The sequence below is a fragment of the Ursus americanus genome, chromosome 16 (assembly GCF_024610735.1).
Source record: "Ursus americanus isolate L20-20 chromosome 16, mUrsAme1.1.p, whole genome shotgun sequence".
Taxonomy (NCBI): Eukaryota; Metazoa; Chordata; class Mammalia; order Carnivora; family Ursidae; genus Ursus; species Ursus americanus.
The window spans coordinates 29786307-29858395 of NC_142142.1; positions in this window are offsets into that span (position 1 = coordinate 29786307).

The window sequence follows — 72089 nt, forward strand, 5'->3', positions numbered from 1 at the left end:
TCCCGCAGAGCACGGAACCTGATGTGGGGCTCAATCTCACTACCCTGAAATCATGACCTGAACCAAAACCAAGAGTCAGATGCTTAACTCACTGAGCCACCCAGGCCCCCCAAATCCTTTTAAGTTTATTGAAACTTGTTTCATGGCCTAACATAAGACCTATCTTGGTGAGTGTACCATTTACTCCTGAAAAGTGTGTATATTCAACTGTCGCTGGATATAAGTATTAATTGGGTGAGGGTAGTTCACAGTGATGTTCAGATCTTCTTGATCATTACAGATTATTTTGTCTAGTTAATATAAAAATTTCTGTGACAGTGGTGTTAACAATATCTTACTATAATTGAGTAATAGTCTATATCTCCCTCAAATTCTGTCAAGTATTGCTAAATGTATTTTAAGACTCCACTATTAGGTGCATAATTTTATACTTTTTATGTCATCTTCAGGAATAGTCCCTTTTATAATTTTAAAATCTCTATTTTTAGTAATTCTCTTTGTCTTAAACTCTATTGTATATTATATTAATACAGCCACTCCAAGCTTGGTAGGTTTGTGGGTCACGTGATACACATTTTTCTATCCATTTACTTTCCATCTATCTGTGTCTTCATATTTAAAATGTGTTTATTGTGGGAAGCATATAGTGAGTCTCACTTCTTTATGGACTCTGTCATTAATATTTACTATGTCTTTATGTGGTTCAATTTAGTTCTATCTTTTATCTTTTATTGTTTGTCACCTCATTGTTTGTTTATTCCATGTTTTCTTCCTTCTCTTGGGTTATTTAAATTTTTTAGTATTCCTTATTAATTTATATGTTGGCTTTTAAGCTATTTTTTGGGTGCAAATTTTTAGTGGTTGCTCTAGGGATTACAGTATCCCTACTGAAACTTCCACATCTGCTTAGATTTAGTATCACATTACATCATTATTAACTATAGAAACTTGGCAATCATATATGTTCCTTTATATCCCCCCACTGGCCTTCATGTTACAGATGTCCTATGTATTAAGTCTACATAGATGAACACCCCATCAGACAATGTTATAATTTTTGCTTCAGTTCTATGTATCTTAAGAACAGTGTTTTTTTAAAAAAATTAAGACTATTTTTAATGCAATTTCAGGTTCACAGCAAAATAGAGGGGAAGTTACAGAGCTTCCCCCTATACTTCCTGTCCATACACATGCACAGCTTCCCCTGCTATCAACATCCCCACCAGAGTGGTACTTTTGTTACAATTGATGAATCTATATTGACACATCTTAATCACTTAAAGTCCATTGTTTCCATTATAATAGTTCACTCTTGCTGTTTTACATTCTGTGGGTTTGGACAAATGTTTCATGACATGTAGCCACCATATGGTGTCATATAGAGAATTTTCATGGCCCTAAAAATCCTATGTGCTTTGCCTATTCATCCCTATCTCTCAACTCAGATCTTCTTACTGTCGCCATAATTTTACCTTTTCCAGAATGTCATCTGGTTGGAATCATACAGTATGTAGCCTTTTCAGGTTGTCTTCTTTCCCTTAGTCATATACATTTAAATTACCTCCATGTCTTTTTACGGCTTGATGGCTCATTTCTTCTTAGCACTGAATAATATTCCGTTGTCTGGATGTTCCACAGTTTATTTATTCATTCACCTATTGAAGGACATCTTGCTTGCTTCCAAGTTTTGGAAGTTATAAATAAAACTGCTATAAACCTCCAGGTGCAGGTTTTCATATGGATGTAAGTTTTCAACTTCTTTGGGTCAATATCAAGGAGTGTGATTGTATGGTAAGGGTATACTTGATTTTGTAAGAAACTTCTGAATTGTCTTCCAAAGTGTCTGCACCATTTGCATGCCCACCAGCAATGTATGAGAGTTCCTCTTGCTCACCATCCTTGTACTTGGTGTTGTCACTGTTCTGGCTTTTGGTCATTCTAATAGGTATCTGATGGTATTTCATTGTTGCTTTAATTTGCATTTCCCTGATACCATATGATATGGAGCATCTTTTCATATGTTATTTAACTTCTGTCTGTTTTCTTTGTTGAGGTGTCTTTTAAAGTCTTTGGCCATTTTTTAATTGGGTTATTTATTTTCTTATTGTTGAGTTTTAAGAATGCTTTGTGTATTTTGGATAACAGTCCTTTATCAGATGTATCTTTTGCATATATTTTCCCCCAGTCTGTGGCTTCTTTTTTCATTTTCTTGTCATTGTCTTTTGCAGAGTACAAGTTTTTAATTTTAATAAAATCCAACTTATCAATTATTTCATTTATGGCTGGTGCCTTTGGTATTGTATCTGAAGAGTTATCTCCACATCCAAAGCCATCTAGGTTTTCTCCTGTGTTATCTTCCAGGAGTTTAATAATTTTTGTATTTTACATTTATGTCTATGATTCATTTTAAGTTAATTTTTGTGTAGGTGTAAAGTCTGTGTGTGTGTGTGTGTGTGTGTGTGTGTATTTCTAATCTGTTGTTAACCCCATCATCCAGGGTATATTTCATTTCACATATTGTATGCTTCATTTCTAGACATTTCATTTGCATTTTCTTACTATCTACCATTTCTTTATTCATTATATTCATGTTTTCTTTTAAATCCTTGAGCTAATTTAGGATTTATAATAGTTCTTTTCAGGTGCTTCTTTAATAATTTGGTTAGATGCTTTACATAAGCAACTAACTAATTTTTACTTAAATGGGCATTATTATTCCTATTATACAATTAAGGAAACTAAATCTCAGAAAAACAAATAATTTATCCAAGGTCATATAGCTAGTAAGTAGAAAAAGTAGAAATTAGAGCCCAGGATTATCCGATTTCCAAGTCTGCTCTCATAATTACTATTCTATTCAATATTAACTTTCTGTGAACTGATTGTTTAAACTTGAACAAGTATTTTACTTCTGTGAACCTCAGTTTCCGTGTCTATAGAATTAGAGATCACTACCTACTTCATAGTATTGTATATGAAAGGTACCTTTCCTCTGAAGTTATTTTTGCTGCAGTTGAAAGAAGGACTTTAAATTTAAGTCAGAGCACAGCCCAGCAGTAGCAGAGCTAAGTGTGTGCATTTGGATAGGTGTGGTGCAGAGGAAAACACCTCATTGCAAGGCCCTTGTAAATTAGGAACATGAAGATGTAGGTACATTCCTTGTAGAGGCCGCTGGGTAGGAAATAAAAAGCATTAGTAGCCCACACCTTCAGAAATATGCCTGGTACTGCCTGGATATATCTGAGCAGTTCTAGTTTTTCATCATTTTCTTAATAGAAATTTACCATTTTGACCTGAGTATAGTGTGAAAAAAGACTGTTGGACTTTGGTAATCTTAACCTCTTCCAATGTTCCAGATGGTGATAATGATCAAGATGGCATCTGCTAGAGGGAGTTTTTATTGTTTAAGATAAAGATTTCTTCCTAGGTTTGTATCCCTTCAGAGCTTTCTCTATGGCTGGAGAGTTTAGTCTGTTTTCCCTTAGTATCTAAGATATCTTAATGAGTTCCACAGTAGATGGTTTCCTTTTTAACTTTTATTTATTTATTGCTCTTTGAGTGACTAGTCAATAGAACTACCCTAGGCAGCAGTCTTGAAAATTCATCCAGAGTTTATTATTTGCTTAATAACAACTCTATATACGTATATTGCTATGGATTCTATACAATGGGCACAGAGTTACACAACATGAAATATCTGCCCCTAAGGAATTCATAGTTTCATAGGGAAGACACAATATAAGTTAAAAATGACTTAGTAATAGGCATAAGCCACAGGATGTGGGAAAATCCAAAATTGGGTACCCACTACCCAACTGGTGAAGAGATAGATAGGCAAGATAGATCACAGGGAGGGTGATGCTTGACTAAATTCTGAAAGGTAAGTACAAGTTTATCAGGGCTGGAAGTAATGGGAGGGAAGGAGGTTCCCAGCAGAGGGAGGGGAAGCACTTGTGAAGTGTGGTGAATATAGTGTCTCTGGTATCTGTAATTTGTTTTGACTGGGACTCAGGGGAGATAAGACAGGACAGGTAGGCAGGGTTCATACCACGAAGAGGCTATTATGCCTCTTGGTCACAAGGGAGTCTAAATGGGAGAGCGTGGGTGAGGAGGTATTAATTCATATCCACACTGGAAAAACAACTCAAAGTACAAGGCTGGTTGCTGACAAATCAGTTGCCTCAGATTTGTATCTGATCCCACATGGGGAGGGGGTGATGCAAAAATACCGATGACTGACTGGGCCTAAGCTCTCAGACAGCGAGGAAATCTGCTGAGTGGAAGCCTTTGGAGTCTGACTGTGGGATAAACAGCTTTGCTCGGAGTTCTACCCGCTGAGTAAACAGTGGCCTGCTTCTGAGGGAAGGTAGCCCAGCTGGAGGTGGATGGTGTTGGCTTCCAAGGCAGACATAGCACTGCCTGGGCTTGTGCAGGCTCCTGAGTTCACAGGCAGACCCCAAGAAGCTGCCATATGCAAAGAGGCACAAACATGGTGGAAAGAGCACTGTCAAAGGTCAAGGACATATCTAAAACCAAGCAGTGTAGTAAGGTGGGGAATTTCTTATCATACCAACCTTAGAGCAGAGGTCCTGTACTTGATATTCTTTCCTCAGCTTGTTAGCTATAGCTATCACGTGCCAGGCTTTGAGCTGAGTCCTTGCCTTGCAGAAAAATAACATAACTGACATATTTTGAGTGCTTGCTTTGTCTCTTATACTGTTCTAGATACATTCTATATTGTTACTTATTTAATTCTACCTTACAAGTGAGTCAAAAATAATATTTTCAAGTTACAGATAAGGAAACTGAGTTTCAGAAATAAGTTTGCCTAATATCACACATGTAAGAACTAACTAGTGGATCTGGGATTTGAACCCGGATTTCTATTATTACTCTATGAGAAAAGCATCTTTATCCCTGATGTGTAGATAGGACAACTGAGGCTCAGGGTATTTAAGTGAGTAGTGCAGCTGAGATTGACCTCAGCCTCTGACTCCAGTGCTGGTTGCCTTAGCCAGTACACTCCACAACATGTCTAGAGCTAGTTTCCATGGAGACCATGGGACTCTTTCTTGGTTGGTGCAGTGTCTAGACCTAAACTGCATAATGAAACTGGGCTTTAGGGAGGTCTAAACAGATCCTCTGAGTAGATCATATATGTGTCCCCCCCAGAGAACAGAGAGTGCTAGCTGCACAATTAGTGCTAGCCAAAGAATCAGCAACATCCACCAGGCAGAAGGCCACCACTTTGGGCCCCAACTACCCCATTCTCACAACTAGCCTTAAACAGAAGACAAGTTAAGCCTTGAAAGGAGAAGGAGAAAAATTATTTCAGACACAGGCATGGATTGCACTATCCCCCATCCCTCAGGGAGTGGGAGTAGGAAAAAACATGGAAGAACAGTTCCCTCCCTCTCTAATCCCTCAAACATGTAGGAGATGCGGGGAAAAGATAGTAAGTTTGAGTTGGGAATTTTAAACTGGACTACACAGACTTTCTATTAAAGGACAAAAAGACAATTTTGGAACTGGAAAATTTTGGAATCTGCTTAAGGCATCATTAAGGAAAGGGAAAGGGTGAATCCTGAGAGCTCAGTAATGGAAAGATACAAAAACTGTTTTATGAGATGGTTCAGTAGACTAGATATATCCATCATCTACCAACTCAGATATTTCATCATGGCCTGACCTTCCCATCATCACGTACTCTCATTTTACCTCTTTTGTCCTTAGAAGAATACTGATAATTCCAATCCCAATGTCTGCTACTATAGCAGTGCTTTTTCAACTCATGGTTGAAGGCTGACAGTTGTTATTTCTCTAGGATTCAAACTATGTTCCTCTCCTGATACAGATATTGAAGCAATCCAAGGTCAAGGCACAGTGGCTGAGTAAAGCATAGACCAGGTTTTAGTAAAGCATCAATAGCATCATGAATCGCTCTCAACACCTCCAGTGGATGGATTCCATAACCTTGTTGAACTGGCTTCCTAAGATCTTTCTCATTCATCATGGACAGTGCCAAGACTGAGTATGAGCTCTGTGTCCATTAAACAATTGGGGGAAACAGGCTGCATGTCCTTCTACAGAGAGACTGGATGTCCCAGGGTTGGGAATCAGCATCTTATAGGGCTGGGGACAGAGTTGGGTAGCTGAGGCATGTGCCTCTTCCTGAAAGGCACAACCCTGAGTCAGCCTGTCTGAGATTGCTCTGCCATGGTGGATGGAGCAGAAACTATGGTAAATACTCAGGAAAACCATGGGACTATGAAAAGGGAAGCAAGTAGCTCCAAGCTTTTTTGCTGAACTATTTTTGAAAGTTTAATTTATGTGAAAAAGTTCAATTCCCACTAGACCTCAGATGTCTTTCCTGATAATGGAAAACTGAGCATACTAAGACAGGCCAATTCTCAGAGCCATGTTGGGACCTCTAAAAGAAGACCAAAGGAGAGTGTGGGGATGGCCAGTGCCTCCTCTACACTGCTTCCCATACCATGGACACCCTTATGGGTGGCTCCTCATGGCCTAGAATTGATCTATCATCTAAGAATGAGTACAAACTTCATATAATTATAGGAAATCATTATCTTAAAATATCCAAGATGGTCAGTTCATGTATTCATACATTCATTTCCTCAACAAATATTTATGCAGTACTTCTTGCATGCTATGTACCTGAACTTAAATCCCCAAGTTCTCAACATTTCTAGTCCCCTTGGGAAATGGCAAGAGGGAGATGTCTCAGAAAAACAAAAGCTTTTACTCAAGTTGCAGAAAGGTGGGTATGGAAAGTGTGACAAGCAAAGTCACAAATTTTAGAAGAACCAAAGACTTCCTGGAGAAAAGAATATGAAAAAAGATGTGACTTTCATTTTGTGTTCTCATTTTTCTGGATACTCAGATCAACTAAACATGTCAAGTTTTGGCGTGAAGACCATTGTGTGAAGCAGATAGTACCATATACTCCTTTCAATACTTGCTGGGAATTAGTACATCCAAATGGGGTTTTTCACATGTTTAATGGGACTGAAATGTTGGAGGACCACAGACTATTTTCATTTTATAGCAACAGTAGTTTTTATTATCTATCTAGATGAAAAATTTGATTTTTATGTTGTTTCAGAACAAGATAGAAGTGAAATTTTATAATTTACATACCTATTGTCATGTCTCTTGGATGGTTCCAGCACATTTCCAACATTTGAATACCTTTTGGTCTGAAATGTGTTGGGGGTTGGGGAGAGAGGTTGGAATTTGAGAAGCAGTAATAGCTTTAAAGAAGAAATTGTTCCCCTTCATGCTCTCTCAGCCTATTTAGTGAAGTGATTTGGACTGCATTTTGCTTTTAGCTCCACTCTTGTGTAGGTAAAGAAATTACTGCATGAGCTCACCCTTGGCCCCCAGCCCTGGGCTATCATGCCAGTAAATCTATGATAGTAGAGTCAGCACACCAAATATCTTTATCTTTATTCTAATCTCAAAATGAACTGGACTCAGAAAAATTTCTTTTTCTATATTATAGCCTTTCCATATTTTTATTCTTAACCTTTCAAGTTAATGGACCTTCCTCTGAGGCACTTCTTTAGTCAGGTTGGGGAAGGCAAGAGAGGAGAGGAAAGGGGGAAGAAGGAGAAGAAATGAAAATCTGCCCTAACATCTTCAGATGGGACTGCCTTTTTCCTGTGGGGTCAGGGGAGACAAGACCCACTGGACAATATTGTATGTGTATGTGTGGATCTTTCCAAGCATGTTTTTTTGTATTATACCCATAAGGAAGCACAGCAAATATTTGCTATGGCCTTGAGCAAAATACAAGCCAGAGCCCTTTTAATGATGTTCCCTGTGCTTCAGGACCCTCTGCAGTATCTCTGGGCTGCTGTTTCACTTGCTGGAGTTGGTGGTTTGTCCTGCATAACAGCCCTACAACCCTCGCCCTTGTTCTCCCTCAAGCAAATGTGCCAGACAGTATGTTTGCTTTGCCCACGGCCTCCCCACAGGACAGCAGCTCTGGTTCTTTGCTCAATTCAAGTAACTTAAATGAAACTCGAGCACTCAGCAGAGCCCCACAGAGCAGCACAAGAGCATTCTGGATGGGGTCCTAGCCTGGCCCCTCCCTCAGCTCCCCACACTCACCCCTCCCCACTGGCAGCTGCAATGGAAATGCCCAATGGGAGCTATGAACTCTCCTTTATTCACAGTTCTGGCTTGGAATCAAGTTACTGACACCAGTGACACCTCTCCTGAGGGAAACACTTGGAAGCAGTTGACATTGGGCTGCCAGAGGAGACACCATTACATGTCCTTTAAAAAGTCAAGGTAGTAAAAGATCATGTCTGACTGGGGAGGTGGGACTCCTCCTGAAGCATTAAAAGTGAGGGACGATTAAAATGGCTGGAGAAGAGAAGAAAAACTTGGATAGGGATGGAGAGACTCAGGTCAGGAGTAATCTCCCATGATACTCCATGTGGCTAAGGCACCCCACATGGGGACTCCTCCCAAAGCACTTGTCCTCAGGACTGTAATCTACATCTAGACAGAAAGGTGAACTCTTCAGCCTTACCGATTCAACTTCATACAGCCTTACCCAGCACAAGTATATCACTGAAAAAGTACTTAAAACCATTAAGTACAACAAGCAGTTGACATGAACTGAAATGTCAGCATGAACAAAGCTCATCAGGGACAAGAGAGAATAAGACAGGGGAGAGATGGGGATGAGGCTGGAGGGGAAGTGGGTATTTTGTCTTTCTGCAGGTCTTGTAGCTGAACACTTTGGGTAGTCAACAAATACTTCTGAGAACCTTTGCGTAGGCTCTGCTTTAGATGCAGGAGGTAAGACGGCAAATGTGACCCTACTAACTTCCTCCTCCTCTTCTCCACAATTATTTCCTGAGCAAATGGAAGCCAGGAGACCTCTCCCATCTATCCACCACCAAACTGACCACGCTCCCTGCATTCAGACCCACTTATTCTGTCCACTTTCGTGTTACATGCAGAAATGATTTCTGCTGCTACAGGGCCAGGCTCTCCTCTTGGCACGAGTTCCTATCTTTTTTCATTTACTTAAGGACTTTTCTCCTGCAAAGATCCTGATTTTATCCCTCCTTTCTCCCGTATTGACAGTTTCTCCCTCTCTAAAGAATCATTCTCATCCACATAGAAATCGCTTTATTATCTCCCATCTTAGCTGTTGACCCATTTCTTTGGCTTTGTTTATAGCAAAGCTCTTCAAAAGAGATGATATACGATATGATATGATATGATATGATATGATATGATATGATATGATATGATATATCTGTATCTATCCCCTAACCTCCTATATTCTTTTCAACATTTGTTCTCCAAACTCTATTGAAAATGCTGTGGTTAAGGTCACCAATGATTTCCATCTTGCCAAAACCAACTATCTGATCATATCATACCTTGCCCAATTTTTAAACCATTCTGTTCATTTTTGCTGTTCTTCAAAGCTTTCTCCCCCTGCCCACTTGCTACTTTCTTTCCTGAAACCTGCTTCCTTCAGACCTTCACCAGGCTCTCTCCCTCACTTCAATCGTGTCTCTGCTCAGAGAAGCCACCCTGATATCCTAGTGGAAAATAATATCCATCACCATCCCCTGTGTCATCTTCAACCATCACTTCTGAAATTCTGCAAACTAATTTATGTATGATTCCTAGTAGACTCCAAGAGCTTAGGGACTTTGTCAGTCTTGTCCCTTCTATATCCCCAGCACCCAGAACACAGTCAGCCTTCAATGAATAGTTGTTGAATGATGAATGAATAATGGTACAACACTGCCCCTAAGGAGATCATGGTCGAATTGGGGATAGTGATGATGATAGTACATAATAGTAAGTATATATAATTAAGTATATATATACAGATGTATAATCTTTTAATCTTCCCAATAACTATATGAAGTTTGGAAGTAGGTGGTATCCATGTCTGCTTTATAGACAAGGAGACAGAAGCTTTAGAAGTATTCCATAACCTACAGAGGATTATACAGATGGTCAGCATGAAGAGCTGCAACTCAAGTACATCTGTGTCCAGAGCCACTCTCTTCAGCTTTGAGCTCTTTGACTTTGCAGTCTGACAGCATGTGAAAAAGTCACCCCATCTGTTCAGGTTGCCTTAATGTGGATGTGGCAGTTCCGCCTACTTGTGAACAGTGAACACCCGTTTATGCTTGCTTAGTTGAAAAGAATGCTGACTTTACTCATTTTGCTATAAAAGCAGTCTCTGTGCCACAAGCCAAAATACACAGGGTTGGTAAATATTTTGTACTTGGTTACAAGCAAGGACCAAATCCAATTAATGTTGGCTCAGTGTGATATGGTTGTTCACTAGTTTTAGGAAATATGTAGGTAGGTTCATTTCCAATGTGAAGACATTCTTTGGTCATGTTTCAGCTGAGCGTCTAAGGAAATTAAAACCTTTGGATCCATTTGGGCTTGTTTCTGAGTTCAGCACAGTTTGTTCCCTATCATGGTTTAGAGTCAGGTTTGGTGCAAGGCCCTGGCTCTTGGGTTCCATGGTCTGGTTTCCTGTATAACCTGTCCTAGTGAATATGGAGAAACCCCAGGAAAGCTCTGCCCAAGACTGTGTGTGTGGACGTGATCTTAACTTGGGTCAAGCCAAGAATGATAGCCTTCTTCTTGACCAGCCACATATGTAATTTTAACATTTCTAGCAACCACATTAAAAAAAATAAAAAGAGACTAGTGACATTCATTTTAATAATAGATTTTATTTAATGCAGTATGCCCAAAATATTATTATATAAACATAAAATCTATATAAAGAATTATTCAATTTGGTCTGTATTTTACACTTACAGCACATCTCAAATTAGACCAGCTACATTTTAAGTAGCCACATGTGGCTAGTGACTACAGTATTGGACAGTGTATCTCCAGAGAGTAAGAATATATTTTTATTTTTTTGTTGATAAAGATGTAATTATTATTAACTCTGAATATGCCACACATTTGGCATCTTTGCTTGTGAAGGGAAGTTAAAATCTGCATAATTTTGTTATCCATTCAATACTTGAATCTTTTCAAAAGTATCCCCTATAAGAAGTCATTCAATATCTGCTTACACAGTGATAGGGAACTCATCCCCTCTGAAGTAACTTATTCCATCTCTAGCCATCTTTTATTACTGTAAAATTATCCTTTTTATTGAGCTGGAAATTGTCCCATTAGTATTTCTCTTGTGGTTCTACACTTTTGAGCCAGAGAGTGAATCTGATTACATTCATGTGACTGTTTTTATATTTGAAGATGGCTGGCTTGTCTTGTTAAGTCAGTCTTCTCCAAATAAATTGTCTTATTGCTTCCATAATTACTCCTGATAGTTTCAAAACTTCTCAACATCCTGTCTCATGAAAAGATTCCAGATTATCAATGTCTCTCTTAGAGTGTGATACCGAGACTTGAACCTAATATCCACATGTGGGCCCACCCCCAACAGAGCGAGACTCTGAACTCTCAGTCCTTCGTATTATACTTCTACTGCAGCATGATCACAACTCACTGCAGACTCTACTGAGTGCCTTGGCCACAAAACACCAAAATGTGGTTCCTGTGCACAACCTCCTTATGTTTTTATGTGTACAGTTATACCTAGACCCAAGGGGATGCCGTAAAATGGGCATGGCCCATGTATCACCAACTTCGGAGAGCTGGGGAGAATAAAAGTGAGGAAAGTGACCCAAGGGATGACATGAGAAAAATTTTAAAATTATTGTTCTTTCTTTTTGCTTTATAATCTGAAATACCAAGATATTTTTGACTATGTCATCCAGTGTATTAATGGACTCTTTCAATTAACTACTCATCATTAGTACATGTTGATGAGTAAGTTTTTATAACTTCATACAAGTCAATAAAAATATTGAGCCTGTTATATCCCAACACAAAGTCTTACAACATTAGGGCTTCACTAATTGGTACCTTTTGGGCACGTGTGTTTGACCATTTTAAAACTACCTAATTTCCATTTAACTGGTCTATATTTCTCCATTGTTATGTCCAGGACTTAAAACATATTTTGTTGCTCTCCTGGGATGGTCTTCTCCTTAGCTTTGCCTGCGAAATTTCTGCTCATCCTTTGTGTTTTATTTTAATTACCACCACTTGTTTCAGGTTAGGTACCATTCCTATGGGCTCCTACAGTGCTGTACACTCCTCTCCTCATAGCAATGACCACACTCTTTCGTGATTTTTCTGTGTTATCTGTCTATATCTCCTGCTAGATTGGAAACTGTGTTGGGAAAGGGATTGACACTGTTCTATCCTAAGTGTCTAGCACAGCATAAAGTAGATGTTCAGTAAATACACTTTGATTAAATGAATAAATCCTCATGACCACGTGTGGAAGTAATTATTATCAACCTCATTTTACAAATGAGGCCACTGAAACTCAGGGGGTTTAGTAAACTTATTAAGGCACAGAGTGGCGGGTGAAGTGTGGTACAAGGCCCACGATTCTGATCTGGATCTAATGCTCTCATTATAAAACCAATTACACATGCTTTCGATATACTCCTGGATGTCTGAAATTCCTTAACAAATGATACTGCTTTTGGTTTTCCTGGAGATAAGACTTAAAATATAAGTAAGAGAAAGAGAGAAGGCACACTAGACTGACCTCTGGTAACACTAAAGTATTAAATACTGATGCCAGATGATCTCCTAGCAATAGATTCTGACTTGAAGAGAGAGTGAACCTACTTTTCTTGTCATGCAGGTTTATAAATCACTTTTTGTCAGTCCCTCAGTTTTCCACAGTAAATGCTTGCTGATTATTTCACTCCCAAGTAGTTAGATGACCAAGGTGTCCATACTTTGTTCTTTTTTTCCTGTGAACCACCGTATTCATAAATTATTTTTTTATTTTAAATAGTATTAATTGTTTTTCTGTTCATAAAAATTAGACATGTTTATCGAGAAATTCTGAAAAAAATATTTTTTAAATCATGCAGAAAAAAAAATTTATACCTAACAACATATGCTTTTTTTCTCTAATTCAGGATAGTTGTACATTTTCTCTAATTCAGGATCAATCACGACATGTTCTTTTTTTATTTAATACATTGAGAATTTTCCTATGTCATTAAATATTCTCTGCTATGTGGTTTACTCTATATATGTTCCATAAATACATCTAGTCAATTTCTTTTTGTAGGTATGTAGGGTTATTTCCAGTTTTAGCTTCTATAAATAATATGGCAGTACTTATCCTTGGACATTAATCTTTGCACACATGACTGATTAGGGAGAGATTTTTTTTCCTTATCTAATTGGTCATATGCTGTGCCGGCCTTATTAGGATAAGAACTCCCCAGAACTGGGCCCTCACTTTAAAGTGCTTATAGGATTTTGACCCTCAGCAGTAATCAGATTGAAACAAGGATTAGAATTCCTGACTCCTGAATATCTAGATTAGATTTGGCTGGTTGGGGCTCCTTCATTGCTCTCCCCATTTTCCTGTAACATCCCGGGAGCTGAGCCCCAGAGTGGGTCTAAGAGGCCTCCCTGTTTTTGAGTTGGACTCCTTATCTCTGCCAGAAGCACCCACCCACCCCCACCCCCCCCGCCGTGCCACAATGCCAAACTAAGGAAGAAGAGTTAGTATTGAGAATGAGGACAAGCAGAGGTCATCTCTACCCCAGAGGCAGTAGTGAGAGAGAGAGAGAGGGAGCCCAAGTGAGCAAATAAGCAATACACACATATACCCTCTTTTGAGTCTTTTTCTTTCTTTCTTTCTTTCTTTCTTTTTCTTTCTTTCTTTCTCTTTCTTTCTTTCTTTCTTTCTTTTCTTTTTCTTTTTCTTTTTCTTTTCTTTTTTTAAAGAAAGAAAAGCAACTGCCTCAATTAATACGGCCCTGGGGGCAGGCTGAATGAGCCTGATCTGAACCAGTAGCTTGTCACTCTGCTGCCATTCTGACCCTTGCAGGGTCCAAGAAAATGCATGGATGAACTCACTGGGTTGAACAACATGCTCAGTGTCTTGAGAACAAACAGACTTTTCTTTGGTGTTAGTTAAAAACATCTTTTATTTCCACATATTTCAGTTCAGTTCTCCAAAAAGCAAGGGCTAATCTCCTATGAAAGTTCAGGGGAAAGGCATGAAGCAGCTCCAAGCTGCCTTAGCCACATGCCTAGGGAAGGCAGCTATTAGCATTGTAGGGGCTCTGACTCCTTCCTAGCCCACCTTGCCCTGTGTCAGGAAGAAGTTACTGTTCAGAGTCTTAGTTTTCTCATCTGCAGAATGGAAGTAGAGCGGTCCATCCAACTAACTACACTAAATTTAGAGTTCTTTTATTTTGGGTGGATTCATTCATATATACAGCAGTGGTTTATACCATGCACCAAGTTGGATACTGAGGACACAATGACACATTTCTGCCTTTGAAAGTTAGTGGGACTCCCAGATAATAAGTGCAATGTTAAAGGGATTATGACAGGAGACGTACAAGTGACAACAGCGCTTAGCATGGCCAGTAACCGCAGACTTGGGTAGGAAGCCATTCAGGAAAGTCATCCTTATGAAGTTGGTATTGACACTGAATCCTCGTGGATGAGTGAGTTAGCTAGTCAAGAGTCAGGGACAAAGAGTTACAAAGAACTTACGATGTAGAGAAAGCCTGGTTCCTTTGGAAAACGAGAGGTAGACATGTACGAATGAAGCACCCTGGGAACCAGTAACGTAATGATCAACAGGGCTGGAGCCAGAGGAGGCAGGGCCAACTGGACTGGGCTGATTTTAATTTATGCATAACTTTCTTGGATAGTTTTATTTACCAGGAAAATATGTGTTATAACACATTTTCAGAGATTACAATAAAGATATTAGGGCAAAATCCATATGCTCAACTTTTCTTATATGTTTCTTTTCCTTGAACTCCAACCTTTATCATTTTATGATTCTCATCAGACATACCTTGCTTCTTTCTGTCCTTAATTGTATGTCTGAACCTTTTCAGTATTATCGCTATACACCAATGACATTGAAAAAATGTTATAGAGAGGAATGTGTTTTGTATGACTTTATGTGCCACCCCTACAATTTGGGGGCAATTTACAAATCATAGCATACCAAAGAGCAGATGTTAGGAGGAGGACATTCTAGTGCAGAGATAAAGACACTTGCCCAAGGTCACATGGTTCCTGAGCAATGCTTGCTTTGGGCTTTTTCTCCAGCACCCACTCCACACCCAAGCACAGACACAATACCTGATAACAGGGCATGTAGTAATTGTGTAGAAAACACATACTGGTTTCTTAATTGAACAATATGTTGGTATACTTGAGATAAGTCAGGCTGACAATCCAGACATATCCATTCAGATATCATCTATTCAGAGTAGGTCTGTTGAAAGGCAAAGAGAGAGCCCAGGAGAGATGAAGGTATATGGTTTATTAATGTTTTTAGTTTGATTAAGTAAGATCGGAAATTTTAATATTGCCAAGAGGTTATTAAAATTAAAGAATGACTTCATTTTAAAGAACCACACAATACTTTCTCTTGAACATTACATTCTTTCTAATCAAGTAATTTCTCCCCTTGAAGAAAGCATTTGGGAACGGTGACTGCTACAGTAGATTTGGTCACTGAGCTTCAGATTCTGTGTCACCTGTCAGCTTGTGTGTTCTTTGCAGAGTAGGAAGAGCAAGAAATGACAACTTTATTTTAAAAACCACTTCTCCTGGATAGAACTAAATCCACACATGCACCCAACGGCACACACACAGGGACTGTTAAACAGCTTCAAAGCATTTGTGCACTTTGCTCCATCATTCAGTCCCTCTCTCTTTTATCTTCCTTCTTTCAGTGTCATCTGACTATATAAAACTTACAAATATGCTCTAGTCTCACCATCCTGAGTCAGTGTTCCCTTGAATTCTCTAGCTACTTTCTAATTGCTACTCTACTTTCTCATCCAGAGTTCCAGAATGGAGCCACTCCTCAGCTTACTGGAATCCAGCCTGTACACCCAGTGTAATACTAGACAACTACTCCATTTCCTCACCTACTACACTCAGTAAAACTTCTAGATAGCCCATTTTACTACTAATGCTCTCTTGAATTCATTGTTCTTTCTTGCCTTCCCCTCTGCCACTGTCTTACTTCAGGTTTTCATCATCTCTTAACTGGACAATTCTAAAAGTTTCTAGTCATCTCCTTATAATGCTGCTTGATAGTCGTTGGACAGCTGGAATCATTTGGATCTTGTGTATTTTCTCAACGGTCATAAAACCCTGTTATACTGCTGGTGTCCAGGCCAAGGTAATAACAGCCCTGTTTAACATGTGACTATAAAGTAAGGGAGGTTCTTTAATATAGTCATGTTAGCTCAAATTTAATTCATTTAACAAATATTTATTAAGCATCTATTATGTGCCAGGACTGATCTAGAGCTGGGAATACAGTGGTGAAGAGGACAAAGACGTTCCTATGGTTATGGGATTTCATGAGGCCGCACTGAGAGACATGGGCAAATGCAAGGGCCCTGGGGTCAGATAGTACCATATTCAAATGTTGCCTCCATATCTTATAAGTTTGTGCAGTCCATTCATTTATTCATTCACTCATTCATTGATCCATCCATTCATCCTTTTAATAAATACTTACTGAATGTCAACAATATATCAGGTGGTATTTCAGTTACTGGGGATACAGACAAAGCCCTGACCTTTAGGAGCTTATGTTCTTGTGGGGAAGAAATAAGTATAATAATAAATATATACATTCATCATAAGCAAGATAATTTCAGATAATGTAATAACTATGAACAAAGTAAAATAAGGTGATACAATTATGATCTACTCTGACTCTTGTTAAGACGAATCTACTTTAGATTAAGTGGTCAGGGAAGACCTTTCTGGAAAAATGGCACTTGAGCTAGAAGTGGCCAGTGAAAACAAAGAACTAGAAGAAAGAGAAGAGAGAGCTATAAGTGCAAAAAAAGTGAAATGAGAAAACACATGGGCATTGAGTAAAAAGAAGGAAACCAGGATGGCTGGAGTAGATTGAAAAGCAGAGATAGTTACACAGATATTGTAGAGGTAGATAGGGGCCAAATTATGTGTGGGTTCTGTAGGTCATGCAAAGACACATTTTATTCTGAGTTGATTAATCTGTCTGAAACGTAGTTTCCTCAGCTATATGAAGAAATCTTATAAGGTTGTTGTAAGAAATTCACATGTTATAATCTTTTCCTGCATTACTCAATGCAATGAACCTTAGTTTAAGTGCTTACCATATGCCTAGGCCAGGCCATGAGAATAAAGAGGTGAGGAAAGCAGAGTTGTTCTTAAGGACATTACAGTTGGTATGAAAGATGGACCCCTCAGAAAAAAATTATAACATAGTATGACAAATGCAACAGTAAATGTGTATACTTCTTCCTTTTCTTTCTTATTCCCTCCATCCTAAAATTTGCAACTGAGTTAGGGACACTGGTACCTCTTACATGAATTACTTCTAGAGCTTTCTAACTAGTCCTCCTGCTTGTAGTTCTGCTCTTCTCCAAAGCCTTCACCATACTGTACCAGAGTGATCTTCCTAAAATTAAAATGTGAATTAATTCGTTCAAAAATATTTACTATGAAAAAGAAATTTACTATGTGTTTACAATGTATCAGGTTCCCTATTAAGTACTTGTGAAATATCCATAAACAAATGTCATTTGTGTGACAAAAATCCTTTCTGCACTGTTCCACACTGCTCTCAGGACATAATACAAACTCTTTCGTTTGGTCTATACAGTCCTCAGGCCTCTAGAAGGGCCCGAGATGATAGTAAAATTGGAGGCTAAATACCATCTTTAAAATTAGAATTAAACTATCAAACTGTTTTTAAATATGCTCTACCTGAATGCCTTAACAAATACTTCATAAGGGCCTGGAGGGGCCTGGAAGGTCCAGTTCAAATTTGGAACTCTTGGACATCTCAGATTTTGGGGCCAGAACAGTGGTAGTAGGATAACTGAAGGTCTCTCCCTGTTCCTTTTCTCTACCCACCTGCAGCTCCATCCCACATTGCAGAGAGACTTGTGCACCAGCATGTGTATACTCCAGCTTCCATGTCCAAGATCTATCCACTGTCCCTCAAAACAGCTGCTCCATGGCCACCTCTCAGGTGTGCACAATCTCTGGAGTCTCAGGGTGTCAGATATCCAAAGCCTGGTGTAGAAAGGGACATGTCTTTCAGATGGGCAAGTCCTTTTGACTCTCTTGAGTCTCATAAAGGAGTCCTCATACCATTGGGGGATAGTTATGGATGAATGAGGGCCCCAAAGGGACCTTTAAAATATGCAACCCAAGGGAAGGTCTCTGCTTGCTCAAATCTAAGAGCAATTCTGCTGACCTTTTTCCTTTGGCTGCTGCTTACCCCTCCACTTCAGTCTCATGTACTATAGCTCCACAAAGTGTTTCAAATAGCTCATGGTCCATGCTTTACCTGGGCCTGCATTGTTGCCTCAAGCGTCCTTCCCCAGTCACCCCATTGTGTCATCTAATTCCTGATTTGTTGTTGCTTTTTTTTTTTAATCTCAGCTTAAATATCCCTTTCTGTGGCTGTCTTTCCCTGTGGACACCTGTGGTAGTTTTAAACATGTGTATGAATTCGTTGACACTGCTATTGAGAAATGGTGTCTAAGACTGCCCCCCACCTTAAATCTCAGAGTTTTGTGACTGTTTTGACCAATAGAAAACAGTGGAAGTGACACCATGTGACTTGTGAGTTTAGGTAATGAAAGGGGTCTACCTTGTTTACTGTAACACTTCCTCTTGGAGACTTGGCATTCCATGTAAGAAATCTGGCTACTCTGAGGACTCCATGATGGAGATACCATGTGTAGACACTTGGAATAATAGTTCCAGCTAAGCCTAACTTTCTAGCAATCTCTACTAAGGCAGCTACATGTGAATGAAACTACCTCGGATTCTACATCTTAGGTTGTCTGCCAGATAAATACCACTGCAGGATCTTATCTCATGCCTCCCATATCCTCTTAGTTTAATGAAAAGTTTCTCTAAGTATCTTAATGATATGTTTCATTGGCCCTCTTACTTAAATTATTGTGTTTCCAAGACTAAAGGGCATGTTCCCACTGTAGCCCCACAGGCAGCCCATGGTTGAAAAGAGCTAATGTTTAATAGATATGTGACTGCAGCTTTTTGTATGCTGAAGTGAATTTTATAGACTGCTACACAAGAAACCCATAAATTTTTTAAAGGAATATATCTACAAAGCCAAATGCTGACTGGCTCCAAGAAAGGGACAGAAAAGTTACAAAAAGAAAATATTTGGATCCCCGAGTCTCTGTGAGCACACTAAGAAAATTACTCAGCTGCAAACATAGGCAAGAATGACTCAGAGAGAAGACCCAAGAGAGCGAAGAATGGACGTCAGGGTTATGGGGAATTCCTAGGAGCAGGATGAAGGCTTAATCAAAGAATAGACAAGTACCTGACTGAATTTCAATATTGCTTTGAACCAGTGACTGCTGTGTGCCTTCCTTTTGAACAGGACTATATATTGCAGTGTTCCTATTCTTTCCCACCACTGTGGGGAATAGGGATTGAAAAATGTCCCTTTAAGTCCATAGATCTTCAGATTGAGAGGATCTCTGAGAACTGGACCTGAGAAAACTTCTGTTTATGGATCTAATTTGGACAATGACATCCTGTTCATCAGGCCTGAACTCATCGCTGTAATAGGATGAGGCTTACAAAGGAGGAAGAAGTGAGTATATTTTACATATATGAAAAATGTAAATAATTTATGTTAAGAGATGACTGTGGCAGTTTTAAAATACAGCTACAGATTCTTTAACAGTCCTACTGAGAAAAGGGGTCTAACTCCTCTCCCCTTGAACCTAGCAAGGTAACAGACAAGCTAGTGATGCCATCTTATATCTTATAGACTAATCAATCTTCCAGGTGAATATTACCAAGTGATGTCCAGCAACACCACATGAAAGAAGAGACTCACCTAGCTGACCCCTACCCAAATTCCTGACCCTTCAACTAATGTGGTGTAAATAAGTGGCTGTTGTATTAAACCACTAAGTTTTAGGGTAGTTTCTTATGCAGCAATATGTAACTGGAACATCACTCAGAACTGGCTTTAAATGCCCTGCCTGTGCTTCTATGGAACCCTGTCCTTTTACCACATTGTAGTATAATTATCTGTCCACTTGTCTTTATCACCTTCCTGGAGAAACTTCCCTGAGAATGGGGATGGTATCCCCAGCATGAAGAACAGTGGCTTGCATAGGAGGACCCAAGTTGGTATTTTTTTTCTCTTACTTTTCTTACCAAAGACTTGCTATAAATAAATAAATAAATAAACAAACAAACAAACAAATCATAATCTCCTATCACCACTGTTGTTCAACATTGTACTAGAAGTCCTAGCCCTAGCAATCAGACAACAAAAATAAATAAAAGGCATCCGAATCAGCAAAGAAGAAGTCAAACTCTCACTCTTCTCAGATGACATGATATTCTATGTGGAAAACTCAAAAGATTCCACCCCAAAATTGCTAGAACTCATACAGGAATTCATCAAAGTTGCAGGATATAAAATCAATACACAGAAGTCATTTGCATTTCTATACACCAATGAGACAGAAGAAAGAGAAATTAATAAGTTGACCCCATTTACAATTACACCAAAAACCATAAGATACCTAGGAATAAACCTAACCAAAGAGGCAAAGGATCTGTACCTAGAAAACTATAGAACACTCATGAAAGAAATTGAGGAAGACACAAAGAAATGGAAAAATGTTCTATGCTCATGGATTAGAAGAACAAATATAGTTAAAATGTTTATGCTACCTAGAGCAATTTATACACTCAATGCAATCCCTATCAAAATACCATCAACTTTTTTCACAGAGTTGGAACAAATAATCCTAAAATTTGTATGGAACCAGAAAAGACCCTGAATAGCCAAAGGAATGTTGAAAAAGAAAACCAAAGCTGGTGGCATCACAATTCCAGACTTCAAACTCTATTACAAAGCTGTAATCATCAAGACAGTATGGTACTGGCACAAAAAAAGACAAATAGATCAATGGAACAGAATACAGAACCCAGAAATGGACCCTCAACTCTATGGTCAACTCATCTTCGACAAAACAGGAAAGAATACCCAGTGGAAAAAAGACAGTCTTTTCAAAAAATGGTGTTGGGAAAATTGGACAGCCACATGCAGAAGAATGAAACTGGCCCATTTCCTTATAGCATAACAAAAGTAGTCTCAAAATGGATGAAAGACCTAATTGTAAGACAGGAATCCATCAAAATTCTAGAGGAGAACACAGGCAACAATCTCAATGACCTTGGCCTCAGCAACTTCTTGCTAGACAAGTCTCCAAAGGCAAGGGAAACAAAGGCAAAAATCAACTATTGGGACTTCATCAAGATAAAAAGCTTTTGCACAACAAAGAAAACAGTCGACAAAGCCAAAAGATACCCAACAAAATGGGAGAAGATATTTGCAAATGTCTTATCAGATAAAGGGCTTGTATCTAAAACCTGCAAAGAAGTTATCAATCTCAACACCCAAAGAACAAATAATCCAATCAAGAAATGGGCAGAAGATGTGAACAGACATTTCTCCAAAGAAGACATACAAATAGCCAACAGACACAAGAAAAAATGCTCCACGTATTTGGCATCAGGGAAATACAAATCAAAACCACAATGAGATACTACTTCACATCAGTCAGAATGGCTAAAATTAACAACTCAAGAAACAACAGATATTGGTGAGGATGCGGAGAAAGGGGAACTCTCCTATGCTGTTGGTGGGAAGGCAAGCTGGTACAGCCGCTCTGGTAAATAGTATGGAGATTCCTCAAAAAGTTGAAAATAGAACTATCCTACAACCCAGCAATTGCACTAATAGGTACTTATCCCAAAGATACAAAAGTAGTGATCCGAAGGGGCACAGGTACCCCAATAGCCAAACTATGAAAAGAGCCCAGATGTCCATCAACAGATGAATGGATAAAGAAAATGTGGTATATATTTACAATGGAATACTACTCAGCCATTTGCAACAACATGGACGGAACTAGAGGGTATTATGCTGAGCAAAATAAGTCAATCAGAGAAAGACGATTATCGTATGATCTCACTGATATGTGGCAAAGAAGCAAAAACAAAGAAACAAAACAGAAGATCATAGGGGAAAAGAGGGAAAAATAAAACAAGACAAAACCAGAGAGGGAGACAAACCATAAGAGACTCTTAATCATAGGAAACAAACTGAGGGTTGCTGGAGGGGAGGGGGGTGAGGAGATGGGATAACTGGGTGATGGGCAGTAAGGAGGACGTGTGATGTAATGACACACTGGGTGTTGTATGCAACTGATGAATCACTGACCTCTACCTCTGAAACTAATAATACATTATATGTTAACTCATTGAATTTAAGTTTTAAAAAAGACAAAAAACAATCTCCAAGATTAGAGTAAATAGAGATTCTTAAACATGTTTCTTTGCTGTTGTTCTGGTCTCACTAGGCTGGGTAGGCCTGGTCTGTCTGTGGATAACACACTAAAATAAGAAACAGGTCCAGGGTAGTTAGTTCCCCTAGAAATACACATGGACTTGAAACCAAAGTGGATAATTGCTGTGTAGAAACATGTTTTGAGTTTTGCCTCTCCCAGAACCTTTGAAAAATAGGACACACTGTGTAGCCAAATCCCCAGCACCACTGGGTTTGCACATCTCTACTAATCCCATCCAGATACATTGACTTTCTCATAGTGGATTTCTGGTTCCAAGACTTTTCCAGGATGAAAACAACTTCTAAAGAGAATTGCTCTTCCGTGAGCAGCAGCCTGCCCGATACTCCCACAGCTTCACAGTCACCCCAGAAATTTTAGGCCTAACCTTCAACCTTCCTGTTTCAAAAATACTCACTTTATTGAAATGCGTGTTAAGTCTACCTACTGAGAAAGCCTGGGATCAGCCGGGCTTGAATCCCAGCTCTGTCACTCACCAGACATGTGACTGTCACCAAATTACTTAATCTTTCTGAGCCTGTTTCCATATAAGTAAAAGGAAGTTAATACTAGTGTCTGCTTATGGGGTCGTTGCAAGCATTAGACAAGCTGATGCAAGTAAACAATCAGCCAAGTTCTGACACATACAAGCTCTAAATGAATTAATGTATGCTAGTTGTTCCTATTATTATTATATCCTCCCCTTCTCAACTCTCTCAATAGAAAATTATCAGACTGAAGGGACTGAAATCTCCTCCAGATTGCCTGACTCTGTTCAGAGACATTGGATTGGTCACGATCGCCCTGGAAACCTATTATCTTGCTTCTTTTCTTTAGAGGAAAGTGCCAAACCAATGCTTGGTGTGTAAACTGTGAGGGGATCAATATCATAGAGGAAAAAAATAAGTATACCAGGGTTTTTTTGTTTTGTTTTGTTTTTTGTGTTTTTTTTAGTTCATGACCTGCCCCATTTTCCTGTGATTTCTACCTTTACCCTATCAGATACAGACTTCTGTAGTTACAGGACCGTATTTTCTAAATTACAAAGAAGAATCCATGGTCTCACAAATACAAGTGTTTTCAAGGGGGCAACATGACTCAATATTTTAAATTGGGACTTCTCTAGACAAAATGTAGGACATATGGTGACCATACCCATAGTTCTCAAAGCCAGATGCCGACTGGCTCCAGGAGAAGAAAACCAAAACAATCAGAAACCTCTTCTATTTGCCAAAACAAATCTTGTGTCTCTCCCAATGTTATTCCTGTAGATATCTTTGTTTGAATTGGGTCTGTTCACCAGTTCCATTTCTGCTACCATCTCTGGGGATGAGGGAAAGAAAACACCTTTATGTTCACTCATGTGGCAAGGATTTCTTTTTTCGGTGGATTATAGGAGCAAAGGAAATTGGAAAACCTTTATTTTATTTTATTTTATTTTATTTTATTTTATTTTATTTTATTTTATTTTATGTATTAAGTTCCCTCCCCTTTTTTCACTTATAGAGTCTTCTGCTACAGCTTTCCCATCTGATCCTTCACTAAATAATAATAATCATAATAACAATAACACTCATAATAGTAAAAGTTACTATTATTAAACACAGTCTGTGTAATAGGCACTTATACATTTGCTCCTAAGTATGAACTTGCACAGTAGATGACATTGTCCCCAGTGATTGGAGAGCATAGTAAACTTGTCCAAGTTCACACAATTAGTAAGTGCTAGAATAGAGATTTGAACCCCAAAATGTCTAATTTACAAATTTTCTCCAAACTGTGTGTTGCCTCTTACAGACTGCCTTTCAGAAATGAGGTTTAGATTCAGTGAACATATACTGAACATCTACCAGGTGCTGTGCTAAAATATTTAGTAAACTATTTCATATCCTCACAGCAACCCCATGAGATAGGAAATGTTATCACCATGTTTGAAGGTGAAATACCAAGAGGTTAAGAAATTTTCTCAAGGTCATCTAATCTGTCATTAGTGGAGCCAGGAATCAAATGTCCTCTTGTGTTGTCGTTGTTTTGATTGCAAGTTCAAAACTCTTTCTAAATCCTGATATGGCCTCTGGTAACAGAAGTACAAAATGGCGTATATTTAGAAACTTGAGCACTGGAAGGATATTGAATGAAGAAAGCAGGCATGAAGGGAGGGGTCCAATCCCTTCACGGAGACCTACACCTTAAGATGAATGAGTTTATCTTTGATAGGTCCTGGAAACAGAGCTGGGTAGTATAGAAGAGAGTGAAAGGGCCAGAAAATTAGGGAAAAGAACACTGGATACCATTTCAGTATTACTTAAGTCTTAGCACTGTAGAAGGCCATTGTCATTTTAAATGATCTGCGTTTTAACCAAGAATATTTCTTAGAAAAATCTTCAAGTAACTCTGAATTTTTGAAATAGAAACACAGAGTAGAACCAAGAAGCAGAGAAAGAAATTGGTATCAATTGGGTAAATGTCAGAAGGTAAAATAATTTTGATTTTGGTCTAAGAAACAGAGTACTTCTTAAGTGATTCTGCTATAAATAAGAAAAAGCAAAGCATTTAAAGTTAAAATCTTAAATAATTTCAAGCTGAAATTCTAGAGCTATCTCACACTTCAGTTTATCTTCTCCAACATTCAAGTTGCTCAAGTACATTCAACTTGGTGTGGAGGAAGAGTGGGGGAAAGAGTAACATGCCTATTGTTCATTCTGACCTCAGAGTACTTACTTTTTATTTTCTCAACCAATTCCCATCAACATCAGTTAGAAAGGTACTTAGTGTATGCTCATCAGAGTAAATGTGGAATATACATAAAAGGTAACAGATCAAAACAAAATCTTACACAGTCCCACCATGCTGACACTGTTAAGATTTTGCCATATTTCTAATTTGTTTTTCTTTTTTTTTAAGATTTTATTTATTTATTTGAGAGAAAGTGAGAGTGAGAGAGATCACAGAGGGAGAGGGAGAAACAGACTTGGGGCTGAGCAGAGAGCCCAATGCAGCGCTCGATCCCAAGACCCTGATCATGACCCGAGCCAAAGGCAGACGCTCAACCAACTGAGCCACCTGTTTTTCTCTCTTTGATTCCAAAATTGAGACTATAAAAAATATGTCTTTTTACTGAAAGCATCTCATAAGCATTTTCCCATGTCATTAGTGTTTGAGGACATGGATTTTAATTACAGTAATAAACATGCATCTATATAATGTAGTATATTTAACCAATCCTCTGTTGTTGGATATTTAGATCAATTTTAGATTTTCACCATTATAAATGTGGTGTTCATCTTTGTGCATAATCATTCCACGACCTATACCTCTTTTAACATACCCTTTCTTTATGTTTCTCAGGGGTTTTTTTCCCCTCACAGACGTGACTGGTGGTATGCATATATGAGACTTCTCATAGAGTTATGTCTTAGACTTACCCAAGCTTATATCTGATTTCTAGTGTTTTAAATGAATGTAATACCTTGACATTTTTCTTCTCCTCAAGAAAGCACAGAAGAGTGATGTAAGGGATTTCCATGAGTCCTCTATATTTTATAAAATAATGCTGTTTAAATTTCACTACTTTATTAGTAGCAATAATTTATTTCAAGCATATCTTATAGTTGATTGCACCATCAAAATGGAGAAGTACTCTTTAGCTGGCCTTAGCAAGCACCCTATACTCCCTAAGTGGCTTGGCATGCATTTTCTCATTGGAGACACCACATATAGCTACGATTTCTTTCTGTCTTTAGGAATCAATGGACTCATAGTAGTAAGTTGTAAGCTGCAGACAGAGTTAGATCTTCATTTTGAGCAGGGAGTAGTGTAAGCTTTGGAAAGGATGAGTAAATGAAATGGATACTTCTTGTCCATCCCCATTCCACTTCTATCCAGAGATTCTGATGCTGTGTTCCTGCAGGTGCCCCTTTCCCATGGCCCCTTACTCTAAACCACTGCAATATTCTAAACAAGACTTTTTGTTCTCTCAGACCAACATCTGGGGTCTGAAATTCTAGCTAATTCAGCTGCCTATCTCTTCAGCTTTGAGTAAAGCCAAAACAGATTTTAGGTTGGGAGACATGTGACCATTTAAGGGAACCAAGGAGTAGATGAGTTGTGGCACATGGGTGGTAACTTGATATTATCTCCTCCAGGAAAGGTGTTCTACTTGGAACATTTGTAGGATGTGACCTTTCCACAGTTGAGAAGAGCACTGCCATCTAGGTGTGGTACTGGGAACTCAGCCCATCTTGATGGGTCTGAATATTGTATCTTAGAATAATCTAATCTAGGTAAAAAGTATTTGCCTGCTAGAAGCTTTTTAATGCTGTATTAGTTGACCCCTTTGGCTGCAATGATAGCACTAACTCTTGAAGTAATTTTTTAAGGGAATTAATTTTGTTCACCAAATTATGGGAAGGACAGGGATGCTACTGGACAAGGAAACAACTAGACCCCAGAGACACAGATAATGTCAGAACTCTCCTCTCCAACTCTCTTGCCTTCTTTCTCCCCCTTTCTCTCCAACTCTTACCTGGGCTTATCCACACAGGGACCTCATTCTGTGTCACTGCAAATTAGTTCAGCTGAAAACATGAGACAGAGTGGGACTGGTACTTGCAGGTTTTATACCTTACAGTTTCTACCTCTCAGGAGGACTGCCAGACTATTCTACCACCTCAAGTCCAAAAGTACAAGGAAAAGGTTCATTGGTTACTTTGGGTCAAGTTTTCATGCAAGTACCAATAAATTGCAAGCAAGGAAATACCATAAGAAAAATGTTGAAGAAATTGAGAAGGAAAATTTCTCCTAGAAGTGTTTACTCACTCAATCAGGCTGCATGGAAGCCTTCTATTTTCAAATATTTTGCTGAAAAGGGGAGAGAAAAGGGAGAGAAAAAGAAAGAGAATATTATACAATCCACATTCAAATCACTTAATTTTCCTCGTGGTCATGAATCTCTTTCTTCTCTTAACTTTCTCGCACTGAGTTTCACAGAGAGAGAGAACAGAGGTCATCTTTTCTGGCTTAGGGAAGCAGGAGCTGGGCGTGTTTTGCAGGGTGTCAGTTTTCCCTGGTGAGTTCCTGCTGCAAAACAGCAGAATTGTTTGGTCTTTCCCACACCCTGGCATTCAGCAGATGGCTACCTTCTACTGCAGCAAATTGAAAATTGTACCCTGATAAGAAACATACATATAAGCAATCAAACCAGGTTTTTATTAAATGAACACAATACTGGTTGGTATTCATTTAAATAATTTTCTGGGATCGTCTATGGACTATGCGTTTGTGCTAAGAGTTTGCAAAGCATGTCACACTGCTACAGAATTCTCAGCTTGCCACACAATTCTGTTTACTGCAGAATCCAAACAGGGTTCTGCAGAACATTGGAGGGTAGATGGGATACTCAGGCCTTCAGTGTCAATTCACTGGGGCATATGATTATGAAAGAAGAATGGATACCCTAACATGTATTCATTTTTTTCTCATATATCTCAAGGTTCCATTGTATGCCCTGATGGTCAGGAATTACCCAGAAAAGCCACAATGTAAAGAAGCAATAGAAATTGGAACAGGAACATAAGAGACAAGTCTTTACTGGTCTGCTCCATTTACACCTGAGGTTTCAACATGAGAAGTGTTAGTTGACATGTTTGCAGTGTTTCCTAAAGAAGCACCTTGTCCAAGTCTATGCTAAGTAAAGTAGGTGTGACATGGATGCAGGGCTCTGATCAGCCTATTTTTGGATCTGTGCTTTGAGTTCTAGGCTAATAAAATTTGTTTGTTTTAACTTTTGCACTTGGTGGAGATATCAAACTAAAGGCTATAGATGCCAGGTAAGTTACATTAAAAAACGTTGCAGATGGGATGAGTAAACCCCATCTAAAACAGAGAGCTTATACTTACTTCCAGTAGGTTATTGTTATTATAGGCTTATCATTGTCCAAACTTCCTTTTTTTTCTTTTAAAAGAAACTATAAATTCAGCCCTTTCAAAAAATGATTAAATATGGCCTATCCAAATGTATGGATAGACTGTTTTGGGGCCCCTTCACCCTATAGGTTGCAACACTTTCTGCCTATTTTTGGAGTTCTGGCCTTTGGACCACATTTGGCATTGAACATTTCTATACTTCCTTTGGTGAACAGAGAGGTTTTCTTGTTTCTGAATAAGGCCACAGCTTTTTGCCTTCCATCCTATATTTTATCTTTCTTTGTGGTGTTTGAACATGGAAGGGACTTCATAGTGTCATTTTGACAAAAACCCTGGTTCATGCTCTTTCAGCTACACAATATACCCATGGTTGGGATACCTTTTCTGTTGTATTTCAATCCATCTCATTTGCAGGGACTGAATTTGTTAAATTCCCTGCTGAAATTCACATAACATATGTCTAAAGCACTCTTTCACTCTCCTGATCTAGCAGCACCATGAAGGGAAGAAATTACATTAATGCGGTATATTTTTTCTTAGTAGACTTATGCTGTTTTCAAGCAATCAGCACTTTCTTTGTACATGCTATCACAACATCTATTTAATAGTGTGTTTTAGAATTTTGCTAGGAATTGGTAGCAATCTCAGTGGCCTATGTTTTCTGAGATTATCCTCCTTTTTTTAAAAGTTAGGACAACATGTACCTGTAAGTTTTTGAAACCTAGTTTATACTCATAATTACTAAAATGATAGTCTTGCATCCTGGGCACAAAACTGGAGGGAAACTAAAATGTGTGGAAATGGTATCCAGACCCAGAAGGATCTTAACAAGTGAAAACAATGAACCCAATTTCATGAAATGCATTTTAGAAAATAAAAGCTTCTATATTTAAGCAAAAAAAGAAAAGAACTATGAAAAGAAATCAAAGATATTGATTGTGCACTATTTAATCTGCTAGATATAACAGATGCAGGGAAGCTCCCCAAAGATGAATCATATAACACTATTCTCAGATGTGGCCACAGAGGACAAAGAATAAGAAAGAGCCTCCTTGAGCAGAACCTGGTACCAGCTAAGATGGCTGTCCAAGATCTTACCCTCTCATGTCACTGCATGCAGGGATTCCTTGCTATTTCTGTCTAACTTTGTGGGATATGCTGTGGACTAGTAACTTGCATATTGTCTTCATTTCTTTCCTTTTCCAACTAAGAATTTGAATTGTGAATATCCTATTTTCCCTCCATATTGCACACTCTTTTTTTTTTTTTGAGGGGGAATGCTTTAATATATTACTTAGTGATGGGTTATAAGTCCATGAGAAGCCACATCTGGCCTTGCCCTAAAAGAATGTTTGTCAGTTGGAGAATCTCAATTTACAGCTAGATGTAGGAACTAGCTATCACTGAGTGTTTCCTATGGCAGAGAGAGTATGTTCAGCCCATGAGGTTCAAGGGGGACTGATTCTTCTTCCTCCACCTCCTCAGTCCCTAAGGATGGATGTTTGACTAGGACTGATAGCCCAGAATTCTCCATGCTCACAGCCACAGTGACTGGTTCAACAGATGTCTACGAGGGACACATCAGCTCCATCACTTTCCACAGGGCTTTGGAACCACTGGACTCAGCTATGCCTCGATAACTCTGGGGGCACTTTTCAGTTAATCCATTCTTAAAAATCAAGATAATTTGAGTTAGGGAGCTATGACTTGCAACTGATAGGTTCATGACTAATACTCAGCTTCTTATATAGGAAATAATTCCTAACATTCAGATTTGGACAAGAATGGAATGGACTAGTTTGAGTGAGAAATGCATTTATTTACTCACTATCCAAAGGGGAACAAATCAAAATCTCACCCAGTACTGTATCTAGTTCTAAGTGTTGTGCCATTTTCTATCAAGGCCCAATGTGGCAACTCTTGGTGCTCAGAGATGTATTCCTAAGGGTTCCTAAATGAGAAAGAATGAATGGGAATGGTCCTTGGGTAAACAATCAATAATGTATGCCATGCCACTAAGCAGAGACTCTTATAGAGACTATCTTACATATTTAAGGTCCCATTCAAAACTGATATGCCTTAGTCCTATTAAATAAAAATAGAACAAAATAACTTAGAAAATACTTTTCCTAGTTTATTTTTCTTAAATTATATCTTTTTGCCATTCTATCTCTAAGGTTAGCAGGTAGTTGCTCAAGCCCCCTTTGCCATTGGACATTAATCTCTCTTCACATTATAAAGAAGTATTGAAAATTTTGCTTGATATAAATTGATATAGTTTGAATTTATCTGACTTTGGTGAGAATTACTACCATAAAGTACAAATTTTTGTTGCGAGGCATCTGTGTAAAGACATTTTAATTCCTGGAGCAACTTAGATAGCAAGAGGTTGAACGTTTCCTTCTGTTACTCTTTTATAAAATAATAGTCATAGTGCCTGTGGCTTGTGAAGTTTTATGAGAAGCCATGAAGGGAAGCTGTAGTATGAAAGGATGCTTATTAAAATGCTACATACATTATGTATGAATCTGCACTTTTTTTGACCTCCTCTCCTGGAACCGTCCCAATCCAGATTACACCAGGCTGCGCTGTGAAACTCGGAGAAATCTGCAAGCCTTTTTAATTGGGGCATTAGGAAGTTTCAAAACACCAGTTCAAGAAAGCCTCTCAAGGCTTTAAGTTTCTCAAAATATATAAGCCAAGTTTTTGTGCGAATGCCATGTTCTACCCTGAGAAAGATAGCTACAGTCAACACTGAGTATGTCAGGCTGGCGGCCTGTCAAAAGCAGGATTGAAAGCCTTATTTTAGAGTCTTTATGGAACCAGCAAAATCAGGAAAATAATACATGTGTGGTAGAGGGTTCTGCTTTTGGATTTACAAACTGTAGATTCTCCACTTACTAGCCTTAGCAGACATAAATGAATAGGTGTTTAGTATAAAGGGAAGATAGAAGTAACATGGAAAGAACAGATGCTTTTTTCAGGCACATTTAAAATTCTCAGAACCAGCTGGTTTGGAATTCTGGAAGGAGCCTTAATCTTTTGATCTGGTGAAAGGCATCTTTGCAGCTTGAAAGGCAGAGAGACAAAAGGGGCCTCACGTCTTCTCTAATAGCTGAAAGCTCCCATTTGGTGAGAAGGGGATGGTTTAAATCAGGCATGCAAAAATAAATTACTGAACCACCCACCTCTTCTCCTACTCAACTGCCTGAGCCAGGAGTTCAAGCTGGCAGGCACCCCCACCCCCCACCCCTCAGAGAACGACTCAGAGAAGATGCAACTACAGTAGGGATTGTTAGTAACTGTAGAAGGGCAGTGAAGGACCAATGCTTGTTGTATGTAAACATGCCCCCACACTTGGGCAATGGGAAAACCTTTCTTGGAGACCTTGATAACAAATGAGTCAAAGACAAGGATCCAATCTCTGAAAATACAATTTAGAAAAAAGCATTTTGACTTTTCTGAAAATCCAAAAGCATATTTGACCTAATTCCTAACATCATTATCTGCTCTGTAATCATTATTTGTCTGAATTTCTATATACAGCTTATATCCTGTTCTAGGTATTCGCTTAGCAAAAGGACTCTTAGAGAAATTCATTCCATATTTTTTTTTCAGTAAGAATTACTGAAAATACCAGGCCTTATGCAAGGTAGCTGGGACAGAAATTAATCAACTCAGGTCTGCCCTGAAGGAATTTAGTTTTTATCTAAAACTAAAACAAAAATACATAAATACATAATACATAAATACAAAAACATAAATACAAAACATAATTAAGAGTTCTGGATAAAAATTAGTAACTGATGCTACCAGTTTTTCTCCTCTCCTTTGTCAACTCTAACTACAAATGATAGTAAAGGAATAGAAAGAGGGGTTAATCCACAGGACAGAAACAACAGAAGAGACAGTGGCAAATGAGCAATTCTTGGAATAAAGAAAGCAGACAGGAGAGAAGTAGCAGATTGAGAGGAATGGAGGAAATGATAGCCCAAGGGCCTGTGAGGGGAAATAAAAGGAAGGGAGAGGTTTGCCAGCAGGTTGTGACTCATGCATATTGGGGTTCGGGATGTGGGAACACTCTACATGACCACCAACCCTACTTTAAATTCATGAATACCAACCACCACTTTGAAATTTTCAATATTGAAAATTTTGAAAGTCCAAATAGCTTGGATGATGGCTAATAACATACCAATTGAATTCCATCCATTCTAGGCATAATGGAGAAGAGACGGTAGGGAAGCAGATGAGAAAGGTCATTCATTGGATTGCATGGCAGAATGCACCTGGCTCCATTTGTATGTAAACTGAAAGTGAACTGATTGAGCTTCCAACTTCCAAGTGCCCCATAGTTGCAGCAAGCCCCGGGGGGGAAAAAGGATTGTAGAAAAACATGCTCTCTTCTTAGCACAAAACAATTAGCTAAATATAAATGGGAAGCAAACCAAATAGTGAGGGAGTTCCTGTTGTTCATCTCCTTTCCAGTTCTGGACTATAGTTTCCAAAGGCAACAGGAAGGCAATTTTGCCCCAAGAATTTTCAAACCACATAAACCATTCCAAATTCCCTTTGATATGCACCAACTACCCATAATTTCCCAAGAAAACAGCTCAGCTTGCTTTGCTTCTAGAAGTCATGATGTATATCAGCTTTAAATGAAGATGTACACTCCCACCCCATGAGCCTGTGGAAGACTCTGACACCCTAAGATAAAGGGCCCATAGTTTTGCTTTAAATTTTCCCTTGTGATCCCAACCATAAAATGGGAAACTCAGTGAGGACTGGGACGCTGGTTGGAGCTCAGGGGAGAGATGAGAACTGGAGACACAGATTTGGAAGTCCTCTGCAAGCTAAACCAGAGGGGTAGAGGGTAGCCCAGGAGTAATGGATAGGTAGGAAAAGATGTGGAGATCAACAAGTGGAAGGGAATTCGCAAGATTGGCAAGAACATCCTGAGAACACCCAGTAGGGTGGAAACTCATGGAAAATGGGAAAATGGAGCCGATTGGTACAGACAACATTTTCAAAAATTTTAGTTGTGGTCTCATAGAATGAGTTTGGTAGTTTTCCTTCTGTTTCTATTTTTCTGAAACAGCTTCAGGAGAATAGGTATTATTTCTTCTTTGAATGTTTGGTAGAATTCCCTGGCGAATCCGTCAGGCCCTGGACTCTTGTTTTTGGGGAGGTTTTTGACCACTGCTTCAATCTCTTCATAATTAATCGGTCTGTTAAAATAATCAATTTCTTCCTGTTTCAGTGTTGGTAGTTTATAGGTTTCCAGGAAGACATCCATTTCTTCTAGGTTGTTTAATTTACTGGCATAAAGCTGTTGATAAAAGTTTCTAATAATCCTTCCTATTTCATTGGTGTTGGTCGTGATCTCTCCCCTTTCATTCATAATTTTATTAATTTGGGTCCTTTCTCTATTCTTTTGAATAAGTCTGGCCAGTGGCTTATCAATCTTATTTATTCTTTCAAAGAACCAGCTTCTAGTTCTGTTGATCTGCTCTACTGTGCTCCTGGTTTCTAATTCATTGATCTCTGTTCTAATCTTGATCAACTGCTTTCTCGTACATGGGTTAGGCCTGTTCTTTTATTCCAGCTCCAGCTTCTTGAGATGACCTTGATCCCCAAACCAGGCAAAGACCCCATCAAAAAGGAGAATTACAGACCAATATCCCTGATGAATATGGAAGCCAAAATTCTCAACAAGATCCTAGCTAATAGGATCCACCAGTACATTAAAAGGATTATCCATCAAGACCAAGTGGGATTCATCCCTGGGATGCAAGGGTGGTTCAACATTCTCCAATTGATCAGTGTGATAGATCATATCAATAAGAAAAGAGTCAAGAACCATATGATCCTCTCAACTGATGAAAGAAAAAGCATTTGACAAAACACAGCATCCTTTCCTGATTAAAACCCTTCAGAGTGTAGGCATAGAGGGTACATTCCTCAATTTCATAAAAACCATCTATGAAAAGCCTACAGCAAATATCATTCTCAATGGGGAAAAGCTGAAAGCCTTTCCCTTAAGATCAGGAACACGACAAGGATGCCCACTCTCACCATTATTATTCAACATAGTACTAGAAGTCCTTGCAACAGCAATCAGACAACAAAAAGGGATAAAATGTATCCAAATTGGCAAAGAAGAAGTCAAATTGTCTCTCTTCGCAGATGACATGATACTCTATGTGGAAAACCCAAAAGACTCTACCCCCAAACTACTAGAAGTTATAGAGCAATTCAGTAATGTGGCGGGATACAAAATCAAAGGTCAGAAATAAGTTGCATTTCTATACATGAACAATGAGACTGAAGAAAGAGAAATTAGGGAATCCATTCCATTTACAATAGCACCAAAAATCATACATTATCTCAGAATTAACTTAACCAGAGACATAAAGGATCTATACTCTAGAAACTACAAATCACTCTTAAAGGCATTGAAGAAGACACAAAAAGATGGAAAAATATTCCATGCTCATGAATCAGAAGAATTAACATAGTTAAAATGTCCATGCTACCCAGAGCATTCTACACTTTCAATGCTATCCCGATCAAAATACCAATGACATTTTTCAAAGAACTGGAACAAACAGCCCTTAAATTTGTGTGGAACCAGAAAAGGAAAAACAAAGCTGGGGGTATCACGTTGCCAGATTTCAAGCTATACTACAAAGCTGCGATCACAAAGACAGCATGGTACTGGCACAAAAACAGACACATAGACCAACAGAACAGAATAGAGAACCCAGAAATGGACCCTCAGCTCTTTGGGCGACTAATCTTTGCCAAAGCAGGAATAAACATCCAGTGGAAAAAAGACAGTCTCTTCAATAAATGGTGCTGGGAACATTGGACAGCTACATGCAAAAGAATGAAACTTGACCACTCGCTCACACCATACACAAAGATAAACTCCAAATGGATGACAGACCTCGATGTGAGACAGGAATCCATCAAAATCCTAGAGGAGAACATAGGCAGCAACCTCTACAACATCGGCCACAGCAACTTTTTTCATGACACATCTCCAAAGGCAAGAGAAACAAAAGAAAAAATGAACTTGAGGGACTTCATCAAGATCAAAAGCTTCTGCACAGCCAAGGAAACAGTCAAAAAAACTAAGAGGCAGCCCACGGAATGGGAGAAGATACTTGCAAATGACACTACAGTAAAAGACTGGTATCCAAGATCTACAAAGAACTTCTCAAACTCAATACGCAAGAAACAAATAAACAAATCAAAAAATGGGCAGAAGATATGAACAGACACTTTTCCAATGATGACATACAAATGGCTAAAAGACACATGAAAAAATGTTCAAAATCATTAGCCATCAGGGAAATTCAAATCAAAACCATTTTGGGATACCACCTTATGCCAGTTAGAATGGCAAAAATTGACAAGGCAAGAAACAACAAATGTTGGAGGGGATGTGGAGAAAGGGGATCCCTCCTACATTGTTGGTGGGAATGCAAGTTGGTACAGCCACTTTGGAAAACAGGGTGGAGGTCCCTTAAAAAGTTAAAAATTGAGCTACCCTATGATCCAGCCATTGCACTACTGGGTATTTACCCCAAAGATACAGACGTAGTGAAGAGAAGGGCCATATGCACCCCAATGTTCACAGCAGCATTGTCCACAATAGCTAAATCATGGAAGGATCTGAGATGCCCTTCAACAGATGACTGGATTAAGAAGATGTGGTCCATATATACAATGGAATATTACTTGGGCATCAAAAAGAACGATTTCAAACCATTTGCAGCAAAATGGACGGGACTGGAGGAGATAATGCTAAGTGAAATAAGTCAAGCAGAGAAAGACAATTATATGGTTTCACTCATTTATGGAACATAAGAAGTAGGAAGATCGGTAGGAGAAGAAAGGGATAAAGAAGGGGGGGTAATCAGAAGGGGGAATGAAGCATGGGAGACTATGGACTCTGGGAAGCAAACTTAGGGCTTCAGAGGGGAGGGGGGTGGGGGAATGGGATAGGCCGGTGATGGGTATTAGGGAGGGCATGTATTGCATGGTGCACTGGGTGTTATACGCAAGTAATGAATCATGGAACATTACATCAAAAACTAGGGATGTACTGTATGGTGACTAACATAACATAATAAAAAATTACTATAAAGTTTAAAAAAATTTAGTTGTGAAGATGAGGAGCAAGATATCAGTGGTATACATGTGAAACTGATTCAAGAGATAGGATGAGAAATCCTCTATCCAGTCTTCTCTTATAAGACAGAGTACTGAAACATTAGAGATAATTTTATGATAGGCCTTAACTTCTTGTCCATACTTACTTGGAAAAAAACAACTTTATTTAAATACAACCCTCTACTTTTTTCACACCAGCATTCATGGAGCTTAGCACCGACATAGAAAAACACAGAATCATAGTGATGAATTTCACTTTAGTCTCATGAATATTAACCTCAAATGAGTTCTTAGTGCTGTCCAGCAACCCTGCAAGCCCTACTTTATTCACTCTCCCTTTCTTACACATGACTGTTTCATGCCCTCTCTTCCCTCCACAAACCTCCAGCCCCTTTCCCCCATCCTCACTGTCAGCGGATGACCTGGCTTCATGTTTCACTGGGGAAAGAGAAGCAATTAGAAAAGAATTTCCACAAGCTCCAGACCACATCTCCCTTTTGGCATGTATACCAGCTCTCTGGTTACTCTAGATGAACTGTCTAGGTTCCTGTCCAACTCCCCCTCTTGAGCTCAGGATCCCATTCCATCCAACCCAGCTCCACCTTCAAGTTTCTCAGGCTTTCTTCCAAAATCAAGCATCTAAAGGGATAAAGCTTGTCAACTCAGGGTGCCTTCTTGACCGGCATCTATTCTGACAGCTTGGTGCCCATACTATGCCAGTTGTTAACTATTTCCAATATTACCCCTGAATATGGCTCCAGTTTATTTCTGTAGCTCCATCTTGATTCATCCTCATCTGCATATTTTATACCCCAGCAATGACAGACTAGTTATATTCCACCCAAACTATCTGGTTTCCTTCCTGTGTGCCATTACTTTTACAGTGTCTCTGCTTAGAATGACATTTCCTATGCTCTACTTTCCCTCTGTGAGCCCAGCTTCCAAACTTTCCCCCTTTGTCTGGCTAATTCTTCAGCAACTGTAATGTTGAGAGTTCAATCATTCATGGACTCATTCATTTATTCCACAAATGCTGGCCAAGTTCATATTAGGCGTCAGGCACTAGGCCAAGTATTGGTGAAGCAATAGTGGCAAAACAAACACAGTTTCAATTCCTCCAAGAAAACTTCCAGACACCTCAGACTGGATTAGGTTCTCTTTCTTTGAGGTCCTTTAATATCCTTTTCACTAAATTTTTCTTCACCTCTCTTATATAATTATTTGTTTTCTGTTTTGGTCCCATCTAGTAGGTCTCGAGTTCATTGAGACTGAGAACTGTGCATTATTCATCTTTATTTTTTAATGTAAACATGAAAATGCACAATTTTAATCATCAACAGTGAAAATCTTTTGGACTGTAAGTAAGAACAATAAAAAAGAAGTTAAAAATGTATATCCCACAAATGAAAACAACCTCAGTGTCCATTGATGGACAAATAGAAAAAGAAAATGTGATACATATACAAATGTAGATTGTATATCAAATACACAAATTCAGAAAACATGATGTCTTCCATACAGACAATATAGAAATTGTCTATATCTCAGTTTCTTCTGTGGAACTTCTCTAAGCACTGTCATTGCTTAATCTGTTAATTCTTCTGGGTATATTTATTACTAATAAGTTTTATAACTTCTCTGAACTTCAGTTTCTTAACCTGTAAAATGGGAAGTACTCTTCCTTCAAAGTTCTGCAGTGAGGATTAAATTAGATAATATAAGTGCAGCACTTGGCACATTGCCTGGCACACAGCTATTGCTAAATAATTGTTAGTTCCTTTTCCCATACTTAGCAGCTAAAGCATTTGTCCAAAACTCATTAACCAATCATTAAGCTATTTGTGAATATTTACTTTGATTGGCATTAGGCCATTATGGATACAGAGGAGCCTGTTAAGATCCTTACAAACTTACTGGAAAGTTTTAGGACAAATAGAGGACAAATAAATGCTACATTGAGTGGAATGCTGAAGAGTCTCCGATAGAATTTAGGGAAGAGAAATAATAATCAGTGAGATTTGGCTAGAATAGGAAAAGATGGTACCAGAACTCAGTGGGAGGCCATAGAAGAGTATCCTAAGTGAAGAATGAGTTTCATTTCATGTGCCTCTTCTACATTTTTGGCTGTGATGAGAAGGATGATGAGAACCAGCTCAGGTTCTGAGAGAAAGAATGCCCTGATTGATTATTAATGTCTGCCATGACTATGCAATGGGCTTCCCCAAGAACTGATGCAAGCGGCCTATTTACCAAGATTGCCCCAGAACATTGCAGAATGATGAAGAAAGAAAACTATTCTTAGCTGTCCCCCCTCAGGGCTTTTCCATCTTTTATTATTTTTGGTACCCTCAGACTCTGGCTTATAAATCACCTCACTCTCTGACAGGCTGCTTGGCAGGACTTACTGCATTCTGAAAGCTTGGCAAGCTTGCTGTCACAGTTCTTGCAACTTACAAAAGGTGAGAGTTTTGCCTGGTGAAAAGCTAAGGCTTGTGAGTTTGTTAGTGGCCTCTTGGGAAGCACCATTATAAAGTGTCTGACTATTCCTGTCCTGAATATGCCACATTCTGAAAATTGATGGCAAGAATACTAATCCCAAGAAGGCTTCCTTGGAACTGTTCATGTGGAACAAACTGGGTTACCTAAAGGTAGATGGTGACTGTCATCAGACCTGCATGCTGACAGGCCTGGAACCCTGGATATTCTGCCATCTTTTGAATCCTGTCCTAACAGTCTCCCAAATCATGATATTGATTAGGAAGCCTTTGTGGGGAGGACCAGGCTACCTCACACACAGCTGGAAGGGATCTCAGAGTCTTATTTAGCTCTGAGCCACGGCACTAAAGGAAGGATCTAAAATTATCTTTTAAAAATGTTTTAGAAGATTTTCTATTTTGATATCTTCTTAAAAGATACTTATATTCTGTGAGGAGAGCAGTTGGCCTTCTGAGAAAACTCAGAAGAAAATGAGGTCACAGACCTTGTTACATGACTTTGCAAAGAACTTATATTAATTCATACATGTATGTAAATATCCTATGTGTAGGGTCTACAGCATATCACATACAAGGAAAAGACTATGTTCCACTTGCCCCTTTGCAGACAGCAATCAGTAAACAATTTACTCAACACACTGTTAGGAATTATCAAGGTGGCCTACTATATGTCACCACTCCCAAGGTAAACCTATAAAAAGTAATGGTCATTGTAAAAAAAAATGCTGATTGCTATGGGGACAGACAGAAAAGAATGTCTGATGTTCAGCTAGGAGGTATGCTCAAGCATGTGAAAGTAAAAATTTACCAGGTGGATGTTGGGTTAGGGTGGGTCTACGTTCCAGACAGAGGAGCAGCTCATACAAAGGCCTGGGTGCATGACGGAGCCCAGCTGCTTTGGCAAGTCTGGAGCAAAGGGTGTAGGGGGAAAGTTGTGAGAGATGGGAAGCACAGGTGTCCCATAGATAGTGGGAAACCTAGAAGCCACTTTGTTGTAGTGGTAGATGGCTCCTTTTCTTTTATTCCCTTTGCCATGCCTCCATTTCTCCCATCAGTAGTGTCTTCAACATTTTAACGACGGCTGCCTAGCAACCATTGTTCTTTTTCAAGTAACAGCAACCCAATTTTCCCTGTAGAACCATCCATTTCTCACTCTCCTACCAGGTGGTTTGGGTGCAGCTGGGTCTATTTCCTTGCTGTGTGGGGGAGGCTTGTGACCCAGAACTAGCCAATCAGAACACAACAATTTCTGGCCATTGTAACTGGTGTGGGAATGCACATGTGACTCAAGCTGATCATTAAAACCTAATGCTAGGAATTTTGCTGCATTTATGGAGAAAGGAGCACTCTGTAAGTCACAGTATCCTCATTCCATTGAGTATGTGAACTGAAGGAGGTAAGCCTGGAGCTACTATTACTCATGTTTACCACCACTCAGAAAAATGACCTGGGAATGAAACCAATATCAAGGATAACAGAGCTGAGAGATGGAGAAAGACTAACTGCATATATTTTTTGAGCACCTGGGTCTTACTATGCTTGAAATCACTTCAGCTCCTTGTTTTTTCAGTAACATGAAACAATAAACCATTTTTACAATTAGGTACCTGTTACTTGCAAACAGAGTGCCTTCTGAGATGCTAGTTCCTGTCACTTCAGTGACTCACAATGCCTTGTAGCATTATAAACTAGATTTGACTTAAGGATCTGAGTCTTAGAAATCGTTACCTGCTCCAAGGAGCAGTGCAGTTACTCGGATAGGAAATGTTGGGGCTGCTCCAAATACCCTTAACTACTCTGACTCCCCACCCTATATGTGCTTTTTTAATAAATGTTTTCCAGGCATGTTCAAATGGAAGGAGAATTGTCCAACTCTGGGCTAGAAAGCCTACCTTCAGTGATGAGTCCTTCTTGAGACTTCATCCAAAACATGGTAGCTCAATAGGTCCTGCTATTTCTACCACACCCTGTGGCAGGTCACCTTAAGTCTAGGTCTCTGATTTCCTGGTCCTATCATAAAATACCACTGTCCCTTCTGGAATGCCTCAACCCACTGGTTGACAGCAGTTATCACTCAAGTCTGTTCAACCACTGTAGCTAAAGAGGTTAGGAAGCTTTGGAATCAGAAAGTGGGGTTAAAAAGAAGGGGGAATGAACCATGAGAGACTATGGACTCTGGGAAACAAACTGAGGGCTTCAGAGGGGAGGGGGGTGGGGGGATGGTATAGACTGGTGGTGGGTATTAAGGAGGGCACTATTGCATGGTGCACTGGGTGTTATATGCAAGTAATGAATCATGGAACTTTACATCAAAAACTAGGGATTAACTGTATGGTGACTAACATAATAAAAAAAAATTATTAAAAAAAGAAAGAAAAATATTTGTTTTCTATTTTGTTTTCCTTGTTTTAATGTTTTTATCATCTTTTCTTCATAAAATTGGTTAAATATACAATTTTTTAATTAAAAAAAAAGGAAGCTTTGGAATCAAACAGAACTCAGTTCAAGTCTGGCTTCACCTAATATTTGCTAGCTGACTTTGGACAATTGCTTAGGTCCTATGAGCTTTAGTTTCCTCACCTCACATAAAATGAAGCTAATAATTAATACCCAATACATGGAATTATTTGGATTAAATAATATTTAAATAACAATGATGATAACAGTATATTCAATAATCTGCAATAATCAGTTTGCAATTATCTGACTTTCACTTACTTTTTCCTTTTTTTTTTGTTATGATATGTTAGTCACCATACAGTACATCATTAGTTTTTGATGTAGTGTTCCATGATTCATTGTTTGCATATAACACCCAGTGTTCCATGCAATATGTGCCCTCCTTAATACCCATCACCGATCTAGCCCATCCCCCCACACCCCTCCCCTCTAAAACCCTCAGTTTGTTTCCCAGAGTCCTTAGTCTGTCGTGGTTCACTTACTTTTTCAATCTTTTTTCCATTGTCCTCCCCACTCCATACAAACCCAGTTCCATCCACACAGACCCAGTCACCATGCTTGAATGTGCCTTGCACAACTCCCATCATTGTGTCTTTGGCTCTGTAGTTCCTTTCACCTGGAATATCTTACTGTCCATCTTCAAGACTCAACTCAAATTTACCTCTTCTATAAATCCTTCTTTTACCAGGTCTGCTTCATACTCTTTGATCACTTGGAGAATTTCTGGTTGAATACATTTATCATCGTGTATTGGATTTTTGCTTTCTCTCGTATCTTTTGTCCCCAACTATGTCCTAAGCCTCTTTGTACCCTGCCCCACCCAGTTTCTTACACATAGATGGTATTCAATGATATTTGCTGAACATTTTATCTTCCTCCCAGTCATTTGTTATTGGGTAACACTGGAATTCTAATAAGTAAATTTAAAAAGAAGACCTACCTCCCCAGCTCTACAACTCCTACAAAAGTCTGTATAGCTTAAGTTAAGTCCTGTCTTCTGCTTTTGAATTTGCAGTTGGAAACATATGGTGATTTGGAAGCCAGCCATTTTTTTCTTCCTTCTTTTTTTTTCTGTTTCTGAGGAAACCTTTAAAACCTCTCTCTATATGTCCAGAAACGGCAATAAAAATGTCAAGAAATTATAATATTGCTTATTGCAACACCACACACACACACACACACACACACACACACACACACATTCCTGATGTGTTTACAAAGTTCCCAGTTGAAAAAAACAAGTGCTAATTTTAGATTTTGGTTTTTTCCTTTAAGTCATAATAGGAAAAAATACAAACATCAACTGAAACCCCAGTGCACAAAATGTCTTAGTCATACCCACCAGGCACTTTCAAAAACCAATTTTCAAGGGAAAGGATTCTAATTCTTAGCTCATTGTATCATGAATCCTCTTGCCCTGATGAATAGAAGGAATTGAAAGCAGCAGCAATGGAATCTTGTGGTCTAGTCTTGGATGGGGAAGTCAAAAATGGAAACTACGTCTTACGTGTTGTTTTCTAACACACTCCTACCTTGCTAGAACCCTGTAGTGCTTAAGACTTCTCAGATCCTCACCAGAAGAGAAGGAACAACCTCATTTCTCATTGACAGCAATACCAATCTTTTGACATCTCAATAAACATCACTGTAATCAGTGGTGAATCATGTATTGAGATTTTTACTTCACATGGGAAATCATCAACTGGTACAGATGAGTTCTTATTAATAAAACTCTAACTTTCTAAACACTCTGGTAATAATTATACCAATTCTTGTTGTAGTAATGGAAGACAGAGTGGGGGAAGGAGGGTGAGTGTTTCTTGACTGTCTTACTTTCTTTAGGAGGGATTCCTGACTCCTGGACCACTAGTGTCCCAAAAGCAATGCTGCCTCCTTCAAGGAACTGACATCTTCGGGCCTTTAACATTTGTTCTCCCTCTTCCCTGCTCCCTTTAAGCATGTTTTGAAGCCAAGGCAAATAGAACCTTCAAAAAAATAAATGTCCGTGTGTCATGTGATCATTGGTCCTTTACATCTTTACCAGAATAGGCCTTTTTTTTTTAATGGTAATCACTGGGACTTCAGTGATAAGAGTCCTCTATTGCCAACCAAACCATTATTCAAGAACCAGTCCAAATTTCAGATTATTTGTGAGACCTTCCTTCACCACCTCAGTCCTCTAGGAGCCTTCTCTCCTTCTGGCATATTGAAAACTTACTGATTGTATCTTCATTTGTTATTCCTATGAACTTCTTTATTTTTCATGTGGGCAGACTTCTCTTCCCAAACTGGTAGTATCTTGTTTTATTTTAGTGTGGTGTTTAAGGGAAACCTAAAAGCAGACAATCTGGGATTCAACATGGTTCTGCAACTTGCTAGACATGACATTGAGCTAGTTACTTAATCAATGCCTCACTTTTATTATCTATAAAATGAGGAAATAATAGTATCTACCTCACAGAAATATAATGAGTATTAAAGGAATGAATGGATGTGCAGTGCTTGGAACAAGCCTGGAAAATAGTAAACATTAAATAATGTTATGTATCAAGTCATTTATGCCTCCTATAGCAGTCTATACCAAAATCAATTCATTCATCTAAGAAATATCTATTATGTACCTACTATATTTCAGGAACTATTTTAGATGTTAGTAATGCAGGAGTGAATGAGGCTGACCAAATTATCCCTCATTACTATTTAGATAGAGAGACAGATGATAAGCAAGTGAATAATATAACATAGCAAAATATAATATAACATAATAGGATATGATTTCAGCTAATGATGTAGGTTTTGAAGAATAAGCAGGATAGTGGGCAAGGTGTGACGAGGTAGCAGTGTGAGCCAGAGGGTAGGGACTTATTTTGAGTGATCAATAAACATTTCACTGTCAGATCTGGAGAAAGATGTTCACTGACCATTCATTGGAAAGCTCAAAGCTGCGCACAGCAAGTTCATTTCTGAATGTCAAATTGGAAGACTATGAAAAATAAAACATAATGGCAAAGTCGGCTTAATCTGTCCTGGGCAGCACATCTCCTTACTTTATCTATCCCTTCTCTTTAATTCTACTTCTTAAAGCATGTCCACTAATCATAGCTGCTCAGAGATGTGCAATGAAATTTAATCAGTGAATTAATCTTCCAGAAATTCCCTTTCATTCCCCATCAGAATTTACTGGTCGTAAGCCCCCTTCCCCCAGAGGCCTCTGGGTCTCTGCATTTCGGGTTTAGAACAGATTTATCTCCTAACATATTCTAGGAATGTTTTCTAGTGATTCTAGGAATGTTTTCTAGTGGCATGTGTGTGTAAAGGGGAGGGGGGCTAGCCTGTTGTTCTCCAGCTGTATTCCTGCTTTAATGATGATTTTCTGGAACTATGGTCTCAATTTAAATATTTTATCTACTAATAGGAATTTAAGGTAACAAGACTGGGGAAAGATACCTTAGGTACAGGTAAGACCTTGTGATACCTGCAAAATTTCATAACATAAGCTACAGCCTTATTCGAGGAAGGATATTTTTGTGTTTAGATGTGATTCTAGAATCACTAAACCTGGGCACAAGTCTTGGTTCTGACAATTTTTGCTGTGTGATTTTCAGAAAGTAACTGTTCCTCAGCTTCCTCATCCATAAAATGGGGAGACTAATACTACTTCCCATCTTGGGTTTTTAATGAAGATTAAATGAGTTAATATAGGTAGTGTATTTGGTACAGTATCTGGTATATTTCAAGAGCATAATCATATCTTCCAAAAATCTGCTTACACAAATACAAAGTCTCTCTCTTTTTTTTTCATGTGTATTCTTTTTTATTGGTGACAACAGTATGCATGATGTATGTTATAGATATGTAGCAGTTGGCTTATCCATTTGTCAATTTAGGGACATTTTGGTAATTTTCAATTTTGGGCATATGAATGAATTTGTTATAAACATTCATCACGTGGACACGTTTGTATTTCTCTTAGGTATTTTTCTTAGGAGTGAGATGGCTAGATTTTATGGGGTTTGTCAACTTTTAAAGAAACTGTCCAACAGTTTTCTCAAGTGGCTGTAACATTTTGCTTTCCTCACTAGTGATGTATGAGAGTTCCAGGGGTTCCACATCTTCGTTAACACTTGGTATTGTCAGTTTTTTTTTTTTTAATGTTAGCTATTCTGGTGATATAGTGGTCTTTCATTGTGCTTTTCATCTGTGTTTAATTTAAAAAAGAGCACATCTCTTCATGTCATATCATATCAAGATTCATATCATCTTTGGTGAAGTATGTGTTCACCCATTTAAACATTTTTTTTTTTAGTTTTCAAAATAACATACTATAAAATGTACTTTGTGTGACCTAAAGAGGGATTAATATACATAGCTGCTCTTTAGAATGGAGCTTCTGATAGCAAATGTGAATATGGTTCCTTTTCTGACCTAACCGCTGGCAAGAAACAGATTCTTTAGGTTAGGCACATTGTAATTACGGTAAATCTGTATAAGCTTTTTCATAACATGTTGTGTTTTGTATGGCGATTTTAAAATATTCAAAAGCGAAGAGTCTGACCCATCAAAGAAGATAGGTTACCAATTAGTGGACACACTCCCTAACTGAGAGAAGTTTGATGAGCAACTTAGGAGAAAGACAACACTGAAGAATGTTCCTTGTGTCCAATAAAGGGGAGGTTCAGCATCACAGAAGAGAGATGGCAGCAGGTGTTCAAGGTGATTTTGGAGAGAAATTTGGTGTTTGTGTTCTGGGTAACATGGTGCAGATGGAGTGGGAGTAAGAGACTTTCTGTCTCTGGACAGTATCCGGGAATGGATGAAAGCACACATAACTAGAACTGGAAAAAGACTGGAAAAACTTGTAATTTTACTGATGAGTGAGAACCATCATTACCAGTCTCTACATAAAAGGAATCCAAAGTTTTCAGCAGCTAGGTATCTCACTTAGACTGAGATGTTTGCTTTTTCTTTAACAAAACCTTCTCTCATACCAGTCTGGGAGCACCACTCACAGAGAGGAGAGTGTTCTAAGGAACCCTTAGAAAATAATTTTATTTTGTTTTGTGAGAATGGAGTTCCCTGGAATTGTGCAAGGCAACAGCCTCTCTTTAAGCTCTTGCTCAAATTACATTATTTGTATTGCTCATAAGAATCGGTCATAGGGAATGTTGTTTTCTTAGTTGAATGGCGTTTGCCATGAAATGAATTAGAGATTCTAAAAGTGTGGTGTCTGAGCCACCTACATCAGGAAATCATCTGGAATGCTTTTTTTTAAAATCCAGATTCCTGGATTCTACTTGGATATTCTGCGTCTGCGGGGACGGAGCTCAGAAATCTTTCATATGCACACCAGCTTATCTTAAGACACGTTAGAGTTTGAGGTCCAAAGAAATAGAAATTATTAACATCAGGGACATTAGAATGAATTAAAAACAAACCAAAAGGACATGAGTAAGACAGTTAGGCATAATTATTACTTCTTTTCTGAACTTTATAAGTACGCTCCTCATAGATTTTTCTCAGGTCAACTCTACAACTAGTTTTGGTCAGAGAAAGTATTTCTTTTAGATGCACACTTCTGTGTCCTAGAGCCTGGAGTAACCTATCCTTATATGGATTGGTAAGAGTCACTTAAATGAGGAGGCTCCATTGTAAAGGCAAGAATGCAGATTGAAGAGAGCTTAGCCACAGTCTGACACCAAGCAAAGAAGAAAGACTTTCCATTTCCTAAGTGGGAAGTAAACAAACTAAAACAAAGAAAAATGAAAACAAAAAACCAGGAACAAGAGCAAAGCCTCTCTTTTAAAAGCAGATGCTGAGTGCTGTGCCTAAGGACTTCCCAGACTGCCCTCTGTTTTGTTTGTTCAAAGTAGGGAGCACAATTCTTCATGAAGGAGGCGAAGGAGGGTTAACTTCAGTCCTTCCTAGTCTTGGGATCTGTTATGGATGCTGTGATACATCACCTAGATTTCCCTTTGGGAATGACTGTCTTACTATCCCAGCTGCTGTCAGTGCAGCTGGCTAGAGCCCTTCATCCCTTATTTCCTTGGGGGTATCACCTCTGTTCAAGAGGGCTGCCTGGCTGAAACCTATGCCCCTTCCAAAGCAACTCACATCCAATGACAGATCCCAATGGGAATATAAAGGCTGGGTTTCCCTGACCCAACCTGGGACAAATGAACGGTGGTTCCAGCTTCAGAACTCCCTTTAGGATTGGCTGAAGCCTCCAAGGAGATGGAATCACAGCTCAATTTCTCCCTGTATTCAATTCTTCCTTCCCTTTTTTCCCCCAGATGTTGATCCCAACAGTACTCCCTAATAAAATTCTCATGCTAATCTCCATCTCAGTATCTGTTTCCTGGGGAATCCACCCATCATTTCTCTTTTGTGCCGTCAGCAGAGGTTAAATCAAGGGTAAGGAGAAAGGGACTCATTTGTATTACTTTTTTGCCATATCATGCCCTGATCCAGGAAGTACATAAGCTTGTTTCTATTGGTCTATTAAAGGCTCTATTCTATTAGGGGAGTTTGACTGAAATTTCACTCTTAACATCAAATTATGTGAATGATACCATCTGTCACTGAAAATCTTATCCTAAAAAACTTGCTCCCCCCCTCAAATTTCACCGTGCCATCCCAGTCACCATGCATATTTCCTAGGAAAATAATGGGGTACTTGTTAGACCTGCTAAATTAAAGGTGGCAGGGTTTCTTTTTAATCAGGATAAAAAAGTGTCCATTGTATTGATTGATCGGTTGATTTTCTTAAAAAAAATTCAACTGAGTAAATTTAAAATCTAATTAATTAAGCAATTCATGAATCAGGCAGCATACCATCTAGCAAGTAGAGGGGAGCTCTGAAGAGGTGTAGAAAATGGAAGATTTTTATTGGAAGCAAGGTGGCTCAAGAAGTTATTAGCAAAAGAAAAGACAGGATTATTTCAAGGAAGGTCACCTTCCCTTGGAGGAAGGGCAGGAGGTCTTATCAGGCAGATTACCTCATCTTCCGTTTGGTGGGGTTGGAGAAGACCCATGCACGTGACAGATTACCTCATTGGTGGTGATCAGAAAATTCCAAATTGGTTGGCTTAAGATTCCACCCCTGGAGAGGTTGAAAATGCAATTAAGTCTTGGTTTACTTCCTAGGAGCAAGTGACTCCACCATGGCCCTGTAGTGTTCTTTTTAATCATTCATTCACTTAACAAATGTGTTCTGGATGCCTACTGTGTGACAAGCACTGATCCGTCTTTTGGGGACCAAAGCTTTGGTCTCTTGGAGTCTACTTTTTAGATAGGAGGAGACAAAAAATACATGTAAACAAATAAGATGACTTGAACTAGTAAGAGAGTATCTGAGTAAAAAGTGAGAATTCTGGGTTTTATTTGAAGGTCAATAGGAGGTCACTAAAGGGTCTTAAGCAGAGGAGTGACTTGATCTGATTTACATTTCAAAACAATAACCAGCTTCTGTGAGGAAAATGGATTGTAAGAGAATAAGAATTAATCAGAGTAACCAATGAGGAGGTAGTTCCAGGGCCTCTACGAAAGGATGGTGTGTGGACCATGGTAAGATATGCAGAGATAAAGACAAGTGCTTGGGGTCAGGATGATTTCAGAGGTACAGAAGACAGGACATGCTAGCAGCTTGGATGTGGTATATGAAGGAGAAAAAAATAAAAAAGAGTCATGACTCCTAGGTTTGCAGCCTGAGCAATTGGGTGGGTTCTGGTGCCATTTTCTGAGACCTGAAGACTGCATTTGAATACTCATATAAATGATTAATCTGTTTTGCCTTGAGCAGCCACTGTCTTTTCCTGACAGAAGGACTGACAGAGACACTGCTGGATTTTTCATCCTTCTAACAGCCTCACCTGCTACCCTGCGATATTGTATATACCATGGAGAGCCAGTCTGTACTTTTGCCAGAATCTCTCCCCACATTTGTTATGCTTCATTGTTCCAGGACACTTTATTATAAATGAGTAGCTAAAGGCAAAGTGTAATTAGGGACAAGGGTAGTGGGGCATGCAAAATTGGTACCACTCTGAGCTCAGCATCCCTGTCCAGGTGCCAGTTCTTTGTAACACTGGATGTTCAACTACCAAGATGTAACTGCCACCCACCACTCATCCTGATGGGGAGGGGGCAACTTGACCAACCAAGTATGACAGTTTCAAGATCTCAAACTGGGTAATACTTATTCCAACCAGAGACCCATCTTTCTTCAGAAACCAATAAAAGAACAGATGATTAATTGGTTCAATCAGATTCAAATGTTTCGTCTAAGGACAGTAGTAGAAAGTAGTATTTTAATTGGGATTTCATTAGACTGATTGACTAATAGGGATGTTCAGGGTCCCTTATGTGTTTAACATTAAGGTGTTTTATCAGATGAAATTTGCTTCCTTAACTATGGAAAGTTTTTAGATTTTATGACTTTTTTGTTGCTGCTATTGTTTGTAGATGTACATTTTCTCTAGGCTGCAGTTGTTGGAATCTCTTCGCTATTTTCCTATTATCCCTTCACATATTGTGCTCCCCTGGGTTTGATTAAGTTCTCTCTTTTTCCATTTCTGTTCAAGACAGTGCGTAAAACTTGGGGATATACATTTCATGGGCTAACTTCACTGCTGGTTTTAGTATATCTTACTACCCCTGTTTTCTCTTTTTATCATTTTTCTATTTTGCTTTTATATCTATATGTTTGAGAACTGCTTGAACATAGCAGAGTTTATATCGTGCCTATATTTAAGTTCATATGTGCATTCATATAGCTAGTGTCAAGAATCCATTTTCTCTTTGGACCTCAAAGAAGAGGTGTTGGGACAGGGGATCTTCCCAGTGTAAAACCACAATTCTTAAGCTGGAATGTGCTGCAGTGTTCAAGGAAAGAACATGAAATTTTATGAAAACAAGGCATATTTTCTGAAACATCAATTTTATTTGGTGATTTTGAGGCTATTATTTCATATTAAAGTATATTTTAAAATGAAATATTTTCAAGAATTTTAAATTTTAAATGTGAAAGTAATTCACACTTGTGAAAAATAAAGACCATTTATCCCCCACATCTTCAAGCCACCTCTAATTTAGCTTCTTTTATTCATGGTAAAGTAGAAGCTCCATGACCTTAAGGAATACAAACTAACTCTGCTACCTTTACCAAAGGTTTAAAAGTTGTTTGGAAGTCAAAATGGTCTGGATTTGCTGAGATGAGGTAGTTCCCTTGGTCTTTGGAGGGGCTTGAAAGTGTTTGCCAAATTCGTAGGCAAACCCCATGGGTATGACCGGGCAATGGTTTTCAAGAAAGAAGGGTCCTGATCCCTCGTTGAACTTTTTATAATGCAGATGAGGTCATCTTAACATCCAGTCATAACTTAGGACCATAACTCCACCAGAAACACAAATCAGGAAATGAAGATAATCTCTAAAATAAGGATTTTAACAATCATTTGCAGGAGTTAGTTATTCTCTTTATGTAGTTATCCTTTAAGAGAAAGGTTGCCTTAGTTTGGGTTCCTTCCAAAGTGATCTTTTACACAAGCATTTGGATGCTAGTAGTTTATTTCAAAGGAGATCCCAAGAAAAGTGTAAGAGATTGGAGAGCTAGTCAGTGAAGATAGAAAAGCCAAGAAAGGGTGTGCCGATGAACAAGTTACCACTAGAGCCGCTGGGACTCAGCCCCACTGGGAGAGACTGTAAGAGGCTGTGTGTTAGTTTGGTCCTTCAAGAAGCAAATCCCATGATAGAATTAGATGTGCAAGAGATTTAGTGGACACAATGCCTATGAGAAATAAAGGAGGGGGAGCTGGAGGAGGTAGGGAGAGCTGTCAAACCACAATAGACGTCTCGCCCCCGTGAAGGACAGAGACAGAAAAGGAGAGTTAAGTAGGATGAATCTCAGACTATAGTACTATAATGCAGACAATTCCAGCCAGCCAATAGAGAATCTGATGTCAAAGTCATCCATCAGAGGAGATCCACATCTCTCAGAAATGGGCCTGGCTGTGTCCCTGCAGCTCCCAGCCATTGGCCTGAGGCTAGTGTGTATGAATTGTGATTTCAGCATAAATGCAGTCTTTTCCCCCAGAGGCATATCCCCCAGTAAATCCCTTGCAAGTTTTATCTTGCCTTAATACCTGCTTTTTAATGGACCTAAATAAACACAAGTGGTACTGAGAGTTGTCGATGAAAACAGTAAAGTGGGGATTTGGGATTGGCATACTCATTGTTCACCAGGCAGAAGATGCCATCCCGAGTGGCAGGCAGGGCATGGATACCCCATGGATACTGAGAATAAGGTAGCAGATAACAATTTCACCAGTGATGGCATGGGAGCATGTTCTAGTGGAAGAGATTACTATTGTAGGTGCAATCATCCAGATATTTTATGGAGAAAATTGCTTGCAAAGACAGCAGAGTTGGCTGGTTACTGCTAAATTGTACTGATAGTTTGCAGAAGAATAATGAGAACCTGAAGGTCATTGGCAAGTAGTTAAAGGCTAAAGGTAAGTTCCAGATGGTCTCTTTGGTAGCTCACAAAGAAGCACTCATCCCCTGAAGTAGAAAAGTAGACATAGCTGAACAGCAGAGTGAAGATCTGATAGAGTCACAGAGCTCAAGGAACACCTGCATGCTCAGTCAAGGCACCTCTGTTATTTTAAGGACCCTGATGGGAGAACTTGAGAACCTGAAACACGGAATAGGGACATCTGGATAAACGTGCTGAGGATGTCAGTTCTGCAGACCCCTGTAAATCCTCAGAATCTACAGAGGTATTTCATTCTTCCCTAGCAAGAGCTAGTAGTACTGCACTGGAAGATGCTTCAGAGGTCTCTTCCTTGCAAGGCAATAAGTGTCCCCCTCAAGAGTTGCTCCTGCCTCCTATTCTGGCTTATATCTGGGGTTAAATTCCAGTATAACCCAACTGGGAACACACTGGGCCTCATAAGGAAGGTCAGAAATTCTATAATCAAGAAAGTTCTTGAATTAGCTAGTATGTACCAGCAGGAACAAATATAGTACTTCTAGGATAAAATTTTGAAAGTACTTAATCAAGAGAACTGGAATATAAGACTGAAAAACAATTCATTGATCTGGGGTCACCTTATTGGGACATGGGGTTTAACACCTGACAAAGACCCCAGAGAATGGAACAAACTTGCTGCTTTCATGCCGCTTAGAAGCTTAGAAAAAGTGATGACTAATGCTGAGTGAAGTACGAGGGCCTGATTTGCCCTGGTAGAGGGTAGAGACAGGAATAAAGAGGCTGAGAAAAGTGAGAATCTGGCCTGGATATATTTTGAAGGCGAAAAAGTCCGCCAAAGGATAATGCTTCACAGGAGGACCTAGAGGACACATATTTCACCAAGGCCATCAGGAATGCACAGGTGAGAGGGTCACCTGCACCACTGAGAAGTTCAGCGGTGGCTGTCCTCTGCGGGTCAGGGCTGATGGTTGGAGAAGCAATCACAGAGCTTTGATATCCATGGAAATGATGTGGTCCCAGAATAATAAGGGCCAGGTGGTAGCACTTAATGATGAGAAGCCGTGAGGCGATGATTACCATAATGACAAGCCAGGGGGCTTGATATACAAGGAGTTGTTGAGATGACTAAAAGAGCTTAGCATCCCGAGGCGCAAAATAGATGGGCCGTCAGCAAAGATTCTAGTAAACATTTACAACCAAAATCATAGGAAAGAAGGAAGGGAGGGAGGGAGGGAGGAATGGAAGAGGAAGAAGCAGAAGACTGAGGTTGTTCACTCCAATAAAAATTTATGATTCCAGAGCTGAGCTGATTTTCAGATCGGAAGCTCATTAACTGAAGAGGAGGCTGAGTCCCTAGGAAGCAGTACCCTACGAGACCATGGCAAATATAAATTATGATGATTCTCTGAGACTGCCCCCCAAAAGACTTATGGCTTATTTATTCAGGTGACTGTACATTAGGGAAATGGAAATACCCAGACGTTTTGAAAACTACTGGACACAGTCTGAGTTGACTTTGGTAGCTAGAGATACAACATGCATCATAACCCCCGGTTAGGAAGGGGGCTTATGAGAGCCAAGTAATGTGGAGGCCTGGCTAAAATCTTCCTCTTGGTGGACTCAATGGATTCAGGGACCCACCCAGTGGTCATTTTCCCAGTCCTGGAGTGTATATTTGAAAGGTATATACTTTATGGTTGGAATAACTCCACTGGGTCTTTGGCTTGTAGGGTAAGAGCTATTACAGTGGGGAAGAACAAGTAGATACCTCTGAAACGGGCCAAGATAGTAAATCAGAAGCAATAATGCATCCCTGGAGGCATGGTAGATATTAGTGTTTCCATTAAAGACCTACAAGATGCAGGGGTGGTGGTAATCATATCTCTACTTGATATGCCTGTCTGGGTCCTGAGGAAACCAGATGGATCCTGGAGAATGAATGATGTCATTGGCATAACCAGTTCACTGAAGGTACAACAAAATAGTAACCTCAAATGCAGCTGCTACGTTAGGCATGTGTTGTTAGCTAGAGTGGATTAATAAGCCTTCAAATCCATGGTATGTAAGATTGATTTGACAGATGTGTTGTTTTCTATTCCAATTAGAAAAAGGATTAGAAAGACTGCATTCATACAAGACAGTCAAAAATATTCATAAGGTCTATTAGATCATCTTGTTGAAGTGACAGGATTTTGCCTCAGGGCTATGTTAACTCTGCCATCCTCTGTCATGATACATTCAGAGAGATCTGCATGACCTGAACATCCACCCTGTAGATGATCCCTGGTGTCATATATTGATGACCTCATATTGTTCAGATAGGATGAGCAAAAGTGACTACTTTGCTTATATGAGACACATATACTCCAGAGGATGGGAGACAAACCTTGTGAAGATTCAGGCAAACAGTCACTTCAATAAAGTTTTTAGGGGTCCAAGGATAAGGGGTATCACCTCCAAAGGAAAAGCAAATCACTGCTTCTGTCCTCTACCATGAAGAAGGCAGCATGGCACTATTAGATCTCTTTGGAATCTGGAGGCATCACATTTCATACCTGGGATATTGCTCCAGCCCACTTACTGAGCCTTCCAATTTTGAGTGGGGCCTGAAGCAAGAAGAGGCTCTGCAGCTGGTCCCAACTTGATCAAGTAGATCATCTAATGGTTGTAGAGATGTCTGTGGTGGAAAAAGGCCTAGTATGGAGCTTATGGCAGTCTCAAGACAAGAATCACAACACAGGGCCCCGGAATTCTGGAGCAAGGCCATGCCATCTGCAGTGGAGAATTATATGCCTTTTGAGAAACAGTGTCTGGAATATTGCCCTGGTACAGACAGAACACATGACTATGAGGTGCCAATTGACCATGCCACTGGAACTGCCTATTATGAGTTGAGTTCTGCTGGACCCACCAAGTCATAAAGTGAGATAGGCACAGCAGTAGTTCATTGGAAGATGGAAGTGGTACATTCACAGTTGAGCCTGAACAGGATCAGTGGACTAGAGTGGCTGCATTAGAGGTAGTGCAGGCTCCCACGTCACCCATCTCAACTGCACTAACTCCCACTTGTGTCCGTATTGGAGCAGGGGTGTCCTATACAACCAGCTTCTGGAGCAGGAAAAATCCCAAGTCTAGTATATGAAAGGGTCAGTGTGGCACATAAGTGCAAGCCAAAAATGGATGGCAGCTGCATTATGGCTACATTCAGGGATGGCCCTGAAGGATAGGGAGATCAGAAAAATCTCAGTGGATAGATCTGAGAGCAATGCATCTGGTCTTCCACTTTGTGTGAAAGGGGATGTGGCCCAAGGTAAGAATGTGCACAGATTTTTAGACAGTGGTCAGTGACCTCACTATTTAATTAGGGGCCTGGAATGAAAAAGACTGGAAGATTGGAGACAAGGAGGTCTGGGTACATACAGTAGGCATGCAGCATGAAGACTTTGTTTTACATGTTAACATCTGCCAGAAAGCATCCACTATGGAAGATACACTGAACAAACAAATAGACAAAATTACTCAGTTAGTTGGTATTAGCCAACTTCACTATGAGTCACTCCAGAACTGGCACTTTGCACACATAAATGGAGTGCCCAGTCATGCAGACAAAGCTATGTATGAAGCCAACAATGTGGATACTCACTGAGACTACTAGCTCCTACTACCTCTGAATGTGCAACCTGCCAGCAACAGTAAACAGTACCAAGCCCCTGATACAGCCCTGTTGCTTAAGGAGACTACCTTACTGTCAAGATGACTCCATGGGGCCTTTTTTATTCTGAAGGGACCAATGGTTCTTCTGCACAGGGATAGATACATTTTCTAAGTATGGATTTGCCTTGCTGGCCCAGAGTCTCAGCTAGCACCACTAACCAGGTCTTATGGAACACCTGATCCACAGATGTGGACACCCATGTAGCACAGTATTCATCCAGAGGTCTTTGTCACAACAAAGGAGTTGCAAGGGTGGACATGCAGTCACAAGAACATAGTTCAGAATTGTCCCATGAAGGGAGAAAAAGCTGGGGTATTTTACACCAACTCCAGTCCCTAAGTGGTTCAGGGTTGTTCCTGGGGCACCAGCTCAGCCTGCCCTACTTTTGGACTGAGCATGCTGCTGTGGTCATTTGAATGCCCTCAAGCAAAGACACACAAAGAAAAATGTGCATATACTTGGAGACTCTTTACCTGTGACTTCCAGGAAAGGTTCAGAAGGTATGAGCAGTACATCAGAAGTTTTTTCCTACATGTTCACAAAGTCTTAGAGTAATTGTTCCAGGGTGGCAAACTTAATTAAACCCCAAGTTGGATATGCGGAGAAAAGAGATCTTTGTAGTACCAGTAACTAATTTGGCTTTTTCCTGAGCCCCAACTCATTAATGAGTGGGAAAAAATTATTAGCTAAATGTGTAATCTTGTTTAAGTCTAGTCTAATTCAATAATTCAAAGCAGTACCTTTCAGTAGTATTCAGTCTTTCTTCAACAAAAATAGCCTCTACCTCACCTGCTCAAGTGTCCATGCAGTTAGGGAGAAAAGTTGACATCTCATGCCCCTGAAGTGATGTCCCTTGTCCACCTTGGCACTCCCTACCCTACTGGCATTTGGGGCTGAGGCCTGAGGCTGGATTAACTTCTAGTCTGATATCTCTCTCCCAAAGATTGTGCTCCAAGGTTACCTTAGCCTCTCCACGGCTCCTGGAGGGACTGATCTGAGGGTTTGCTGTGACCATCACTCACCATCCTACCACAGCAATCCCTTCAATCAAAGCTATTGTTTGGCCAAGGATCCTCCAAAGAAACATCAGGGCCTCACCCTGCCTCACCATCCTGCATTACCCTTTGAAGGGGCTGTAACCCAGGCTGGTGATAAGCAGCACTGCCCTCAGTATTACCTCACTTTTCTACAGCACTCCCTCTCCATCATCCTCCATCCCTCAGATATATATGGGTGCCACTGGACGCCTACCTTCTCTCTTCCTTTCGATCACCCTTCCAGGAGGAATGTTCCCGTAAGTTATATTTTCCTTTTCCTTCTTCCTGCTTCCATCTGTCTGGCTAAGCCTTTGGTGGCAATCAGGCTGGGAAAACCCTACTCATGGATACCTTCGGGCTTGAGTTCTGATGGCTTAAAGTTCAAGCTAAAGATATTTGGAAGTCTTCTCTCAACAGCCTGCTTCCAAGTTTTCCTAATTTGACTGTTCAATCCTATTTTTGTCAGAAACTGAAGATTAACTCAATGTTTATCTTTTGTATTCCTACTCCAGCAAATCCTAACCTCTCCTAAGTAGATGGATACTGAACCAAAGCAAAGGAGAAATAACATTTTTAATCAAAAATTATTTCTCTTATTATAATTACTTAAGAACAATGGCTAATATCTATGAACCTTAATTTTTCTTATGTAAAACAAGAAAAATATGTCTTTATTCAATGAGGTTGGAACATCTCAGAGTTTTCTGAGGTCTTTCATAAGAGACTTTGGCTTCAAAGGAATTTAGGGCGTGGAGCTGGCTGCTTTGGCTCTAGGCCTAGAATCCCAAAAGTTACATGTTTGGTTACCCCTTTAGGTGAGAGAGAAAGAGAAAATGACACACCGAAGGCCTAAACCTATGCCATCTTTCACTAGGATTAAAGATGCTATAGGGTATATCTTTGTCTCCCTAATTGACTGCCATGGTAATCCCTGGCTACATGGTGCTCCTATTCTAACCAGCCTAGTGGATCATATGCAGAAAGCTTTATTTCTGGCAGGTGCAGATCCAGATTTTGTAAGGTCTAGAGGTTTTACAGTTTGAGGGCCTCTTTAAGATGAGAAAAAAAAGAGAGAGAGAGAAAATTACAAATACAAAATTAGGTCCAGTTTGTGAATATCTACTTAGATTGAGATAAAACCTACAACAATTTGCAATTAAAAAAAACTGACAAATACCATGAGCATCAAAAATAAAAAAGCATATTCGATTTATAATTATATTCTGAACACACATTTCATCGTAATTTTTTTTTTTTTACATTTTTGGCTATATCCTTTTAATTGCCTCTTCATGAGACAACAACCGTGTGATATTATTTTCTATAAAAAGAACAGAAAAATAATTCAGCCTGTCCTGTAGCAAAGTTTTCTTCGGATGGTTCAGGAGGGGAGGAATATGCAGTTGGGGGGCCCAAGGTCATACTGCTGTAAAACGTTCTCTGGCATGGGAGTATGTGGGCAGAAAAGATACAAGGAAGAGACTGTAACTCATATCCATTTATCCCACCCAACGCAAACTAAGGTTACCCCCAACTCTCCTATGCTGGATCTCTGAAATGCCACAGTCACCCCAGCTGAAGCACATATGTGATGAAGGGGAGGTCAGAGTGGAAAGGGACAGGATTCTTAATCTATTGGAAATATGATGTCTTACTTTCCAAAATTTTATAAAATCAAATGACCCCAGAATATCCACAAGACTCCCTTGGAAGGGTCTTGGGCAATTTAGGTGCCCAGACCTTGAGCTTCCTCTTCCTGGAAACTAACTGCTCTCTGGAAATATGGTTATGTATTCAATCTCTTCAGTTTCCGGATTCCTAATTCAGGACCTAATCTGAGGGCTAATTTTTTGGGAAGTTTTTTCTGATCCTCAAAGCCCGCATGGGTTTCCTCCCACAGGGGCTGTGAACAACATTTTGTCCATTATGACAATATACTGAAATTGCCTGTTCAATTTTGTGTCTTAACCTGCATCTCTCACTCTCTCGGGGACTATGATCCTTCTTTCCATATTCCCCCAGGGACCAAAAATCTTTGAGGGCAGGAGCCGTATTTTATTTATCATTGTATCCCCATCAGGTAGCACATAGTCTGGCATACAAGAGATGATCAAAAAATACCTGATGAATTAATAAACAAATGGAACAATGGAAGGAGGGACAAAGCATCTATTTCAGTGATTTCCTAAGGAAGAACTCACTTCTTAACAGAGACCACCCAATAGGGAAACAATAACAACAACAACAACAACAACAAAAACAAACCTCCTGGAATACAGAAAGCTCTTCTCTGTGATAATTTCCTCTTTCCTCTTTCCAGACCTCCTTCTGTAACTATCTGACAGGGGTCAAAGAATTCCTGTAATGCTGCCAGTATATAAAACCCATGGCCTCCCTAAAGAAGAATCTTTCAGATCTTTAGAAAATTTAACCATGCAGTCTATTCCTGCCCACTGTGAATTGTAGGGAGAAACAAATTGTAGTGTGGGGGATGAAAGGTTTGAATTCTATTCTGACATAATCTCTGTCATAAACTGCTGCTATTGCCTTTTAATTTTTAATTCTTGGAATATCACCTCCACCTGTGATAATGTTAAGCATATCTTTGAAGACTGTAAGTGTAATTAGGGAGATAGGATGGCACAGTAATGGTGTATATCTCTGGAATCAGAGATTTAGATGAAAAAGAAACATGGCTTCATTGTTTATTATCTGGCAGCAGGGGCTGAGAAGCTTTGGAGAAGACCAAACTCAGCTCTTCTCACTAATGATACTAACCATTACCTGTCTTACCATGCAAAGCTTATTATCTTTTATGCTGACAATGCTCTGTGGATTTTACATTCACAACTGTCTCTGGACTGGCTTTGAAACAGTCCTTTTGTTCTTTTTTTATTATGTTTTTTAAATTTTAATTCCAGTATAGTTAACATACAGTGTTATATTAGTTTCGGGTGTACAATATAGTGATTTAACAATTCCATACATCACCCGGTGCTCATCGAGACAAGTGCACCCCTTAATCCCCATCCCCTATTTCACCCATCCCCTTACCTCTCTCCACTCTGGTAAACATCAGTTTGTTCTCTATAGTTAAGAGTCTGTCTCTTGGTTTGTCTCTCTTTTCCCTTTGTTCATTTGTTTCTCACATTCCACATATGAGTGAAATCATATGGTATTTGTCTTTCTCTGACTGACTTATTTCACTTAGCATTATACTCTCTCGTTCCATCCATGTTGTTGCAAATGGCAAGATTTCATTCTTTTTTATGGCTGAATAATAATCCACTGTATATATATATACTGCATCTTTTTTTAAATTTAAATTCAATCAGCCAACATATCATGTTTTTGATGTAGTGATTCATTAGTTGCATATATACTGCATCTTTTTTTTATAATAATATTTTTATTATATTATGTTATTCACTATACAGTACATCCCTGGTTTTTGATGTAAAGTTCCATGATTCATTAGTTGTGTATAACACCCAGTGCACCATGCAATACGTGCCCTCCTTACTACCCACCACCAGCCTATATACTGCATCTTTATCCATTCATCTACCAATGGACACTGGGCTGCTTCCCTATCCTGGCTGTTGTAAGTAATGCTGCTATAAACATAGGGGTGCATGTATCCCTTTGAATTAATGTTGTTGTATTTTTGGGTAAACTCAGGAGTGTGATTACTAGATCATAGGGTAGTTACATTTTTAACTTTTTGAGGAACCTCCACACTGTCTTCCACAGTGGTGGCACCAGTTCACATTCCCCCAACAGTGAACCAGGTTCCTTTTTCTCCACATCCTCACCAACATTTGTTGTTTCTTGTGTCTTATATTTTAGCCATTCTGACAGGTGTCTGACGTGGATCAAAGTATTCCTGTATTTGCATTTGATTAGCATTTTCCTGATGATTAGTGATGTCGAGCATCTTTTTATGTGCCTGTTGGCCATCTGGATGCCTTCTTTGGAGAAATGTCTGTTCATGTCTTCTGCCCATTTTTTCAATTGGATTATAAGGGTTTTTAGCATTGAGTTGTATAAGTTATTTATATATTTTGGATACTAACCCTTTATCAGATATGTCATTTGCAAATATCTTCTCCCATTCAGTAGGTTGCCTTTTAGTTTTGTTGGTTGTTTCCTTTGCTGTGCAGAAACTCTTTATTTTTATATAGTTTGATATAGTTGACTATATCAACAAACAACAAAAAAATAGTTTGTTTTTGCTTTTGTTTCCTTTGCCTCAGGAGACATATCTAGAAAAAATGTTGCTATGGCCAATGTCAGAGAAATTATCGCCTGTGCTTTCTTCTAGGGTTTTTATGATTTCGTGTCTCATATTTAGGTCCTTAATACATTTTGAATTTATTTTTGTGTATGGTGTAAGAAAGTGGTTCAGTTTCATTCTTTTGCATGTGGCTGTCCAGTTTTCCCAGCACCATTTATTGAAGAAACTATTTCCCATGGATATTGTTTCCCGTTTTGTCAAAGACTAATTAACCATGTAATTGTGGATTTATTTCTCAGCTTTCTACTCTTTTCCATTGATCTATGTGTCTATTTCTGTGCCAATTCCATACTGTTTTAATTACTACAGTTTGCAATATAACTTGAAGTCTGGAATTATGATACCATCAGTTTTGTTTTTCTTTTTCAAGATTGCTTTGGCTATTTGGGGTCTTTTGTAGTTCCATACAAATTTTAGGATCATTTGTTTTAGTTCTGTAAAAAATGCTATTGGTATTTTGATAGGGATTACATTAAATCTGTAGATTGCTTTGGATAGTATAGTCATTTTAACAATATTTGTTCTTCCAATCCATGAGTTTGGAATGTATTTCCACTTCTTTGTGTCATCTTCAATTTATTTCATCAGCTTTTTATAGTTTTCAGAGTATAGGTCCTTCACTTCTTTGGTTAAGTTTTTTCCTAGGTATTTGATTATTTTTGGTGCAATTATAAATGGGATTGTATACTTAATTTATCTTTCTCCTGCTTCATTATCAGCATATAGGAATCCAACAGATTTCTGTGAATTGATTTTGTATCTTGCAATTTTACTGAGTTTATTGGTTTTTAGTAGTGTTTTTGGTGGTCTTTAGGGTTTTCTATATATAGTATCATGTCATTTGCAAATGGTGGAAGTTTTATTATTTCCTTACCAATTTGGATGCCTTTTATTTCTTTTTGTTGTTTGATTACTGTGGCTAGGACTTCCAGTACTATGTTGAATAAAAGTGGTGAGATTGGACATCCTTGTCTTGCTCCTGACCTTGGGGGATAAGTTCTCAGTTTTTCCCCATTGAGTATAATGTTGTCTATGGCTTTTCACATATGATGGCCTTTATTATTTTGATGTATGTTTCCTCTAAACCTACCTTGTTGAGGGTTTTTATAATGAATGGATGCTGTACTTTGTCAAATGCTTTTTCTGCATCTATTGAAATGATCATATGGTTTTTATACTTTCTTTTATTGGTATGACTTATTGGATTGATTGATTTGTAAATATTTAATCCCTTTTGTGGGAACCACAAGCCCACCTGATATGGTGAATGTTTTTTTTTTTTTTCTTAGTGTATTGTTGGATTCAGTTTGCTAGTATTTTGTTGAGGCTTTTTGTATCTGTGTTCATCAGAGATACTGGCCTGTAGTTCTCTTTTTTATCTGGTTTTAGTATCAGAATAATGCTGGCCTCATAGAATGAATTTGGAAGTGTTACTTTATCTTCTATTTTTTGGAAAAGTTTGAGAAGAACAGGTATCAACTTCTTTAAATGTTTAGTAGAGGGGCACCTGGGTTGCATAGTCTATTAAGCGTCCAACTCCTGTTTTCAGCTCAGGAGCTGTTGTAATCTCAGGGTTGTGAGATTGAGCCCCAAGTTGGGCTCTGCATGCAGTGTGGAGTTGGCTTAAGATTTTCTCTCCCTCTCCCTCTGCCCCTCAACCCCCCCTCAAATAATAAATCTTTAAAAAAATGTTTGGTAGAACTCACCTGTGAATCTGTCTGGTCCTAGACTTTTTTTTTTTTTTGGAGTGTTTTGATTACTCATTTAATATCCTTGCTGGTAATTGGTCTGTTCAAATTTTCAGTTATTTGCTGATTCACTTTAGGGAGGTTATATGTTTCTAGGAATTTATCTATTTTGTCTAATTTGTGGGCAAATAATTTTTTACAATACTCTCTTATAAGTGTTTTTATTTCTGTGGTGTCAATTGTTATTTCTTCTCTTTAGTTTGTGATTTTGTTTGAGTTCTCTCTGCCTCTGTCTTTTTTTTTATTTTTTATTTTTTGAACAGTCTAACTAAGAGTTAATCAGTTTTGTTGACCTTTTCAAAGAATCAGGTCCTGGTTTCATTTTCATTGATCTATTCTATTGTTTTTTTAGTTTCTATATCATTTATTTTTGCTCTAATCTTTATTATTTCCTTCTTTCTTCTGGTTTGGGGTTTTGTTTATTCTTCTTTTTCTAGCTCCTTTAGGTGTAAGGTTAGGTTGTTTATTTGAGATTTTTCTTCCTTCTTGAGGTAGGCCTGTATTGCTATAAACTTCCCTCTTAGAACAGCTTTTTCTGCATCCTGATTTTGGACCACTGTGTTTTTATTTTTGTTTGTTTCCAGGTAATTTTTTATTTCTTCTTTGATTTCTTGGTTGACCCATTCATTGTTAGTAGCATATTTAACCTCCATGTATTTGTGGTCTTTTCAGACTTTTTTCTTGTGGTTGATTTCGAGCTTTACAGCATTGTGGTCAAAAAAGATGCATGGTATGACTTTGATCTTTTTGAATTTGTTGAGACTTGTGTTGTGGCCTAACACGTGATCTGTTCTGGAGAATGTTCCATGTGCACTTGAAAAGAATGTGTATTCTGCTATTTTAGGAGAGAATGTTCTGAATGTATCTGTTAGATCCATCTGGTCCAGTGTATCATTCAAAGCCACTGTTCCTTGTTGATTTTCTGTTTGAATGAATGAATGATCAGTCCATTCATGTAAGTGCGGTGTTTAAGTCCCCTACTATTATTGTATTCAATATATAAATAATAATTATTATTACTTCCTTTATATTTCTTATTAACTATTTTATGCATTTGGGTGATTCCATGTTGGATGCATAAATATTTACAACTGTTATGTCTTCTTGTTGGATTGTCCCCATTATTATTATAATTATTATTATTATTATTACTTAGTGTCCTTTTTAGTCTCTTGTTACAGTCTTTGTTTTAAAGTCTGTTTTGTCTAATATATGTATTGCTATCCTGGCTTTCTTTTGACATCCTTTTGCATTATGAACATTTCTCTATCCCCTCACTTTTAACCTGCAGGTGTCCTTAGGTCTGAAATGAGTCTCTTGTAGGCAGCATGTAGATGGATCTTTTTTAAAAAAAATCCATTTCTTCACCTTATGTTCTTTGATTGGAACATTTAGTCCATTCACGTCCAAAGTAATTATTGATAAATATGTATTTACTGCCATTTTTTTTAACTTGTTTTGTAGTTGTTTTTGTAGTTTTTCTCTGATCCTTTCTTCTCTTGCATTCTTTTATGTTTTGCTGACTATCTTTAGTGATATACTTGGATTTCTTTCATTTTATTCTTTCCATATCTATTGCTGCTTTTTTGTTTGTTTGTTTTAAAGATTTTGTTTATTTGAGAAAGAGAGAGAGAAGGAGCAGGGGGAGGGGCAGAGGGAGAGGGAGAAGAAGACTCCCCGCTGAGCAGGGAGCCAGACATGGGGCTCGATCCTGAGACTCCAGGATCATGACCTGAACCAAAGGTGGATACTTAACTGACTGAGCCACCCAGGTGTCCCTATTGCTGCTTTTTGACTTGCGGTTGCCATGAAGTTTGTATATAACATCTTCTGTATATAGCAGTCTATATTAAATTGATGGTCACTTAAGTTTGAACACATTCTTTACTCCTTCCCCCTACGTTTTAGGTATATGGTGTCATATTTTACATCCTTTATTTTGTGAATCCCTTGACTGATTTTTTATTATGTTCAGTTAGCCAACATTCATTAGCTGCATATAACACCTAGTGCTCATCATAGCACGTGCCCTCCTTAATACCCATTACCCGGTTACCTCATCCTCCCACCCCCCTCCCTTCTGTAACCCTCAGTTTGTTTCCTGGAGTCTAAAGTCTCTCATGGTTTGTCTCCCTCTCTGATTTCTTCCCATTCAGTTTTCCCTCTTTTCCCCTGTGGTCCTCCACCCTATTCCTTATGTCCACATATGAGTGAAACCTTGACAGATTTTTACAGATATGCCTACTTTTACCACTTTTGTGTTTCCTGCTTTTCTTACTCTTACTCATAGTCTTTCCTTTCCATTCAAAGAGTCCCCTTTATCATTTCTTGTAGGGCTGGTTTAATGGTCATGAACTCCTTTAGTTTTTGTTTGTCTGAGAAACTCTTTATCTTTCCTTCTATTCTGAATGATACTCTTGATGGATAGAGTATTCTTGGCTGAAGATTTCTTTCCCTACCATTCCCTTTTAGAATGCAATCTTTCTGCTGAAAACTCTGCCGATAGCTGTATGATTTTTTTTTCTTCTTGTATGTAACTGTTTTCTTTTCTTTTGGTGCCTTAAAAATTTTTTTCTTTATCTTTACTTTTTTGCCATTTTAATTACTGTGTGTCTTGGTGTGGACCTCTTTGGGTTGATTTTTTTGGAGACTCCTTGTGCCTCCTGGATCTGGATATGTGCCTCCTTCCCCAGATGAGGGATTTTTCAGCTATTATTTCTTCAATAAATTTTCTGCCCCCTTTTCTTTCTCTTCTGCTGGGATCCTTTTAATGCCAGTGTTATTATGCTTGATGGAGTCGCTGAGTTCCCTAAGTCTATTCTCATTTTATATACTTTTTTTTCGTCTCACCTGCTCAGCTTGATTACTTTTCATTTCTCTGTCTTCCAGGGTGTGGAAGGTTTCTCTGCTTCCTCTAGCCTGTGGAGATTGGGGCCCAACATGACTGGGTCACTTCAAAAATTGTACATGGGCTGGAGGTGCAGTTTTAATAAGTTTTGGGAGTCCTCCCGGGAAGGTGACCAGCTGTTGCTGCCAGGTGAGGCCCTGCTAAATGCCTGGTCAAGGGACACATGTTGGCAAGGCTTAAACATGTCTTCAGGGGAGGGGACTCGCAGCACCCTGACAGAGGCATGCGTGACTGGAAAGGGCAGATCTGCCAAAGTGCATGTGAGTGGGCCTTGGTGTAAGCAAGTTGGGTGGCAAATGTTGGTGCTGTGCTTGTTCCTGCAGGTGGCTGTGTGTTTATACTGAAGGGGAGTAAGGGAAATGGCACCTGCCAGCTCCTTTGTTCCAGGAGGGGTCTTCCTGCTATTCCTGCAGCTCTGGGACAGCTCTGAGATGAGTAAATACCTCTCCCTCCCGTATGCCCCAGGCATTTTCCTTAGTGCAGATTCTAGGCTAGATCTCAGTGGTCTGTTTGCCATGTTATCGCTTTAAGGGCAGGTTCTCAGTTCCTCTTGCCCTCTGGGCCTTCCTAGATGTGAGCCCACTAATTTTTGAATTCTAGGCTTTAAGTCTCACTATTTATAAGAACTCATGAAATTTAGCTCCTCTCGCTTTCAAAGACAAATGTTATGGGGATTCGTCTTCCTCATGTGGGCTCCCCAGTGTGATTGTCTGTTTCTCACCCTTCTTCGTACCCCTGGCTCCCTCCCAACCGCAGACAGGCCAGGGCTCTTATAGCTCACCACTGCATCTCCACCCTTCCTACCCTCTTTGATGTGGCCTCTTCTCTACCTTCAGATGTGAAGTTTGTTCTGCCAGTCTTCAGGTCATTTTCTGTGTTATTTACACTGATGTGAGTGTTATCTAGTTGTATCTGTGGGATGAGGCGAGCTTAGGGTTGTCCTACTCTGCCACCATCCCAGCCTCTGGCCAGTCCTTTTGTTCTTGATATATTTCTATGATTAACAACAGTTTATCGAAGGATATTCATGATCACCCTGGACTTTTAATGACAAATATTGAGGTTTTGTAAACAAAGCACAAAGGGGTGAGATTTTAGGGTGTAGTGAAAATATCTAGGGTCAGAAGGACCTGAACTGGATCTTGATTGTTTCACCTTAGGCAAATTTCTGAGCCCTAATTTTCTCATCTATAAAATTTTGATAATAAAAATAACTACCTAATGAGGTTGTGAAAGTTGTGAGATAATAAAGGTAAAAGGTGATTTGTAAAATGTAAAGTGTAAAAAAAAGTTAGCTTTGATTTATGATGCAACATTACATGCTGTGTATTACATGCCCACGAAAGCTATGTAAAGGTTTATTGGAAAGTTTTCATTATTTAGAAGATGTAATCATTTTGTGAGATGAAAGGGGTGTCTGATGAGTTCTGACCTGATGAAGGCTCAGTATACTCAGGGAGAGTGTCTCCAGTTGAGGAAAAAGGCATTTGAGTGATGAAAATGATTGGGATAGTATGAAAAACTCACCCAGTTCCCTTAAAATAGAAATGAGCATACATTTTTAGAAGAGAATGTAAGAAAAAAAATTGTGAAAAAAAGGTCTCTTAAACTTTATCAGGAACCTGTGCAAAGTGGATAGATTAAATAAAAGAGTCATATGTTTCTTGCTGGCCATTAACATGGTATTTGCTGTTGATACAGTAATATAGTAAGTTTAATGTGGTTTATTTGTCTAAAAAGGAACAACTTATCTTTTATTTGGAACATAGAAGCAAGCTGAATCCTGATCTGTGTTATTTCAGTGTCTGGTTGATTTGTACTTGAGGTTTCCGGAGCAAAAACTTTGTTACTAAATACCTGGCACAATTCCACTGCAAGGGTAGGGATGAAAAGGTGGAGTGAAATCTCTTGGTTGGTATTTCAGAAGATATATTCAGAATTTTATCTTCTGAAATATAATTCAGTTCAAGAAACATTTATTAAGATTTAGTATATGTCAGGCACTGTTCTAGATTCTGAAAGTATAAAGATGAATAAAGAATATGTTCCTTACTTTGTTGTTAATTTTGTTCTTACAATTTTCTTCTATTCTTCTGACCCTCCCTTCTTTTAGTCCACGTTGCAGTCTGCCTTTCTTACCTCATGGAAGGAAGGTCAGAGCTGAAACACAGAGAGAAAGAAGTTAGCCTTTACATTTTAGGAAATGAAACCTCAGGGGAATTGAAGGACTTGGGATAAACAACAGAAGAGCACTTGCTGACTGGAATTCCATCCATCCCTCAGCTGTCTTATTGGTTGCTATTCCCATTAATGCCTTGCAAAGGTTACAATAATATCCAGAGTATTGCTAGCTGACTGGCTGATACCATCCATGTCCTGAAACTCTGCTCTGTCTCTATCAACTTACTCATATGGAGACCTTTTTTCAACATCAGGACACAAAAAAACTTCTGATTTGGAAGCTGGGACTCAACATCTAGGGGAATGGAAGTAATATAGAAAATGAGGCAAGACTACTACCTATCTCCCCAGTACCTGTTGTCTCTTTTTTCCTTATAAGAATAGATACCCATACCCAGCCCCACACACAACAACACACATATCTGCCCAAAGTTTAAGCTTCAAACATGATTGCCCAGCTAGAGAGCTAGAAACTGTATTTCTTAGATTCCCTTATAGGTACATAAGTCCATGTGGGGGCACCTGGGTGGCTCAGTCGGTTGAGTGTCTGCCTTCAGCTCACGTCATGATCCCAGGGTCCTGGGATCAAGCCCCGTGTCTGGCTCCCTGCTCAGTGAGAAGTCTGTTTCTCCTTCTCCCTCTGCCCCTCTTCCCCACTCGTGTGTGCATGTGTGCTCTCTCTCTTTCTCTCTCTCAAATAAATAAATAAATATATTTTTTAAAGATTCTATTTTTTTATTTATTCAACAGAGAGACAGCCAGCAAGAGAGGGAACACAGGCAGGGGGAGTGGGAGAGGAAGAAGCAGGCTCCCAGCAGAGGAGCCTGATGTGGGGCTCAATCCCAGGACTCTGGGATCACGCCCTGAGCCGAAAGCGGATGCTTAATGACTGCGCCACCCAGGCGCCCCAAATAAATAAATTTAAAAAAAAATAAATTCATGTATTTAGGATGTGAGCTGAAGTTGTACCATTTTAGGGCTTTGATATGGATTTAGAACATTGGGCATGTACTCCTTCATTCATCTTCCCCTTTTCATGGGCTATAACACTAACTTGGCAAAACCCAGATTCAGCCCTGTGGTTAGAGCAACACCTGAGGATGGCAGAACAAAAAGGAGAAGAATTGGGTCTTCACTGCTGGACTCTTACCTTCTCCTTTATTTAAGTCACTGTGATTTTTGGCCTTATTTTTGATAGAAGCCTAGCGTTTACCCCAAAACATAAAGAAAAGCCCACTTCACCTGTACTTGGGTAGGAATGAATGGAATAAGCCTGAGGTCTCTCCTAGAGGTACTGACAGCTTATTAGAGGAAAGACACAGACACATGGGAACAAGGGAATCATCTCCCATGGTTGAAAACCCAAGTAATGTGTTATAGGTCCAGAGGGTACCAGGCAGGGGTATGGCAGTTTGAGTGAGACCCAATAACTCTACCTTTCACAGAGTTCTGGGCAAACATAGGCAAATTTGTGCTGATTTGGGCTTTCTTTTATTATTATTTTCCTTTTATTTCATTAGCACTGTTTCTTCAGGCAAAAAACAGTAAAATTAATTTGATATGATTGTGATCTAGGCATGCCCCATTCCCACACAAGAGTATATGATCACATGCGGATGTTCTCAAACAGTCTGAGCCAAGAGTTGAGCCCATTCTTGTTTCACTCTCAGAAGGTAATTGAATTTCCATGTTCTTGTGAAGAGAAAACCAGCTTTGTAAAGTGCTGAAGGTTTTACCATCCAAAACTGGATCTCAGAACTGAATATTGTTGTTGGCAGAGCATGAGAACATGCTCAGTCACAAGAAAATGAAACATTTCTTGTGTGAAAAATGTGTCACACTCTTAATCTCCTTTTTCACCCTCTCTCCCACCCCAGCATTGAATAGTGTATGATGATACATTTGGCTGGTGGTTTTATCTTTGTACATGATGATGTTTTGAGGCTTAATCCAGCTGAATCCGGAAGCAGCCTGCTGGCCTCTGAAAAATTTTTGTTTTTTGCTACAAATAACCTCAAAAGCTTAGTAGTCAATAGAAGGCATTGAGTCCCCCATTCTCCAAGCAAGTTCTTAAAAATAAATGGTAATGAAACATAGAGGGAATAATTAGTGCTCAAAATTTCACTCTCCAAACCTACTTGTCTCTGAATTTTGAGGGAGGGTACTAAAATACACTCTCTCTCTTGCTGCTTTCTGCACTCACTTTAAACAAAACAGCAGACTTTATTGGAAATAATTATAGTTTTATACTAAGTTGCAAAGTTTGTACAGGGTAGTCCCTTGTACCTTCATCCACTTTCCCCCACAGGTTACATTTTACATAACTGTATTACAATATTAAAACCAGGAAACTGACACATTGCAACCATGTGTGTGTGTGTCTATGTCATTTTATCATCTGTGTAGATTCACAATCACTACTGTGATCAAGATACAGAACTATTCCATCACCACAAAGACCTACTTGGAGCTACCCCTTTATGGTCACTTCCACTCACCTCCCTCTAGTTCCCTGAAATCCTGACAGCCGCTAATCTGTTCTCCATGTCTTTCATTTTGTCCTTGTGAGACTATTATATAAATGGAATTGTAGATAATTTACAATGATTAATAGGTTAGGGCTTAAGTCTGCCATTTTATTTTTGTTGTTGTTTTCTGTTTGTTTCCTCTATTTGTCATTGCTCTGGGGTTTTTTGTTCTTCCTCTGGGTTATTTGAACAAATTTATAATTCCATTTTGATTATCAATAACATTTTTTGATATTTCTCTCTGTACTGATTTCATAGTAGCAGCTATAAGCATTATATTATACTTGCCACAGCCTACTGATCTTGACATTTTACTAGTCTGGATAAAGTATAGGAATATTACCTCCCCATAAGTCCTTTTACCTTCTCCCATTTACAATATAATTGTCTTAAATCTTTCTTTACATACATTAAGGACCACAACAAATGATGTTATAATTTTTTGCTTCAATCATAAAACACAATTTAGAAAACTCAAGGAAGCCTATTGAATTTATCCATTTTTAAAATCTTTCTGTTATTCTTTCTTCTTCATTCCAAATGTTTGAAAATTTAAGAAAAAATCTTTTCCTTTCTGTTTCAAGAACTTCCTTTAGCTTTTTTTGGGAGGGGTGGTAGATCTGTGGTGAGAAATTCTTTTGATTTCCTTTATCAGAAAAAGTGCTGATTTCCCCTTCATTCCTGAAATATATTTTCACTAGATATAAAATTCTGTGTTTACAATTCTTTTATTGCAGCACTTGAAAAGGTTATACCACTTCCTTCCAACCCCCATGGTTTCTTATGAGGAATCCACTGCCATTGGAATTATTTTACACTGATAGGTAATGTGTCATTTATTTCTGGGTGTTTTTAATATGCCTTCCTTGTCTTTAGCTTTCAGAATTCTGGGTATGATGTGTCTTGATGTGGATTTCTTTTGATTTATTTTCTTTGGTATTTGCTCAGCTTCTGAGTCTTTAAGTTTATATCTTTTGTCAAATTTGGAAAATTTTCAACCATTCTTGATATATGTATATATATGTATGTATATGTATATATATATTCTAATTTTGCTAAGTTAACCCTTTAGTTTTTTTTCCTATGATATTGGCTTTTTAATTTACTTTTTCCAACTTTGTTGAGATACAATTAGCATATAATATTTCATAACTTTAAGGTGTACAACATGTTGATTTGATACACTTACATATTGTGATATGATTATCACTGTAGTGCAGCCATTATTTCTTGGAAAACTTTTTCATCCCTACCTCTTCCTGCTCTTCTTGTATCTGATGACATAAATGTTAGACCTTTTGTCATAGTCCCTCAATTCCTAAGTTTTTTTTTTCATTTTTTTCTCAGTTTCTTTCTGTTTGTTCAGATTGAGCAATTTTTATTGTCTTCTTCATTCAAGATTATTGGTTCATTTCTCTGTCCTCTCCATTCTGCTGTTTAGCCCATCCATTGACTTTTTATTTGGTTATTGTAATTTACAGTTCTAAAATTTCTATTTGGTTCTTCTGTATATCTTCTGTCCCTTTACAGAGACTATTTCTTCATTTGTTTCAAACATGTTCATAATTGTTCATGGAAGCATTT